The sequence below is a fragment of the Oncorhynchus tshawytscha genome, linkage group LG10 (genome assembly GCF_018296145.1).
Source record: "Oncorhynchus tshawytscha isolate Ot180627B linkage group LG10, Otsh_v2.0, whole genome shotgun sequence".
In the NCBI taxonomy this organism is placed as follows: Eukaryota; Metazoa; Chordata; class Actinopteri; order Salmoniformes; family Salmonidae; genus Oncorhynchus; species Oncorhynchus tshawytscha.
Genome location: NC_056438.1, coordinates 65,330,684 through 65,391,631, shown reverse-complemented (window position 1 = coordinate 65,391,631; position 60,948 = coordinate 65,330,684). Strand labels below are relative to the sequence as shown.

At 42.3% G+C, this 60,948-nt stretch overlaps 1 protein-coding gene and 1 long non-coding RNA gene across 2 annotated transcripts; one reads left to right on the top strand and one right to left on the bottom strand.

The window, feature by feature from the left end:
• Positions 1-6,054: 6,054 nt before the first annotated feature.
• Positions 6,055-36,690, bottom strand: LOC112260660 (CDK5 and ABL1 enzyme substrate 1). Its single transcript, XM_042328849.1, is given in 10 exon segments — positions 6,055-6,609; positions 7,182-7,387; positions 7,592-7,706; positions 18,273-18,379; positions 18,741-18,900; positions 19,048-19,153; positions 20,750-20,827; positions 22,231-22,323; positions 22,692-22,763; positions 35,941-36,690. Coding segments are annotated over 10 exon segments (1,647 nt in total). The 5' UTR covers positions 36,510-36,690; the 3' UTR covers positions 6,055-6,468.
• On the top strand, positions 10,583-18,792 carry LOC112260661. Its single transcript, XR_002955044.2, has 3 exons — positions 10,583-11,100; positions 18,280-18,414; positions 18,654-18,792. It is a non-coding gene; the product is annotated as an uncharacterized LOC112260661 (long non-coding RNA).
• Positions 36,691-60,948: the final 24,258 nt, after the last annotated feature.

The window sequence follows — 60,948 nt, the reverse complement described above, 5'->3', positions numbered from 1 at the left end:
CACTTTCCTTGGGGTTCAATTTCCGGCAATGTTTTCCACTTGACTGAATCACTTGGGCTGAATCACTTTAAAGGGTACATTAATAAGTAAGGTGAGAGAGACATTTCATACCCTGTTGTTTTGCGTCACTGGTTTTCTGTTACAGCCGGGGCTCAGTTGACGCCAAACTAGACTGCGTGGAACAGCGGGACTAGAGAGTCATCTCAAATCAAATGTTATTGGTCACATACGTGTTTAGCAGATGTATAGTGAAATGCCTGTGGAGATCAGATTCACACACAGGTCCACCTGCAGTGCTGTCTGGGGTCGGTAACGTTCACATTGATATGATTCCCTATATCTATTTCTATCTGTAACATTTCACATCGCTGAATACACACACACCACCACCCCCCCGCTGACCAGACCAGCAGCCAACTAGGGAGTCCCTCTCCCACTGACGGCCACAACACTCACTTCCTTGTTTACAAACGTCCAGGCCATAATGGTGGTGGGCCGAGCAGCGGCCAGGGTCTGACCTGGGGTGAAAAGCCCTGAGTCACTGCAACACTCACAGCATCAGAAGGGGGAGGAAAGGCCTGGGGGTATTCAGCCAAATGTTATTTTAATAGTGGGAAGGGCAATAGACTAGGCCAGGGGGCTTGCACCCCAAACGATGGAACACATATTTGGTACAATGGCGATGGCTGATGTGTGAGCCAACCCCAGGAAGGGCAGTCAATTGTCCTTTTATGAGGCTCTGAGAGGGGGATTAGGGGTATCAATGAAGAGGGCTAAGCCGTATAGGCCATGTGGCCGTGGCCAGGCCTGGAACTGTTTGTTTTGATGGTAGCACAAGACTGGGACTGGCGTGACTGCCCGCCCGCCTTGTTTACCTTGGATGTGTGTCAGACGGTACTGGGAGAGCCCATTTGTTCCCTCCCATTCGCTATATTTTCCTTCCTCCCTCTCCCTGAGAAACTGTCCTCTCAGATTGCATCAGAGCCATAGCCGGGCACAACATGTTCCCTGAGCTCTATATAGGAGAGCCACAACTCACTAGCACTGGCTGGCCTTCTCAACTTGCACTGACTTGGAGTTGTTTCTGATGCTCTAATGCAAAGGGATATGTGAGACATACTTTAATATTCATGGTAAATTACAACCGGATGGGTGACAGACTCAACATCACAGTGCTGATGTGTCACAGGCTATTTAACATTTGGGCTAAACCTCACGTTCAAGGGTTTAGGATTTGTATAATGAGAAACATGCACTGCTTCATGTATGGTTGAATTGTAAAAAATGCTATTGGTTTTCTGCAAACAAATATTAAGAGTGAAACCAGATATCTCATGCTATGGCAGTAAATCAATTCAGCAACACCAGGAGAGAGTAAAACAAAATTAAGCGAAGCCACTCACATTTCAGGAATCTTGTTTTTATTGAACAAGCAAAGCAGTATATTTACAAACATACGCACGTGTATTTGAATGTTGTTGACCAACAGCTTTCTGGAAAAGCCTAAAAGTGGGTATCCTATGGCAAAACCTCTTGGGCTTACAAATAGAATCAGAACTTCTCCCAAATGTATTTCACCCCAATTTCAGGACTATCCATCTTTTCTGATTACTCAATCACAGCAATCAGATTAAAGTAAAATAAAAGGTATTTTATCCAACCCTTCTGTGTTGAATACAATAGGCCTGATTCAAACACATGGCAATTCACACATTGTCTATTTTTACTTGAACAATGTATCCATGTTTCTCTGTGACATAGTTCAGTATCAACCTACGTTGTTGTATCAAAGTTTATATAGTCAATTTCAGATTGAGAGAATATATACCCAACATTACAGGTCAATATTACAACTACACACATTTGAAAAGGGCAATTTAATAAGCATTGCACTTAGGGCGTGGCTGAGGTGCATGACAAAAGGATTTTCACCATCCTAAACTTTCTGATCAGACATGGATATGTGCATAAAGCTCGTTTCTGTAAGGCCTGTTTGATTTGTCCATTCAAACCAAAGAAAAAGACGTGTTCAAAAGACTAAAGCTGGATCTAATAAAATAAGAGAAACTCTTGGTAACACTGCTATGATGTCACAACAATTCCATTAGCATACCATTCCAAAGGTGACTTTCGAGCTTGAACCACTCGTCATAAAAGATTGGTGGCACAACAATATTGCGATCATGACAGATACCATGCCATTTAAACACTTGGTCCGGTCATGACAGATACCATGCCATTTAAACACTTGGTCCGGTCATGACAGATACCATGCCATTTAAACACTTGGTCCGGTCATGACAGATACCATGCCATTTAAACACTTGGTCCGGTCATGACAGTTACCATGCCATTTAAACACTTGGTCCGGTCATGACAGTTACCATGCCATTTAAACACTTGGTCCGGTCATGACAGATACCATGCCATTTAAACACTTGGTCCGGTCATGACAGATACCATGCCATTTAAACACTTGGTCCGGTCATGACAGATACCATGCCATTTAAACACTTGGTCCGGTCATGACAGATGCCATGCCTTTAAACACTTGGTCCGGTCATGACAGTTACCATGCCATTTAAACACTTGGTCCGGTCATGACAGATACCATGCCATTTAAACACTTGGTCCGGTCATGACAGTTACCATGCCATTTAAACACTTGGTCCGGTCATGACAGTTACCATGCCATTTAAACACTTGGTCCGGTCATGACAGATACCATGCCATTTAAACACTTGGTCCGGTCATGACAGATACCATGCCATTTAAACACTTGGTCCGGTCATGACAGATACCATGCCATTTAAACACTTGGTCCGGTCATGACAGATACCATGCCATTTAAACACTTGGTCCGGTCATGACAGATGCCATGCCATTTAAACACTTGGTCCGGTCATGACAGATGCCATGCCTTTAAACACTTGGTCCGGTCATGACAGATACCATGCCATTTAAACACTTGGTCCGATCATGACAGATACCATGCCATTTAAACACTTGGTCCGGTCATGACAGTTACCATGCCATTTAAACACTTGGTCCGGTCATGACAGTTACCATGCCATTTAAACACTTGGTCCGGTCATGACAGATACCATGCCATTTAAACACTTGGTCCGGTCATGACAGATACCATGCCATTTAAACACTTGGTCCGGTCATGACAGATGCCATGCCATTTAAACACTTGGTCCGGTCATGACAGATGCCATGCCTTTAAACACTTGGTCCGGTCATGACAGATACCATGCCATTTAAACACTTGGTCCGATCATGACAGATACCATGCCATTTAAACACTTGGTCCGGTCATGACAGTTACCATGCCATTTAAACACTTGGTCCGGTCATGACAGATACCATGCCATTTAAACACTTGGTCCGGTCATGACAGATACCATGCCATTTAAACACTTGGTCCGGTCATGACAGATGCCATGCCATTTAAACACTTGGTCCGGTCATGACAGATGCCATGCCATTTAAACACTTGGTCCGGTCATGACAGATACCATGCCATTTAAACACTTGGTCCGATCATGACAGATACCATGCCATTTAAACACTTGGTCCGGTCATGACAGTTACCATGCCATTTAAACACTTGGTCCGGTCATGACAGTTACCATGCCATTTAAACACTTGGTCCGGTCATGACAGATACCATGCCATTTAAACACTTGGTCCGGTCATGACAGATACCATGCCATTTAAACACTTGGTCCGGTCATGACAGATATTGTGATTAAGAAGTTCAGCTTCAATACCAGATCTGTATCATTGGTCATTGGCATCATCATGACTTGCTTCCAATACCTTTCCACCCACTCCAGTATAGCACCAGAAACGCACTGATAACTCACTCTAACATAGAGCACAGGAGACTACCCACTGATAAGAGTAGGTCAGTCACCGAATGTCCAAAGCAAGCACTCCACAGGTAGAAAACAAGAAAAGTACTTAAATGTACTGAATACTATACCGTATAAAATCCCATTAAATCTGTGTATTTTACCAATTTTTTAAAAATAAATTGTCATGCTGATAGTGGGATTGGTGGCTAGAAAATAGAAAAGGGAAAATGGATGAGAAAATAAATGGAACCATTTACATCAACTTGCCCTTTTGTGGTTTGAGTCAACTGAACTTATCAGAATCTGTTTGTTTCATCACAAGTCATTCTCAAATCACATCCATCCATATCTGCATTATTCAAAAGTATACTTCTAGTGAGGAGACTGGAAAATGTCTTTCAAAAAGCACATTCACTTTGATAACAGTCCTGTCAAAAGCTGCAGTGCAATTCATTCTTATGATGATCATAAGGCAACCAAAACAAGCCAAAGTTCCACATAGGAACGAGGGACCAAAGAAATCAATCATCTCTCTCTCAAAAAATAAAGATGGGATCTAAAAATAAAAATGTGATTAGTGCAAATGTAACAATCACAAAGCAATAATTTGCTTTGACAAAAAAAATCATCTTGCAATGCTCTTTAACTAGAAAGATGACATGAAACCTCAAAGAAAAAAGCAGAGGTTGTAAAAAGTGTTGATTTTTTTGTTTTGTTTTTCAAAGTGGAGGAAGATAGGATTCTCCCTTTCATACGCTACCGTTAAAGTTTGGGGTCACTTAGAAATGTCCTTGTTTTCCATGAAAACATACATGAAATGAGTTGCAAAATGAATAGAAAATGTTGACAAGGTTAGAAATAATAATTCTGTCCTTCAAACTTTGCTTTCGTCAAAGAATCCTCCATTTGCAGCAATTACAGCCCTGCAGACCTTTGGCATTCTAGCTGTCAATTTGTTCAGGTAATCTGAAGAGATTTCATCCCATGCTTCCTGAAGCACCTCCCACAAGTTGGATTGGCTTGATGGGCACTTCTTACATATCATACAGTCAAGCTGCTCCCACAACTGCTCAATAGGGTTGCGATCCGGTGACTGTGTTGGCCACTCCATTATAGACAGAATACCAGCTGACTGCTTCTCCCCTAAATAGTTATTGCATAGTTTGGAGCTGTGCTTTGGGTCATTGTCCTGTTGTAGGAGGAAATTGGTTCCAATTAAGCGCCGTTCACAGGGTATGGCATGGCGTTGCAAAATGGAGTGATAGCCTTCCTTCTTCCAAGATCCCTTTTACCCTGTACAAATCTCCCACTTTACCACCACCAAAGCCCCCCCAGACCATCACATTGCCTCCCATGCTTGACAGATGGCGTCAAGCACTTCTCCAGCATCTTTTCATTTTGTCTGCGTCTCACGAATGTTCTTCTTTGTGATCCGAACACCTCAAACTTAGATTAGTCTGTCCATAACACTTTTTTACAATCTTCCTCTGTCCAGTGTCTGTGTTCTTTTTCCCATCTTAATCTATTATTTTTATTGGCCAGTATATGTTTTTTTCTTTGCAACTCTGCCTAGAAGGCCAGCATCCCGGAGTCACCTTTTCACTGTTGGCGTTGAGACTTGTGTTTTGCGGGTACTATTTAATGAAGCTGCCAGTTGAGGACTTGTGAGGCATCTGTTTATCAAAGTAGACACTAATGTACTTGTCCTCTTACTCAGTGGTGCACCGGGGCCTCCCATTCCTCTTTCTATTCTGGTTAGAGCCAGTTTGCACTGTTCTGTGAAGGGAGTAGTACACAGCGTTGTATAAGATCTTCAGTTTCTTGGCAATTTCTCACATGGAATAGCCTTCATTTCTCAGAATAAGAATAGACTGACGAGTTTCAGAAGAAAGTTATTTGTTTCTGGCCATTTTGAGCCTGTAATCAAACCCACAAATGCTGATACTCAACTAGTCTAAAGGAGGCCAGTTTTATTGCTTATTTAATCAGAACAACAGTTTTCAGCTGTGCTAACATAATTGCAAAAGGGTTTTCTAATGATCAATTAGCCTTTTAACACAATGTGCCATTGGAACACAGGAGTGATGGTTGCTGATAATGGGCCTTTTGTACACCTATGTAAATATTCCATTTAAAAAAATCTGTCATTTCCAGCTACAATAGTAATTTACAACATTAACAATGACTACACTGTATTTCTGATCAATTTGATGTTATTTTAATGGACCAAAAAATGTGCTTTTCTTTCAGAAACAGGGACATTTCTAAGTGACCCCAAACTTTTGAATGATAGTGTAAGTATTTTGAAGATGTAACTAGTCTCGAATGTAGGAGTAAAAGTCGAAGTTGAAGTAAGAATATGCGTATGGAAATACGTGTCACTTTGGCTGCTTTCAAGTCTTGATCTGAAAATGAACATATGAATGTGGACTGCAGTAGAGTGTAGTGGAGCTCCCACATCATGGTCCATAATGGATCCCCAGGCTGCAGAGACGAGACAAGGTCATGGCACCCAGTGGTGGGGTGGGGAGGAGGGTGTGGTGTAGATTCTGGTCCTGGATCAGAAGGGCATGTTCTAGGTGCTCCTCCTGACGGGTCACTAATGCTAGGAGGTCTGGACGAGGCGTCTGTAGTGGGGCATGACCTCGTGCTCAGGCAGGTACAGGTTGAACTCCAGGGCTACAAGCACAGGGAACTCAAAGGCTATCAGCTCTCTCCTGTTCACACGAAACCTCTCCTCCAGTTTCTACAAATTAGGAAAAAAAGGGAGAGGAGAGGTGATGTAGTAACTAAACCACTGTACTACTTAATATATTAGGTGAATAATATGTAGTGACAAATACTTTTGTCTACGATCCGTGAGCTAGCCATGTTGCTATCTGTCATGTGGTGCTTTCCTGTCACGCAGATATTTATAATGCTTGACAAATAACGACATCAATATTATATTACCATCCTATCATATTTTTATTACATTTTTACAAAAGTTTAACGTTAAAGCTGGGATCTGCAAAAGGTGAAACAGCCGCCACTGGTCGCCCCAGACGCATTTGTCATTGTTTTTGTGGATGGGGGGAAAAAAGTGTTCGTTGTTTGAAGTAATATCTTTGTTGTTGTAATATCGCAAACGGATATGGCAGTTTCACCACTAAGGATTCCAGCTTTACAGGAAACACTTGTAATGAATTCACATGACATAACAATCCTATAATCATTGCAGGATCGCGGTTTGTCTGCGTGACAGGAAAGCACTGATGGTTTCCACCAGGCTGCTCAGAGCCGAAGCCCAGTGCACGATGACAAAAGTACGACACTTACGTCTATGAGCTGCTTGACCTCGTGCTTCTTGAGGTCTCCGCCAATCTTGGCAGCGAGCAGGACGCAAGCACCGGCGCAGAGTTTGCGGTTCTGCTTGTTGAGTTTCCCCTGGAGGACCAGCTTCTCGAAGTAGACGAAGGCCATGGCTACGGTGGGTTCCTCATAGCCACACTCTTCCTGGGCCAATTTACGGATCTCTCTTCAGACTGGGGTTGGGGGGTGAAGGTGGTGAAGGCAGGGAGATAAGACAAACGCTAAAAGGTCAAAGCTAAAAAGAAGAACCCAGTAAGTATCATAGTGTGGCCATTGTCAGTAAACCAATTTTGATACGATTAACCACAAGGGATTAAATACTGCTGCACCAAACTGATCATTTCCACATCATACTCTAATATATGTTTGGACTAGACGTCCCCACCTCCTGATTTTGCTGAGGGTCAGCCGTATGTGGGGGAACTTCTCCTTGAACGTCTCATTCATGTCCTTCTTGAGGTCAGAAGGCTTGACGTACTCTATGACTGTAGTCTGAAAGGAAGAAGAATGTATTGGTGTCAGACAGACAGCACTGGTGTTAGGCTCTGTTATTGAATTTGTGCAAGTGTTATAGGTTTTTGTATACATATGTGGAAGAGGAAACAGCAGCATCAGTCTCACTATGGAAGGTGGCGGGATCTTTATATTCAGTGTTGGGTTCCATTTAGAGCTGGGCAGTATACAGTTTTTATGATATTGGTGCACAGATCGTTTTGGATTTTTACTTTAACTTTTATAACAGTATTTGAGTTTTTGGTTTGTTAAATGTGATACGCCGTGTGTAACGTCCATTTTTATAGTTTACTTCGCAACTTGAGTCATTTCTCTCCGCTCTCAATTTCCATTTAAGGGGCTTTATTGGCATGGGAATCATATGTCGACATTGCCAGGGTGCAATAAAAAATTATTACAGTAAACATTACACTTACAAATGTTCCAAAAGAATAAAGACATTTCAAATGTCTATAGTTAAAGTACAAAAGAGAAAATAAATAAACATATGGGTTGTATTTACAATGGTGGTTCTTCACTAGTTGCCCTTTTCTTGTGGCAACAGGTCACAAATCTTGTTGCTGTGATTGCAGTGGTATTTCATCAAAATTAGATTTGTTTTTGCATTCTTTGTGGGTTTGTGTAATCTGAGGGAAATATGTGTCTCTAATAGGGTTATACATTTGGCAGGAGGTTAGGAAGTGCTGCTCAGTTTCCACCTCATTCTGTGGGCAGTGTGCACATAGCCCCTCTTCTCTTGAGAGCCAGGTCTGCCTTCGGGGGCCAGGTATTCTGCCACTGTGTACTCTCTGTTTGGGACCAAATAGCTTTCTAGTTTGCTCTTTTTTTGTCAATTCTTTCCAATGTGTCAAATAATTATCTTTTTGATTTATCTCTCCATGCGGCTTTCCACACAGACCTAGCCCCGCCCCCTGTCACTTAAGGAACGCATTTGTTCCTCGACACACTTGCGTGTGCTGCCTTGACAATGCGGTCTGAATGCAACAATGTTGATGACAACTATGCTGTTTTCACTTTGCCTCTTAATAGAAATCCACTAGCGTTATGTAATTACATGATTCGTTTGTGTTTCTTACATCTGCAAACAGCTAGTTTGTATTTTCTTAGCAAGTTAGGACTACATCGTGTTAGCCGCTAATGTTAATTACTAGTTAGCTGATTATTAGCTAGCTAGCTAATACATGTACGGAGTCAGAGCAAACGTTATCAGCTATACAGCCTGATAATACCAGTGATGGTGTAGACCTAAAATCAGCATGTTTGTGCAACAGTATCTTCTCAAACAAAGGAATACTCAAAGCATGAATATGTTAAGAAAATAAAAAACATGTATAATATGTTAAGAAAATAAAAAACATGTATCTAAAGCTTGTAGGGTCCCCTAGGAAACACAACACTTGTTCCTACCCTGTCACATTAACTCCTCCCTGGCATTTTCATTTGTTGTCCTGTCAAACAAGACAATTTAAAAGTGCACACTATTATATTCTAACCATATAATTAGAATACTCATTATATTTCCATGATTCCAATAGTTCACCCAAGTGTTTGGCTAAAAAAATCACAACAATTACAAAAAAGACCTAGATTGTTTGCCCATATTGTACTGCCCTAAGTGGCAGTGTGGAAATGATCTCAAGTTAGCGATGAAAATGCTGAAAATTATTTCTGGTCAGTATAAAACAAATGAGAATGGAGAAAGACCCATTGAAATCACATATAATGTATGTGTTGCCACCCTAGGCTCACACACTACCTCATAGAAAATGTGAAACTTTTATTATTCCAAAAATAATAATACCACCATATCGCTCAGCCCTAGTTCCATTGGGTGGTTGAGTGTCGGAGCACGAGACATTGGAGTTGGGTGGCACACCATACACGGGCCACGGAAAGACAGAATATATTATAGAATGTTTGATGCTTTACATTTCCAAGCTCAGTATATTCTGTTGATGTAGGGGAGAGTGGGGTAAGTTGAATCACCCTTGTTTCTAGGAAACTATACACAAAATGTATAATTGTACCAAATATTTAGGAAGAGGTCATCATTTCATGGAGTCTAATGGAAGAAACCACATGGAAAAAGTGGTAAGCAAGTTAAGTCCAAAAAACAGATATTAACCAGTCAAATTAATTAGTGTGTAAAAGGTTTCATGATGCTTGTATCTAAACCAATGTATATTTTAAGATTTGTTCTATACATCAGTTGGGCTCTCTATAAGCTTCAATATGAGATACTAAACCTAGTATTAAAGTGCATCCTTGAAGCTGTGTGGGCTAATAGTCAAAATGTTTGCCTTGGGGTAAGTTGAGCCAACGGAAAGTTGAAGTGTTTTCTTCCCAGGTGTTTTGCAAGGCATTAGCTCTGGGATATGAGGTAACAACAGGACCTGTCCTATGTTAAAAATAAAAAACTTAAGTATAAAGTGTTAGGTGTTAAACCTGTTAAAATATGCTTAAAATAATTAAGAGACAAGTGACAAGCTGTACTGTTTACATGAATACTGGTTATTTCCAGGGATATACAACATCCTGAAATACATGTAGATATGTTTGTTAGAAAGAATACTATTTCCCTTGACGGAATGAAAAAAAAAAAATGGCTCAACTTACCCGACTCTCCCCTACTGTAATTTAGCCATTGAACTTTATTTCAGGTCAGAGGCTCAACTGTTATCTAGGAAGATAGGAGCCCTGCAGTTGACCCACACTCAATCTGGGTATGTGATAAGAGAGAGAGATAACAATTATGAATTTACAGCATATTGCCCAAGTTAGCTCATGCCAAGTAATTTGCTTTGCTCTAGCTTGCAGTAATACAACTTATCAAACTAGTATTTTTAACTTGATATTTTTGGTATTCATCCTTGCAGCTCCCCGTCAGAGTTCAAAATATACCATCAGCTATTTGTAACTATACTTCGACTACTGCAGCAAACTTGTGGCTACTTTTCTAACTAAAAGGAATGTAATTTATAGATATTTATCTGATCACAAAGGAAACTAAACATACCAAAATGATTTGTATATCATGACACAGTTAGTAGTAGAACCTGAAAAATCAGTTAAAGAAAATAGTAGGGCTGTCAAAGTTAACATGTTTCTCGGCAAAAAAAAAATGTATAACGTTAATCGAGTCTATTTCTTCACCGCACGGAACTTTTTAAGCGCACATGCTTCCGTACGGACTTTTTTTATGAGCAGAACACAACACGGAACACAGCTATAATCAATGCTTGCGCTTTTACAGCGCTGAAGACCGTGTGGCTAGCTAGCAGATTACTTGACCACTGACTAGGCTATGCACAAATGTGGATGGCACAGGTTAGAACTGAAAAGGAATAGGCTACTCAAATACATTTTTGAAAAGGTAGGCTGCATATGCAAGATTGGGGTGTGAAGCGGATGTGTGAGAGCGGGAGTAAGTGCATAAGAAACTCCCTGTGAGAGCGAGAGGATGTGGGAGGGTGGGAAAGTGTGAAGGCCTATGTGTGTAATGTTATCTGAACAGTACAGATGGTTAGTGTTTTCATAACATTGTTGGACAAGATCTTTGTATCCAGAGCCAGTTCTATTTTTCTTTTGTCACACTCATTTAGAATGCCTGAAGCTTTAACATAACTTAAAGCTGTGTGTGTGTGTGTGTGTGTGTGTGTGTGTGTGTGTGTGTGTGTTGTGCTTAAGTGTTCAATTTCAATAACATAGATAAGAGGGAGTAGGCCTACCTAAACATTGGGAGCATTAATAGCTGTAGTGAATTGTGTTGTTTAATGAATGCTGATTGGCTGACAGCTGTGGTATATCAAGGGTATGACAAAACATATATTTTTTGCTCTAATTTGTAACCTGTTTATAATAGCAATAAGACACAGGGGTTTGTGGTATATGGCCTCCGCGTTTTGTGCGTAAGAACAGCTCTTAGCCGTGGTATATTGGCTATATACCACACCCCCTCGTGCATTATTGATTAATTTAAACATTCGGATGTAGATTATTTGAGTTTCAAAGCAGTATAACTCAATGCACTGCTTTGGCCCAATTTGAGTAAATAAAGAAATTGTGATTAACTAATGCCATTAACTCATTTAAATATTTGGGCCCTGGTCAAAAGTTTTGCACTATAGAGGGAACGGGGTGCAATTTTGGAAGCAACCTAGCTGTTATGATGGCTGTTCAAAGATCTACAGGGTAGAGAGACGGGAGTGTATTCACACACCACAGACTCTAGTAGGAGTGGGAGCTGAGCCAGGGATTGAGCCAATGACCTTGCTGATTAGAATGGTCAGTCAAATAGACTCCTGTGGCTTACTGTGAGTTGATACAGTATATGATTTATACAGTGGGGCAAAAAAGTATTTAGTCAGCCACCAATTGTGCAATTTCTCCCACTTAAAAAGATGAGGCCTGTAATTTAACTATGACAGACAAAATGAGGGGGAAAAATCCAGAAAATCACATTGTAGGATTTTGAATGAATTTATTTGCAAATTATGGTGGAAAATAAGTATTTGGTCACCTACAAACACGAATTCTGGCTCTCACAGACCTGTAACTTCTTCTTTAAGAGGCTCCTCTGTCCTCCACTCGTTACCTGTATTAATGGCACCTGTTTGAACTTGTTATCAGTATAAAAGACACCTGTCCACAACCTCAGTCACATTCCAAACTCCACTATGGCCAAGACCAAAGAGCTGTCAAAGGACACCAGAAACAAAATTGTAGACCTGCACCAGGCTGGGAAGACTGAATCTGCAATAGGTAAGCAGCTTGGTTTGAAGAAATCAACTGTGGGAGCAATTATTAGGAAATGGAAGACATACAAGACCACTGATAATCTCCCTCGATCTGGGGCTCCACGCAAGATCTCACCCCGTGGGGTCAAAATGATCACAAGAACGGTGAGCAAAAATCCCAGAACCACACGGGGGGACCTAGTGAATGACCTGCAGAGAGCTGGGACCAAAGTAACAAAGCCTACCATCAGCAAGGGCATTGAAGATGAAACATGGCTGGGTCTTTCAGCATGACAATGATCCCAAACACACCGCCTGGGAAACGAAGGAGTGGCTTCGTAAGAAGCATTTCAAATCAAATCAAATTTTATTTGTCACATACACATGGTTAGCAGATGTTAATGTGAGTGTAGCGAAATGCTTGTGCTTCTAGTTCCGACAATGCAGTAATAACGAACAAGTAATCTAACTAACAATTCCAAAAAAACTACTGTCTTATACACAGTGTAAGGGGATAAAGAATATGTACATAAGGATATATGAATGAGTGATGGTACAGAGCAGCATAGGCAAGATACACTAGATGATATCGAGTACAGTATATACATATGAGATAAGTATGTAAACCAAGTGGCATAGTTAAAGTGGCTAGTGATACATGTATTACATAAGGATGCAGTCGATGATATAGAGTACAGTATCAACGTATGCATATGAGATGAACAATGTAGGGTAAGTAACATTATATAAGGTAGCATTGTTTAAAGTGGCTAGTGATATATTTACATCATTTCCCATCAATTCCCATGATTAAAGTGGCTGGAGTAGAGTCAGTGTCATTGACAGTGTGTTGGCAGTAGCCACTCAATGTTAGTGGTGGCTGTTTAACAGTCTGATGGCCTTGAGATAGACTCAAAAACAGCTTCTCTCGGGCCCAGCTTTGATGCACCTGTACTGACCTCGCCTTCTGGATGACAGCGGGGTGAACAGGCAGTGGCTCGGGTGGTTGATGTCCTTGATGATCTTTATGGCCTTCCTGTAGCATCGGATGGTGTAGGTGTCCTGGAGGGCAGGTAGTTTGCCCCCGGTGATGCGTTGTGCAGACCTCACTACCCTCTGGAGAGCCTTACGGTTGAGGGCGGTGCAGTTGCCATACCAGGCGGTGATACAGCCCGCCAGGATGCTCTCGATTGTGCATCTGTAGAAGTTTGTGAGTGCTTTTGGTGACAAGCCGAATTTCTTCAGCCTCCTGAGGTTGAAGAGGCGCTGCTGCGCCTTCCTCACGATGCTGTCTGTGTGAGTGGACCAATTCAGTTTGTCTGTGATGTGTATGCCGAGGAACTTAAAACTTGCTACCCTCTCCACTACTGTTCCATCGATGTGGATGGGGGGGTGTTCCCTCTGCTGTTTCCTGAAGTCCACAATCATCTCCTTAGTTTTGTTGACGTTGAGTGTGAGGTTATTTTCCTGACACCACACTCCGAGGGCCCTCACCTCCTCCCTGTAGGCAGTCTCGTCGTTGTTGGTAATCAAGCCTACCACTGTTGTGTCGTCCGCAAACTTGATGATTGAGTTGGAGGCGTGCATGGCCACGCAGTCGTGGCTGAACGGAGTACAGGAGAGGGCTCAGAACGCACCCTTGTGGGGCCCCAGTGTTGAGGATCAGCGGGGAGGAGATGTTGTTGCCTACCCTCACCACCTGGGGGCGGCCCGTCAGGAAGTCCAGTACCCAGTTGCACAGGGCGGGGTCGAGACCCAGGGTCTCGAGCTTGATGACGAGCTTGGAGGGTACTATGGTGTTGAATGCCGAGCTGTAGTCGATGAACAGCATTCTCACATAGGTATTCCTCTTGTCCAGATGGGTTAGGGCAGTGTGCAGTGTGGTTGAGATTGCATCGTCTGTGGACCTATTTGGGCGGTAAGCAAATTGGAGTGGGTCAAGGGTGTCAGGTAGGGTGGAGGTGATATGGTCCTTGACTAGTCTCTCAAAGCACTTCATGATGACGTATGTGAGTGCTACGGGGCGGTAGTCGTTTAGCTCAGTTACCTTAGCTTTCTTGGGAACAGGAACAATGCTGGCCCTCTTGAAGCATGTGGGAACAGCAGACTGGTATAGGGATTGATTGAATATGTCCGTAAACACACCGGCCAGCTGGTCTGCGCATGCTCTGAGGGCGCGGCTGGGGATGCCGTCTGGGCCTGCAGCCTTGCGAGGGTTAACACGTTTAAATGTCTTACTCACATCGGCTGCAGGTTTCTGTTGCAGGCCGTGTCAGTGGCACTGTATTGTCCTCAAAGCGGGCAAAAAAGTTATTTAGTCTGCCTGGGAGCAAGACATCCTGGTCCGTGACTGGGCTGGGTTTCTTCCTGTAGTCCGTGATTGACTGTAGACCCTGCCACATGCCTCTTGTGTCTGAGCCGTTGAATTGAGATTCTACTTTGTCTCTGTACTGGCGCTTAGCTTGTTTGATAGCCTTGCGGAGGGAATAGCTGCACTGTTTGTATTCAGTCATGTTACCAGACACCTTGCCCTGATTAAAAGCAGTGGTTCGTGCCTTCAGTTTCACACGAATGCTGCCATCAATCCACGGTTTCTGGTTAGGGAATGTTTTAATCGTTGCTATGGGAACGACATCTTCAACGCACGTTCTAATGAACTCGCACACCGTATCAGCGTATTCGTCAATGTTGTTGTCTGACGCAATACGAAACATCTCCCAGTCCACGTGATGGAAGCAGTCTTGGAGTGTGGAGTCAGCTTGGTCAGACCAGCGTTGGACAGACCTCAGCGTGGGAGCTTCTTGTTTTAGTTTCTGTCTGTAGGCAGGGATCAACAAAATGGAGTCGTGGTCAGCTTTTCCGAAAGGGGGGCGGGGCGGGGCCTTATATGCGTCGCGGAAGTTAGAGTAACAATGATCCAGGGTCTTTCCACCCCTGGTTGCGCAATCGATATGCTGATAAAATTTAGGGAGTCTTGTTTTCAGATTAGCCTTGTTAAAATCCCCAGCTACAATGAATGCAGCCTCCGGATAAATCGTTTCCAGTTTGCAGAGAGTTAAATAAAGTTCGTTCAGAGCCATCGATGTGTCTGCTTGGGGGATATATACGGCTGTGATTATAATCGAAGAGAATTCTCTTGGTAGATAATGCGGTCTACATTTGATTGTGAGGAATTCTAAATCAGGTGAACAGAAGGATTTGAGTTCCTGTATGTTTCTTTCATCACACCATGTCACGTTGGCCATAAGGCATACGCCCCCGCCCGTCTTCTTACCAGAAAGATGTTTGTTTCTGTCGGCGCGATGCGTGGAGAAACCCGCTGGCTGCACCGCTTCGGATTGCGTCTCTCCAGTGAGCCATGTTTCCGTGAAGCAGAGAACGTTACAGTCTCTGATGTCCCTCTGGAATGCTACCCTTGCTCGGATTTCATCAACCTTGTTGTCAAGAGACTGGACATTGGCAAGAAGAATGCTAGGGAGTGGTGCACGGTGTGCCCGTCTCCGGAGTCTGACCAGAAGACCGCTTCGTTTCCCTCTTTTTCTGAGTCGTTTTTTTTTTTTTGGTCGCTGCATGTGATCCACTCCGTTACACTGGTTGTAAGGCAGAACACAGGATCCGCATCGCGAAAAACATATTCTTGGTCGTACTGATGGTGAGTTGACGCTGATCTTATATTCAGTAGTTCTTCTCGGCTGTATGTAATGAAACCTAAGATGACCTGGGGTACTAGTGTAAGAAATAACACGTAAAAAAACAAAAAACTGCATAGTTTCCTAGGAACGCGAAGCGAAGCGGCCATCTCTGTCGGCGCCGGAAGTCTTTAGTGTGTCATTTAGTGAACAGCATTTCAAGGTCCTGGAGTGGCCTAGCCAGTCTACAGATCTCAACCCCAAAGAAAATCTTTGGAGGGAGTTGAAAGTCCTTGTTGCCCGGCAACAGCCCCAAAACATCACTGCTCTAGAGGAGATCTGCATGGAGGAATGGGACAAAATACCAGCAACAGTGTGTGAAAACCTTGTGAAGACTTACAGAAAACATTTGACCTCTCATTGCCAACAAAGGGTATTTAACCTCTTGAAACTCTAGGGGCAGTATTTCATTTTTGGATGAAAAACATTCCCGTTTTAAACAAGATATTTTGTCACGAAAAGATGCTTGACTATGCATATAATTGACAGCTTTGGAAAGAAAACACTCTGACGTTTCCAAAACTGCAAAGATATTATCTGTGAGTGCCACAGAACTGATGCTACAGGCGAAACCAAGATGAAACTTCAAACAGGAAGTGAGCAAAATTTGAGGCGCTGTTTTCCATTGTCTCCTTATATGGCTGTGAATGCGTAAGGAATGAGCCTACACTTTCTGTCATTTCCCCAAGGTGTTTGCAGCATTGTGACGTATTTGTAGGCATATCATTGGAAGATTGACCATAAGAGACTACATTTACCAGGTGTCCGCCTGGTGTCCTGCGTCAAAATTGGTGCGCAATCTCCAGCTGCAAGTATTCTTCCATGTGATTCAGAGGTGAAACCAGACTTCCACGAACGATATCATCGAAGAGATATGTGAAAAACACCTTGAGGATTGATTCTAAACAACGTTTGCCATGTTTCAGTCGATTTTATGGAGTTAATTTGGAAAAAAGTTTGGCGTTTTGATGACTGAATTTTCGTTTTTTTTTGGTAGCCAAAAGTGATGAACAAAACGGAGCGATTTCTCCTACACAAAGAATCTTTTTGGAAACTCAACATTTGCTATCTAACTGAGAGTCTCCTCATTGAAAACATCTGAAGTTCTTCAAAGGTAAATGATTTTATTTGAATGCTTTTCTTGTTTTTGTGAAAATGTTGCATGCTGAATGCTAGGTTTAATGGTATGCTAGCTATCAATACCCTTACACAAATGCTTGTTTAGCTATGGTTCAAAAGCATATTTTGAAAATCTGAGATGACAGTGTTGTTAACAAAAGGCTAAGCTTGAGAGCTAATATATTTATTTCATTTGCGATTTTCATGAATAGTTAACGTTACGTTATGCTAATGAGCTTGAGGCTATGAATAGGATCCCGGATCCGGGATTGCTCGTCGCAACAGGTTAACAAAGTATTGAGAAACTTTTGTTATTGACCAAATACTTATTTTTCCACCATCATTTGCAAATAAATTCATTAAAAATCCTACAATGTGATTTTCTGGATTTTTTTTCTCATTTTGTCTGTCATAGTTGAAGTGTACCTACGATGAAAATTACAGGCCTCTCATCTTTTTAAGTGGGAGAACTTGCACAATTGGTGGCTGACTAAATACTTTTTTGCCCCACTGTATATAGGAGTTGTTTTGTAGTTATTTTTCAGACAATATTTTTGGGGGAATACTTTTTTTTTTCTTCAGGAAAAACAAGGAAGATATCGCATGGCTTGATACAAATGAACATGAGAAATACCTGTGGATCCATTCAGCAATACAATGTCCTTGACCACAAATAGCCTAATTCCCATTGCTCTTACTTACATAAGGTGGACTCTTGACAGGCTGTAATAAATAAAAACATCCGTGGGTTGTGAAGAGCGCAACATGCAGGGCCATAGTAAACAGCAGACCTGTGTTCAAAAAGTATTTGAAATCGTTCAAATACTTTATCTGTGCTAGATTGAGTTGTCTGGCGCAATGGAACCAATGGACTTGGTTCCATTGTCTCAAGAACAAACCCTGTCCCTGTGGCATAAAGGCAGGCTCAATAAAGAATGAAGTACTTGAAAGGAAACAAATACTGTTTGAAACCATTTCTGGTAAACAGAGTAGTCTCTTACCATGTAGGAGGGGAAGATGAGGACTCTCTTGTGCTTCCCACACGGCCACTGGGGATCGTCCAACAGATTGGGGTCATACTCCCGGATCAAGTCCCCCAGATCATTCCCTGCAGAGGACAAAAGGACAGTCCCGGGACCACCTGTACGTAAAATCTATACACAAATTACTAAAAGCTTCTGCTAAATGGCATATTACTATATATTAGTCACACAATGAGCCAGGGATAAACAAACACTGGGGCCGAGAAATACATTGTTTTTCCACTTCTAATACAAAGTCAAGCCCTCAATGTTGAACAAGTAATTGATCAACTAAAACATCACACTGTGGATGGGGAAAAGTGATGTGTATCATCCTCACTCTGACATACACCTATTCAGGGGCTCTCTCCAGGACGGAGGATCCACACACTGGCCTGTATGAATGCCACAACTACTCCAGAGAATCCACTCACTCACATGACTGACCTGTGTCGATGCTGCTCTGATTGCTGTTGGCCCGGCCCAAGCTGAGGCTGCGGTGGCTGGCGTTACGAGACTGAGCGATGGATGAAGTGGAGTCGATGGTGTTCCTGCGTCCGCTGCCCAGGGCGTTGGTGGGGTACAGGAACTGAGTGTATGAAACAGTCTGTGGAGAGAGACACTCACATTTTAACAGCATGTTATTGGACCGCTGTTACATACTCCAAAAATCCTTCCCTATTCTCTTCCTTGAGGTGATAACTGATCTGTAACAAAGTAGGGAGGAAAGGATATGTCTCCCATCCTCTCTCACCTTTCCATAGGCCCCCAGCTCCACTCCCTCCAGCCCGATCACCATCTCCTTGGCACTGACCCCGCCCGAGGGGTGACGCTGCCGCCCGCTTTCCAGTTTCACATCCCTGCCGGGGCACAAAACCTTTAGACACCCCTTCCCCTAAAACCCACACCCCCTGCCAAACAGTCTTCTGTCTAGGGTCTAGACTCCACCTCAGCATCTCTCACCATCTATCACACAGAAAATAAATGGAAGCTCTAAAAAAGGAATGTGGAATTAAACCAGGTAGAGAAGCTATCATTCCATGTTCCCAGAATTCCACAGTGCCATAATGCCCCAGAGAGGACTGAGCTAATTAACAAAGCAATTGAATCACCCAGTTATTATAAACACTGGGGTAAATCAACAAAAACACTAATTGGGGCAAGAAAGGAAAACATTCCAGGAAAAAGTCCTAAAAGACAGAAGCTTGGGCTTGTGGACATCATTTAGATAATTATTATTTTAGGCCTATATGGTACTGAGTATAAGACAGGGCATGGGATTTTAGCTTGGTCAGTTCTCTACATAGTCAAAGTGCATTTTGCTGCAATGACACTCAGCCAAGCAATCTCAACCGCCAATTAGCAGCATTGGGCAGTCAGGAATGAGGTTATTGAATACATTAGGGGCTTCATTAGCTCTTTAACCCTTCGTTGTAGGGCTAGGCTTAGGAAGATTAGGCTGCATAAATTACCCTGTTCTGCTCCTCACTAAGCCCACTAAATGGTGCTTTCTTTCTCTCTGTCCATTGTATTCTCTGTGTTAATCAGTCATTTTTCTTTCTCACTTCCTCCAAAACAACCTATTTCATTGGGGGGCACCAGGACCCAGGTCAAACCAACACTGCCTCTTTCCCCAGGCAGGCAGGCCAGGTGGGAAGCTATATAACAGACTGGAAAGAGTTCAAGACTACCGTGGGTCCCCATAACACGAAGGAGTCTGAACCTCGTGTTGCAATAAGAAAAAACAACAGTCTGACTACTGGTAAGCCAGGCTCTCTTCCAAGGGCCAAGAAATATAATCTCTAACCGCACAGGGAGAACAATATGAACAACAACAAACTGAAATGTCATGTGTAAACTCCAAACAGAAACTACATAATGCTCTGTTATGGTTATGGAGGGATCATTTGGGACCACTCTGAAATGTAAGTGTGTGTTATGCAATCGCAGCAAAGCGCATGCAAAGTTAAGTTAAAGTGCTGAGATAAAAACATGCTACGGAATCTTTGAGGGCAGCAACGAATTGAGGAAAAGTGCAGCCTAAATGATAACAGCAAAGCCAGAGACGGTTGCAATGGGCAAAACGAAGTCGTATTAGAATGAATCTAAACAACCTCATGATGTCTTCCAAAGACAAATAGTCTAGATACAGCAAACTACAGGCCTACATGGAAACATAGTGACATGGATACAATCCTTAAATGGGTGTGATTCATTACTTTTAAGTTAATTAATTCAGTAGCTTACTTGTTCACTTCTCTTGCAAACATTTATTTTGTTGTAGTAAAAAAGCATCCACCAAAACCAACCCGTCTAGAACACTGTTCATTGTAATAATGTTATCCCCGTCCCAATGTAATAAAGTACTAGTTATATATCGGCAGAAACAAAAGGGATGTGAGAACGGGGGAAAGCAGGATGGAAAAATGGAGGTTGGCATGCTGTAGGATACATACCCTGCTTGGCTACAATCTCGATAGGGCAGGACAGAAAATACACTATACAAGGATCTTCTGCCACTGATTAGGACTATCCTATAAAAACAAAATGAACTAGGTGAAAAAGACACTCAGATTTACAGGTTAAGATGGAGGAAAAAGTGAGCAGTAAAACAATCAAGATTTAGAAAACTAAATGAAATACTGTTTTTTTATGTGTTCTGTGAGTGTATTGTGGAGTATGTAATATGTAGTCAGAGGTTTGGGAACAATATTATGCAGATCTTTTCAAATGATGTTACTAGCCATGTCTTGCTTTGGAGACTAAACAAGACCAAACTTGTTTATCATACAATATCAGAATAGCAGCTGCACGCGAGGTAAAAACCTATAGTACAGTAAAATTGAACCACTCCTCAAAGTGGTTTGCATAACTGCTGCTACAATTCATTGAGAAATTGCTTCATAAAACTTTGTCACTGATTTATACTTTTTGAGTTATGACATAAAATAACAGGCCTACTCACTGATCAATATCAACGTCACAGGCAGAATGGGACGTATGGCAATTCATTACTGCTGTATATGGCACACTGATTAGCTAGATAAGAGTAAATAAAAACAACCGCAACTGCATAGAGATTGAATGTAAAGCACAACAGTTGCTGTCCCAATTCAACCACCTAAAATCCAGAAATAAGCTTTATTAAAAGCTACTATTGAAGACAGAATGTATCAGCACACTCCTTTTTCTTCCTGGGCCAAAAGAAAGGCTTTGCACCCATTCAAATACCTGTCAAGACAGATATATAACAATTCATCAAAATAAATAGGTCCGGTACACACCCAAGTGTAAAAGAAGCTTGAAGCCTGTAAGTTCAAAACATCCAGAATTTTTTATAAAAAGATAGTTGAATAATCTGTGTAATACAAAATCAAGTGCTTTGGAAATAGTTTAACTGTCCAATTTATTTTACATTCCAGGAAATATCCATAAAAGCCTATAGTATTTATTACTGAGAGAAGCTGCTGTACACTAGCTACATACAGTATCACTGTGTTATATATCAAATAAGTCATTAACATTTGCGTGACCAAATTTCTTCAGTGCTCTGGAATATCTAAGTGAAAGTGCATGTATCATTGTTTATAAAAGTGAGATTGTGTGATAGTGTGATTTCATGATTCAAGGGTGTGGTCCTCAATGTATAGCTTTGACAATATGAAATATGAACTCAATTTGAGAGAATTTCTGTGAAGATTAATCTTTCAATGAACTGCTGATCAGTCTGATAAATTATGCTATGAATTATAAATGTATCAATCAATAGTAAATTGATTGATAGTACTAAGCAATAAGGAATAGCTTAGAATAAGTGACCTACATCTCTAGTAGATTTCATTAACCTGAGGGGTATTCAAACTACTGTGCGTTCATTGGGGGGATTTTCTATTGAAGGTTTGTATTGAATTAGGGATGGGGTTGTTTTCATTCATACCTTCCATTGCGCATATCATGTTGCCTCATGTTCTTGATGAAGTGGACCTTTTTGAAGCTCTTTGGTCGGGGTGAACCTGAGAGGGTTCTGCATCTAAAAACACATTTTATTCAAGACAGATCAAAACAAATGTGATTCATTGAGATCCATTTGGCACAGTAAAAGACCACAACATGTCTTTAACAACCGTAAACAGAGAGACTGAGCCAGACCAAGACATTAGTGTTGCCTGATGTTCCCACCACCACCCCAAAGGACATAAAATGTCTCCATATAGCAAACTGAAGTGAAACTACAGCTCCTCCAGTGTCATCATCTATCAAAATACTTCCCATGCCAAAGCTGTTATTGACTTCTCGAGTATCGCTCTAAAACGAGAGGAAAATATGAGCAAACCAAATGTATGTTTGTGGGTGGTGTGCCGAGTTGTGTGATCTGTGACAGTTGTTTCAATACAATACCTGCGTAGAGGGGCGTTCTCCTCAATGTCTTCCAGTGTCTCCAAGGAGGATCGCTGAGAGATGAGCCTCCGTCTGTGGAGAAAAGGGAAATAAGGAGCTGGTATTGAGTTTTACAAGCAACTTGTGTTGCTGCTAACCAGCTCTACCTGGCCCTGGAAGAGGAAAGACTGGACACTATGTATTAGGCCCATTTAGAATCACACTGAATTGCAAGATATTTGCTAAATGATGGTCATTTATTTGGTAATGATTATGCAGGTTAAAACCCTTGGCTTACCATAACAGAGAAAGAAATGTGTTGATGTAATAAAATGGTCGAATGACTTTTAATCATGGGCTTTCGCAAAGAGGCCTAAATGTCAATAGAGTGAGGTTCCTTGTTCATGATAAACCCTGAACACATTTCTTCAGAATTAATCACTCCTTATCTAACAGTAAGCAAGGTAGTTCTACCCAAATCCACTGGTTGACCTCCATCAAATCAAATTTTATTTGTCACATACACATGGTTAGCAGATGTTAATGCGAGTGTAGCGAAATGCTTGTGCTTCTAGTTCCAACAATGCAGTAATACGAGTAATCTAACCAACGAGTAATCTAACCTAACAATTCCACAACTACTACCTTATACACACAAATGTAAAGGGATAAAGAATATGTACATAAAGATGTATGAATGAGTGATGGTACAGAACGGCATAGGCAAGATGCAGTTGATGGTATAGAGTACCCTATATACATATGAGATAAGTAGTGTAGGGTATATAAACATAGTGGCATAGTTTAAAGTGGCTAGTGATACATGTATTACATAAAGATGGCAAGATGCAGTAGATGATATAGAGTACAGTATATACATAAACATATGAGATGAGTAATGTAGGGTATGTAAACATTATTAAGTAGCATTGTTTAAAGTGGCTAGTGATACATTTTTACATCAATTTCCATTATTAAAGTGGCTGGAGATGAGTCAGTATGTTGGCAGCAGCCACTCAATGTTAGTGGTGGCTGTTTAACAGTGATGGCCTTGAGATAGAAGCTGTTTTTCAGTCTCTTGGTCCCTGCTTTGATGGACCTGTACTGACCTCGCCTTCTGGATGATAGCGGTGTGAACAGGCAGTAGATAGGGTGGTTGTTGTCCTTGATGATCTTTATGGCCTTCGGGTGGTGTAGGTGTCCTGGAGGACGGGTAGTTTGCCCCCGGTGATGCGTTGTGCAGACCTCACTACCCTCTGGAGAGCCTTACGGTTGTGGGCGGAGCAGTTGCCGTACCAGGCGGTGATACAGCCCGACAAGATGCTCTCGATTGTGCATCTGTAGAAGTTTGTGAGTGCTTTTGGTGACAAGCCAAATTTCTTCAGCCTCCTGAGCCTCCTGAGGTCGAAGAGGCACTGTTGCGCCTTCTTCACAACGCTGTCTGTGTGGGTGGACCAATTCAGTTTGTCCGTGATGTGTACGCCGAGGAACTTAAAACTTACTACCCTCTCCACTACTGTCCCGTTATATCAGTATTGGGAAATCTTAGAAGAATTTTCAACATTGTACTGGTTTGAACTCAAATCTTAAATCATTGACGATCTAAAATCAACAAGTGATCATCCATAACAATAATTTTTATATTTCTTTAACGGTCTGGAGAATGAATGAGTAGCCTAAACTAACTGGACCTCTTAGTCTGGCCCATGTACATTACCTTCAAGTTTGATGTGAAGTATAGCTAAAGTTTCTATGACTTTGTACTGTGCCGTCTTGTCAGGCACAGTGGCTTATTTACAAAGCAAAGCTGTAATCATTGACACCAGCACTGTGTGACTGACTGGCTGGCTGCTGTGGTCAATGATCACTGTTGTGTTCTACATTCTGACCATTAGCCTCTGTGTGAGATCATGTAGAATGGTTAGAACATTCTAATCTAGAGTAAGGAACTGGTTTAGTTGGTAATTAATGCTGCTTTTCTACTAACATCAGTGTATACATACATGTTATACTAAGGAAATTGTTTCCATAGCTAGCAGAATCAACAACCTGTGCATAATCAAAACAGTTGCTTTGAGAGGTGTTAAAGTTCACAGTTCGCCATTGTTATGCAAATGCTGGCTGAAAAGTACCAGTGGCCCATTTAGACACGGATACCGGCCCACGTAGATGGAAACAGAAAAGTCTGAGCCTTTTGGGTAAAACACTGAGGTAAATCCTGTATGGAAATATGCCATAAGAGGATAAAGACAATGGCTGGTTCATTTTGTTGTAACACTGTTTCATCACACACAGGCCTTTCTTTCACACTTGGGTTGCATGACTTAGCCAGCGCAAAATCTATTAGCCCATTACTATAAAAAATAAAAAAACATATTGCACAACTCCTGCCAGCCTGCTTGTCAGTTGTCACCAAGCTTTCAGGCTCCACTAAACATGTGGTACTTATTTAAATATACTCAATGACACTCAACTTGACTTGTCACCTCTTCAATTACCAATTCAGCGAGAGAGAAAGAATGAGCTGATGATAAGAGTATGCTCTCCGGCTGGTTAATCAACTACAGAACAGCAGAACAAATTAACAAAAAATGACTGTCCTTGACAAACTCCCAGCAGTAAGCAAGCCTAAACAAACAGAGGATGATTCAACAGTCTTTATACCACATAGGTGAGACTACATCATGTTTACGGGGGAATGTGGTTAGAAACAGCAATTGGAAAGGAAACAAGTTCTAAAATGTCTAGCACTGAGATGTGCCAGAAATTGTAAACATGGTCAACTACATGGCATACATCCACTCTGCACTGAGATGGAGGAATTTATTCATTTACATCTTCATATTTTACAAGGATAATCTCTTGAAGTTGAGAACCTCTCTCTTGAGAGATACCTGGCAAGAAAGTAATGAAGGAAATCATGTAGCCTACATGTTATGAATTCTCATCACATCCCCTCTGTGAAGGTCAAAGAGATGGATCATTGACATTTACTCCAGAGGTGTTGAACTGCTGCACCCTCTAACCACTGTGGTTATTTATGTGACCCTGCTGTTCATCTTGATAAACGATCTGGCCTCAATGGCCATGTACTCTTATCTCCACAGCAAGAAGAGTATCTGTGTAGCACTTTGTGACAACTGCTGATGTAAAAAGGGCTTTATAAAATACATTGGATTGATTGATTGATTGATTATGGATCGTCAAGGTATTTGTGGCCGACAGGCCCGGCGACATCCTCCAGTGAGAATGCTGAGTGATGGATAGGGTGGCTACCATCATGTTAGCCTAAAGGCTTACATTCCTAGCCTGCTAGCCGCGCTAACATGCTAAGGTTTACATTCCTGAGGAGTTGACTCATTCATCGGTTGCACAGAGCAGAGCAACTGCAATGAAACCTATGTCTTAGCTACAGTGCATTCGGAGAATATTCAGAGCCCTTCCTTTTTTCCACATTTTGTTACGTTACAGCCATATTCTAAAATGTATTATAATTTCCCCCCCCTCAATCTACACACAATACCCCATAATGACAAAGCGAAGACAGGTTTTGAGAAATTAAGCTCAGGGTCATCCTGTTTCTATTGACCATCCTTGAGATGTTTCCGCAATTTGATTGGAGTCCACCTGTGTTAAATTCAATTGGACATGATTTGGAAAGGCACACACCTGTCTATATAAGGTCCCACAGTTGACAGTGCATGTCAGAGCAAAAACCAAGCCTTGAGGTCGAAGTAATTGTCCATAGAGCTCAAAGACAGGGTTGAGTCGAGGCACAGATCTGGGGAAGGGTACCAAAAAACTTCTGCAGCATTAAAGGCCCAAGAACATAGTGGCTTCCATAATTCTTAAATGGAGGAAGTTTGGAACCACCAAGACTCTTCCCAGAGCTGGCCCCCGGCCAAACCGAGCAATCGGGGCAGTCTAAAAATTGACACCCTTAATAAAAATAATTAAAATACCCAGCTATATTGTAAGTGAAGGAGGTGACCAAGAACCGGATGGTCACTCTAACAGAGCTCCAGAGGTCCTCGGTGGAGGTGAGAGAACCTTCCAGAAGGACAACCATCACTGTAGCACTCCACCAATCAGGCCTTTATGGTAGAGTGGCCAGACGGAAGCCACTCTTGAGTAAAAGGCACATGACAACTGGCTTGGAGTTTGCCAAAAGGCCCCTAAAGACTCTCAGACCATGAAGAACAAGATTCTCATTCTCAAAGTACAGAGATCCTTGATGAAAACCTGCTCCAGAGCACTCAGGACCTCAGACTGGGGTGAAGGTTGACCTTCCAACAAGACAACGACCCTAAGCACACAGCCAATACAACACAGGCGTGTTTTCGGGACGAGTCTCTGAATGTCCTTTGAGTGGCTCAACCAGACCCCGGACTTGAACCCGATCTAACCTCTCAGGAGAGACCTGAAAATATCTGTGCAGCAATGCTCCCCATCCAACTTGACAGGATCTGCAGTGAAGAATTGAAGAAACTCCCAAAACACAGGTGTGCCAGGCTTGTAGTGTCATACCCAAGAAGACATGAGGGCTGTAATCTCTGCCAAAGGTGCTTTAATAAAGTACTGAGAGAATGGTCTGAATACTTATGTAAATGTTACTTTTTTTTTATACAATTTTTATATAAATTAGCAAAAAATTCTGAACCTGTTTTTGCTTTGTCATGATGGGGTATTTTGTTTGTAGATTGAGGGGGGAAAACAATTTAATCCATTTTAGAATAAGGCTGTAACGTAACAATGTGGAAAAAGTCAAGGATTCTGAATACACTGTCTCTCCACCTTCACCCTGGAGAACATGTTAACCAGAATAGCTAGGCTGTAGCAGTCAGCAGAGCAAATACAGCCCTCACTGTCTGTTAGAAACATAAGTGACCATGACCTCATCCCAGGTACTCTAATCTATGCCATGCCATGATGTCATGACAAATTATTAGGTTCACTCGATTACAGATGGCTTACTGTGCCAGATGTCATTGTGTCAAAATCTTATCACTGCTGCAAATTTAATTTTTGGACAGAATATTTTATTTTTATTTGACTACTAGGTTTTTCTTTCACAGTTTGTACAGTACACATCTGATGAAGTGAACCCATAAACTAGTTTCCACTGTTCAGCGGGACGCTCAGACTGATCCAGCTACTGTAGATGAACAACAGCAGGCCAGCCAGGAGGTGGACGTGCAAATGATGTTTTCCACACCCGTGCAAACAATAACACACGGACCAGACTACTCATTCACTTCAACAAGACTGATACAGCCAGCTATTGATGTTTAACTGCAGGTCAAATCAAATGTTATTGTAGGTGCTGTCCCGTTCTGACCTTAGTTCTTTTGTTATGTCTTTGTTGTAGTACGGTCAGGGTGTGAGTTGGGTGGGTTGTCTATGTTAGTTTTTCTATGATTTGCTATTTCTGTGTTTGGCCTGGTATGGTTCTCAATCAGAGGCAGCTGTCTATCGTTGTCCCTGATTGAGAACCATATTTAGGTAGCCGGTTTTCTATTGTGTTTCGTGGGTGATTATTTTCCGTGTTATTGTTTGTACCACACGAGACTGTTTCGTTGGTTTCACTTTGTTATTTTGTATGTTGTAGTGTTCAGTTTGCCTTATTAAAATGGACAATTATCACGCTGCAAATTGGTCCGATCTCTCTTACTCCTCATCAGAGGAGGAGGACGAAAACCCTTACAGGTTCAGCTAAATGCTTTTCTGTTTCTAGCTCCTACAGTGCAGTAATAATACCAAGAAATAAATACATTTTTTGAAAATAGCAGAATGAGCAATGTAAGAGTGCGGAATATACGTGACCAAAAGTATGCTACTCAACAAACATCTGCTTCCAAAATCATGGGCATTTAATATGGAGTTGGTCCCCCCTTTGCTGCTATAACAGCCTCTAGTCTTCTGGGAAGGCTTTCCACTAGAAGTTGGAACATTTCTGCGGGAACCTGCTTCCATTCAGCCACAAGAGCATTAGTGAGGTCGGGCACGGATGTTGGGCGATTAGGCCTGGCTCACAGTCAGCGTTCCAAATCAATTCAAAGGTGTTCGATTGAGTTGAGGTCAGGGCTATGTGCAGGCCAGGCAAGTTCTTCCACACCGATCTTGATAAACCATTTCTGTGTGGACCTCACTTTGTGCAGTGGGGCAATGTCATGCTGAAACAGGAAAAGTCCTTCCCCAAACTGTTGCCACAAAGTTGGAAGCACAGAATCGTCTAGAATGTCATTGCATGTTGTATGTAGCGTTAAGAATTTCCTTCACTGGTATTAAGGGGCCTAGCCCGAACCATGAAAAACAGCCCCAGACCATTATTCCTCCACCACCAAATGTTACAGTTGGCACTATGCATTGGGGCAGCTAGGGTTCTCCTGGTATCCGCCAAACCCAGATTCGTCTGTCGGACTGCCAGATGGTGAAGCGTAATTCATCACTCCAGAGAACATTTTCCACTGCTCCAGAGTCCAATGGCAGTGACATTTACACCACTCCAGCCGATGCTTGGCATTGCACATGGTGATCTTAGGCTTGTGTACAGCTGCTCGGACATGGAAACCCATTTCATGAGGCTCCAGACGAACAGTTATTGTGCCGACGTTGCTTCCAGAGGCAGTTTGGAACTCGGTAGTGAGTGTTGCAACCGAGGACAAACGATTTTAACGTGATTCAGCACTCCCGGTCCCATTATGTGAGCTTGTGTGTCCTACCACTTTGTGGCTTAGCCATTGTTGCTCCTAGATGTTTCCACTTCAAAATAACAGCACTTACAGTTGCCCGGGGCAGCTGTAACAGGGCAGACATTTGACGAACTGACTGGTTGGAAAGGTGGCATCCTATGACAGTGCCACATTGAAAGTCACTGAGCTCTTCAGTAAGGCCATTCTACTGCCAATGTTTGTCTATGGATGTGCATGGCTGTGTGCTCAATGTTATACACCTGTCAGTGACGAGCAATAGCCGAATCAACTAATACTTATTTTCCACCATAATTTGCAAATAAATTCATTAAAAATCCTACAATGTGATTTTCTGGATTTTTTTTTCTCATTTTGTCTGTCATAGTTGAAGTGTACCTATGATGAAAATTACAGACCTCTCTCATCTTTTTAAGTGGGAGAACTTGCACAATTGGTGGCTGACTAAATATTTTTTTGCCCCACTGTATGTGTGTGTGTGTGTGTGTGTGTATGTGTGTGTGTGTATAGACAGTATATTAATAGCAAAGGTGTGTACAGCAGTGACCAGCTTTCAATGACTCTGTACATAGGGCAAAGCAGTCTCTAAGCTGCAGGGTAGAGTACCGGGTGGTAGCTATTAACAGTGACTAAGGTTCAGGAAAGGGCACTCGGCAGAGGCCAGCTAGTGGTGACTGTTTAACAGGCTGATGGCCTGGAGATAAACAGCTTCTATCGGTCTCTCGGTCCCAGCTTGATGCACCTGTACTGTCGCCTCCTTCTAGATGGTAACGGGGTGAACAGTCCGTAGTTCGTGTGGCTGAGGTCCTTGATAAATCAACTCCAATCCAACAGTAGCATTCTGACGTTAACAAGGACTGGTCAAACTCCGAAGCTTTAAGGCAGAGCCCAGGCTACTTTCAATTATCGCCTCCTTCAATATTGACAGAACAACAATGGGCATCCAAGTAGAGCTGCCCATGAAAGACACCATCTGTCGGTGTTTTTCTTTACTCAAATGGTTGTTTAATTTATGGAGTTATTTTTTTTCTTCTTAAAACTACATTGTTGTTTAAGAACTTTAAGTAAGCATGTCACTAAGGTCTACAGCTGTTGTATTCGGCGCATGTGACATAACAAGCACGGTTCACATTCAATGACTTTCAAGCATGGTCTATTTAATCAATCTTAACAATTCCTATAGACATCCTATGAGGACATTCAAAAACAATTGGTATGTAACCTGACAGCTATGCTTGTCGCTTTTTAGGATAAGGAGCTGTAGTGCTCAACATAAAAGATTCAATTGTTTCACACGCACACCCATTGGCAGCCTGCCATGGACATTGTCTTCCCGTTCCGCTGTCGGGTGACAGAGTGGAAGTCAATCTAATGTTCTAGCCTTTTTACAATTACAGGCCAAAGAAAATTTAATCATTTGGGGGGAAAATCCAATCAACAAAGGCTATTCTCAGCCCCTTCGGTCTTTCTTCTCCAACACATTTACAACAACGCTGCAACAACAGTCAATTCCTTCCTGCTACTGTAGCAGTGGGGGAGCTCTAAAAGCGCGTCTCGGCAGAAATATGTCCCAACGCTGCTAAATTCTTGCCACTGCTGTAAAAAACTATATATGAATATAGGGGAAACACTGCTGCAGACATGGATAAAGGACAAGAACACATACCTATATTGTTCAAAACACACAGCACCTTGTGGTTAGTTGCTCTGGTTGCTTGACATACAGTAAAACCACTGAATCCATCCTTCCCCCTTCCCTTTAAATAGCATGTGGTTTAGGGTGAACAACAGTGCTACTAGCATTGTGGAACTTGAACTAGTAAACTTGGTACTGCAAGTTCCATTTTGGAAATAGAGTAACCCATCATGTATATCTTTCTTATCTCAAGACTCATTACCAGTAATGCTTTAATTATGGTGGCCGTTTTAACTATAAAGGCCTATCCTGCAGCTGCTTTGGAGATTTCGCTTACAGTTCAAGCCACAAGTGTTTCAGAGGCAAACTAGCCTAAGATTGCTGCTTACATAATCACGTAATTATGCCAACCATTCCTTCACCAAACAACAACCTCAACCTCTTAACCAAAAGGATATGACTCAATTGCACAAAACTGCAAAGGACCATTGTAATGGTTTATACTGCATGTGGTTTCTCTGCTATGGTTTCCCTTGGCTTCATAGTCTCCCTGTAGTAAGCTTTCGATCACAATGAGGACTTGTGAAAAATGGTTTAAAACATGGGGACATTGGAGTGCAGAATCAAATTTACTGCATTAACTGTCAATCCATACAATTTTATGGGAATTTGATTTTGTGGCAACATTCACTAAGCTAAATGTGTTTTTTCATTTTAAAGTGGTTTAAACAGATCCACACCTCGGGCTGACACCTTTACAGTAGCAGCAAGACAGAGTGGGCGCCTTAAATTATGCTAGAATGTAAAAGGCCATTGTCTATGAGTCTAGCTTGAGCAGTAGAATACTGCAGCCTATGTAAACTCAACCATAATTTGCATGCATTAGAATCAATGCACACCGAATAAGATGGTTTTAAGCAGCTCTGAGCGCTGATCTCAGAGTATCTTTTGGCAGCTGATCTGAGGGTTGGGGATTCCTGGCTGGGAGCAGGACTGGAGGCCATGAGAGAGGGAAGGGAGGAAGATGGAAAGAGAGAAATAAAGAGTATCTGGTATGGTGCCCTTGGGAGAGGAAGACGAGTGAAGGACAGGAGATGGAGATAAACAGATAAAGGAGAGTCTGGCCGGGCAGCGTCTCTGAAAGCCTGGGCGTCCTGCCTTTCCCTTCCCAGCCAAGGTTCTCTCTCTGGATCTGGCCACTTTTCCACCAAGCTGCTGCCCTGGGAAAACAGACCAGGCACTGTGTGAGAGATGCCCATCTATGATGTGTCTGTGGAATATGGCCGGGGTCCCTCAACAGGTCGCCTTAGTTATTACTCAACAGCTTATAATTCAGTTTACAGTGGCAGCCTCCTTTGACCGACCGCATTCCATAACCTGGGGGGGTTTAACTACTGAATCATTGTAATGTACAGTGCCTTCAGACAGTGTTCAAATCAAAGTTTATTTGTCATGTGTGCTGAATACAGTGAAATGCTTACTTACAGGCTCTAACCAATAGTGCAAAAAAGGTATTAGGGGAACAATAGGTAAGTAAAGAAATAAAAACAACAGTAAAAAGACAGGCTATATACAATAGCGAGGCTACATACAGTCACCGGTTAGTCAGGCTGATTGAGGTAGTATGTACATGTACAATGGTTAAATGATTGGTTAAAGTGACTATGCATATATGATGAACAGAGTAGCAGTAGCGTAAAAGAGGGGTTGACGGTGGTGGGACACAATGCAGATAGCCCGGTTAGCCAATGTGCGGGAGCACTGGTTGGTTGGCCCAATTGAGGTAGTATGTACATGAATGTATAGTTAATGTATAGTTCACACCCCTTCACTTTTGTTACAATGTGGGATTCAAATGGATTTAATTGTATTTTTTTGTCAACAATCTACACAAAATACTATGTTAAAAATACTGTAATGTTAGTGGATTAAAAAAAAAAAATATATATATATATATATATATATATATATATATATATATATATACAGTATATATATATATATACAGTATATCACAAAAGTGAGTACACCCCTCACATTTTTGTAAATATTTGAGTATAGCTTTTCATGTGGCAACACTGAAGAAATGACACTTTGCTACAATGTAAAGTAGTGAGTGTACATCTTGTATAACAGTGTAAATTTGCTGCCCCCTCAAAATAACTCAACACACAGCCATTAATGTCTAAACCGCTGGCAACAAGTGAGTACACCCCTAAGTGAAAATGTCCAAATTGGGCCCAATTAGCCATTTTTTTCTCCCCGGTGTCATGTGACTCGTTAGTGTTACAAGGTCTCAGGTGTGAATGGGGAGCAGGTGTGTTAAATTTGGTGTCATCGCTCTCACACTCCCTCATACTGACTGGTCACTGGAAGTTCAACATGGCACCTCATGGCAAAGAACTCTCTGAGGATCTGAAAAAAAGAATTGTTGCTCTACATAAAGATGGCCTGGGCTATAAGAAGATTGCCAAGACCCTGAAACTGAGCTGCAGCACGGTGGCCAAGACCATACAGTGGTTTAACTGGACAGGTTCCACTCAGAACAGGCCTCGCCATGGTTGACCAAAGAAGTTGAGTGCATGTGCTCAGCATCATATCCAGAGGTTGTCTTTGGGAAATAGACGTATGAGTGCTGCCAGCATTGCTGCAGAGGTTGAAGGGGTGGGGGGTCAGCCTGTCAGTGCTCAGACCATATGCCGTACACTGCATCAAATTGGTCTGCATGGCTGTCGTCCCAGAAGGAAGCCTCTTCTATAGATGATGCACAAGAAAGCCCGCAAACAGTTTGCTGAAGACAAGCAGACTAAGGACATGGATTACTGGAACCATGTCCTGTGGTCTGATGAGCAAGAAACTTATTTGGTTCAGATGGTGTCAAGCGTGTGTGGCGGCAACCAGGTGAGGAGTACAAAGACAAGTGTGTCTTGCCTACAGTCAAGCATGGTGGTGGGAGTGTCATGGTCTGGGGCTGCATGAGTGCTGCCGGCACTGGGGAGCTACAGTTCATTGAGGGAACCATGAATGCCAACATGTACTGTGACATACTGAAGCAGAGCATGATCCCCTCCATTCGGAGACTGGGCCTCAGGGCAGTATTCCAACATGATAACGACCCCAAACACACCTCCAAGACGACCACTGCCTTGCTAAAGAAGCTGAGGGTAAAGATGATGGACTGGCCAAGCATGTCTCCAGACCTAAACCCTATTGAGCATCTGTGGGGCATCCTCAAACGGAAGGTGGAGGAGTGCAAGGTCTCTAACATCCTTCAGCTCCGTGATGTCGTCATGGAGGGGTGATTATCCGGCAGGCTTCTAATCTCCAGTGGCAACCTGTGAAGCTCTGGTGAACTCCATGCCCAAGAGGGTTAAGGCAGTGCTGGAAAATGATGGTGGCCACACAAAATATTGACACTTTGGGCCCAATTTGGACATTTTCACTTAGGGGTGTACTCACTTTTGTTGCCAGCAGTTTACACATTAATGGCTGTATTGAGTTATTTTGAGGGGACAGCAAATTTACACTGTTATACAAGCTGTACACTCACTACTTTACATTGTAGCAAAGTGTCATTTCTTCAGTGTTGTCACATGAGAAGATATACTCAAATATTTACAAAAATGTGAGGGGTGTACTCACTTTTGTGATATACTGTATATAGATTAGATAGGTATTCGACCCCCTGAGTTGCTTACATGTTAGAATCACCTTTGGCAGCAATTACAGCTGTGAGGCTTTTTGGGTAAGTCTCTAGGAGCTTTCCACACCTGGATTGTGCAACATTTGCCCATCATTATTTTAAAAAATGCTTCAAGCTCTGTCAAATTGGTTGTTGATCATTGCTAGGTCTTGCCATATATTTAGATGCCCTTCTTTGCAAGGCATTGGAAAACTTCCCTGGTCTTTGTGGTTGAATCTGTGTTTGAATCATTGCTCGACTGAGGGACCTTACAGATAATTGTGTGTGTTTGTGGGGTATAGGCAGGGACAGAGTGTCAGGCAGCCTCAGATTTTCCCTGTGCTCTGGTCCACTCTACAGAGTAAACAAAGGTATTAAAGGTGTCCATGGTCCGATGTGTTGAGGAGTACTGGGTTACAGGTTGTTTATATTGCATAGGAGAGGGCAAGGCAGCAGGTGCAGGACAGCTTTGTAAAGTCCTCCCAACAGGTTATGGGGGAAAATCTGCACGGGTGACCGTATCTGCACAGGGGAAAACAAGTCCACTTCCTGCTGGACATCCCTTTCAGTGCTACCATGAATATAACATGTTTTACAAATTCTGTTATTTGAGAGCACATGCATCATACTGGTTAATAGGCAGGCTAATCAAAATGATTCCACAATGGTTGACCTTTTCAATCTAATCCTGCTGATTCCACCTAAATCAATGAGCCACTGCATGTGCACAGTTGTTAGCAGCATACTAAGTTTCACATATAGAGAAAGCCAAGGCTCTTGCTCTTTGCTGTAATCTGTCTCTTTGTATAAACTTGTCTTTAGCAGTACACTAACTGACTAAAACTGATGATGCCGTTTGAGCAGCCCTAGTACAAAATGTGACCGGAGAAACCTGTGCTATTGTTGAGATGATAACTGATGATACACATTAGTCTAGCCCAGGTCTGTGTGGATCCTGTTTGGTGGCTTCACTCAACAAAGACCTTCCTGAAAACTCTTACCTTACTTTCAGTGACTATTGCAATATGAGTGTTGCAATACTGTAGCCAAACTGTATTGTTGACACTATTGGGTTGCAATACTGTAGCCTATGACATGCATAATTTGTGAGAGTGCAGTGTAAACATTGACTGTAGGCTTCTGTGTCACTATTCCCATTCCCAATATGGGCAACCAGTAATCTCCTTCACACATGTCATGAATGTAAACACTACATGATGGCGATATCTACAAATGCCCTACCTTGATCTCTGCAGCTCCAGGACAGAGTTGGCTATCTGTCCTCCCTCCAAACAGAAGCCTTGGGAAGCCTGCCTGGAGTAGGCAGCAGGCACAACTCCCTGAGTGTAGGTCTGAAGCCTGCCTCTAATCGCGGCTGGTACTGCAGAGAAAGGCGAACTGAAAATCGAAGGGCCGAAAGCATCCCCTTCCGGATCTGTACACGCTTGAGTTGCAGCGGCGGGACCAATCCCAAAACTATCTCGTGCGTTAGCAATCAGAGCCTGGTTTGCAATAGCGAGCGCCTGGGTGGCCGTGGGGGTCGCTACCCCTGTGCCACTGCCAGCCGCGTACAGAGGACGCTCTGCTGCAGAAACCAGGCTCTGTCTAGTCCTCGACTCAATTGAATTATCCTCTTCGATCTGATTGTCGGCATCATCTTGCACCGGTCGACCATCCAAAGAAATGTTACTGAGAAAAGAGAGTGCGGCTTGTCTCCTCCGAGGGTCTATGCGTTTCCGCGTATGCTCGATACTGGAATGCTTTATCTGAAGCGTGGTTGTGGATGTATTGCTGCTCGTGGCAGCCGCCATGGTCCACTTCCAGCGATTCGAATCGGCGAGCAAAGGTTTTGTCAATATGACATTAAAAGTGTGCTTATGTAGATAGCAAATGTTAAAGCCTTGTATTGTAAGTGCAAGCTTAAACTGACTAAAACAGGATGGTTACGTGTCTGCAGTATTGTGGCAGCAGGGAAAGAATTGGACCAATAGGCTTTCAGGGACACACGAAAGGGTTATTTTTTTTTTCATTTTCCTCCGGTGCCCTCCCTCTTCAGACTTCTGGACTGATTATCCAAAATTACATTAAAATGTCATCAGGTATAGCAGATTTTGGCCACATTCAGAAATAACTAATGGATTACCATGTGTTATATTTGCATGTCAAGGCAGTTAAATTGATTGGAAATATGCATTTTTGGAAATTGTGCTTTGGGGTTCATGTTACGGAAATAATGGGTAACCCCAATAGCCCTAGGCTATTTACCAAGGACTCAAAGCATAAACTCTTTCATCTTCACTGTATGTCTCTAAAATAAATAGGGAATCTTTAGCAGAACATCCCATGATATTGAAAACAAAAGTGGGCTGTGTAGCTTTTGAGGAATGGAACATGCTGTATTTCCAAAAGTGGGCTGTGTAGCTTTTGAGGAATGGAACATGCTGTATTTCCAAAATATGTCATTCTGCAGTTCTGCAACATTTGCGCCATCTGTCTGTTTTACATGGTTTAGTCTGGTTTAGTTGTCAGGTTTGGACATGTTTTGACTAAATATGCCATCTAGTGGTGTTAGATAAATATCACAACACTGCAGATATACACCAATGCAAAATAGTACTATTTGGTGGTGAGCGCCTGTAGTAATCCACCTGGGTGGCATTAGCTGTTTATGTGAATACTTTTTCACTAGTTTTCGCTTTAATTTATATAGTCCACTTCTAAGAAAAAAGAGGACATCTAGGAAGCTATGTTAATCATACCATTTAGGATGGCAACAAGACATCTGTCTGCTCACCACTGGATGTCCCTGTGTTTCTTCAAAATCCTTCCAGGCTTCCATGGTGGATTCTATCAGAAAGCATCCTACAACGCCTGCAGTTTAGGAGTAAGTGAGGAGGGTTGTTCTTTAGGTCAAGTTGAATATTCTTTAGAGAAGACAAGCTGCAAAAAGCATTGGGGTGAATGACTACTCAGATCTCTGGCGAATCAACCACACTGTCCTACAAATACATATTCCAATGGAGTTTTAGACAGACTATTGAATAATAGATTCAGAGGGAAATTAGGGTATGCTTTAGATCCCTCCAACTCAACTCTGGACCTCCAAGCCAGTTCCACTGCATTTTTCATTGTTCCCCTCTATTCAGGGACTGATTTAGACCTGCGACATCAGGTGGGTGAAATGTATTATCAGGTAGAACAGAAAACCAGCAGGCTCCGGACCTCGTAGGGTCAGAGTTGAATACCATTGCTTTCGATTAATCCCTATAATTGGAGCCAGGAGTTTTTCCAATCCTGGTCAGGTCATATGCTAATGTATAACTCTGGCCTTAGCTATAGTAACTTCTCAGTTGTGTTGGTTTTGAGTAACTCTTGACACAGATCCAGCGCCATGCCCATTTGTTTTTATTACTTCCTATTAAAAAAAGTTTACCTTAATTTCACCCCAGTAGCAGATCACTACTGTGCAGTGCCATGCATTACAATGAAACCAGTGTGCACTGCAGACCTTGGACTCCGGTTAGGTTGTTTCTGGACTGCAACAATGAGGTGTATGAGCTGCAGGTTTACCACCCACCGTTAATCTGAACTTCCCATCAGAGGAGAAAGAGAGAGACGCAGGCCATGGCTCTGACTCCTACTCCCCTCGCCGTTGCCTTGAAACACTGGACTTCCTGTGTTTGTGTAAAGCTTCCCAGACATAAAGGGATTTGGCACCTCATTGTGAGCCACAATGCACATCACTCTGCTATTACTTTAGAGTTGATTAAGGAAAAACATGCCAAGTGTTAGAGCACCATAAACGATTACCAGCAGGATAATGATGTGTAGACAATGGTTTCCAGCAACAAGATGGAGTGGAGGTAGTGTATATTGTTGTACGATGGTAATAATAAGGGTCATTAAGAAGAGGAGGCTGGGAAGAAGGAAAGAGGAGACTGAAAAGGGTGACCATGAGGGTGAGATAGTCTTGCTATCTTCAGTGGCAAGTATCTTTTATTCTTTGTTGTGACTTGTGATCTTTTTTATCCATTACCTTAACTTGGTGTTTTAGCTTGCCTTAGTTGGGCTTGCTGGGAGAGGGACACACTTTGCATGCCTAGAACACACACACCTCCAGAACACTGCTCCTAGGTCAGCAGCCACAGGGAAACACCCCTACAAGACCTTCATCTTTAAGTCTTCCCCATGAGCATTGGAAAACAACCTATCGAGACTTCAGAAAAAATTGTAAATCCTAACAGTAAATCCCTAACAGCCATAGCAATTATTCCATTAAGTTTATATTTACTATTCTTATTATGTCACATTGTCGAAAGTGAACCTGCACGTAAGCATTTCATTGTACTATGCATATGACAAATAAACTTGACTGGACTAAACACATTTGTAACATGAGAAATATGATAAGTCGTTTTTGTCTTTGATGTGTTATTCCTTATTATGCCCAGAGGAGACTAAAACAATCTATCAAAATTAGCCTCTATGTTCAGATTAGAGTCTGTGTTGATGAAGGATAAGAGTGTGAGGAGGGAGAGCAGCACTTCCACTGTGTGAGCTCCTGCAGTAATGTAATGGGGTGAAGAAGGGCTCTTATCAGCAGCTAACATCTAAAGAGCTCCCAGGGGTTTACATCAGTTCACATACACTTCTGGATGACACATATATACACATAGACTCTCGTGATGTACTCATTAGAATGGATAGCTCTCTCATGGTAATCTCAGGAAAATCCATCTGAACTGCATTGGATGGCACTTCTAGGTTGCCTTTTACCCCTGTAGAAGCTCTGAAAAAAACAACAATGTAACATTTTACCCACTTTTAGTAAAGATGAGAAAATAGAGAGAGAGAAACACAGAGAGAGAGAGAGAAATAGAGAGAGATTACCATCCTGGCCCTGTATGGTGTTTGTGCTCTGTGGTCAAGAAGACAGCAGGAATGGTGTTGTTGTGGTGTGTGTGTGTGTGGGTGGGTGGTTTGAGGAGGAGGGGGAGGTGGGGTCTGTGGTCATGGCCCAGGATTGATTACTCTGTTCTGGATCGTGAGGAAGCCCCCCTACCCTACCCCACCCCATCTCGTCTTCCCTCTCCAGGCCCACACGCGCCATGCACCACAGCCCACCAGCCCAACTTCAAACATGCTGTGTTATGGTGATCTATGGAGATAGTCAGACAGCACTTTCAACTGAATCAGGCTAGGTCCATCAATGGATTTATCTCCTCACAAGATTAAAGGGGGCCAAGGCGTCTGCCAAACAAAGGCTAAGGCTGAGGGTCAACCCAGGCCTCTGAGTGAGAGATTTATACAAAGACAGCTATCACATAGTAGACATTGTAGCCTACTCATCCCCTTGTGACGTCCCCTCACTTAAACCTGTATACTAACCAGACCGGCTCCAATATGTTGAGAATTCACATCGGTATGTCTGCAAATTGTTACCCAAACAATTTACCCAAGTTAGAGCCGATCAGCTATAATTGTTTCATTGAGAGACTTGAGAAGGATTTGGCCAAATGTAGATGTAGTATACACTACCGTTAAAAAGTTTGGGGTCACTTAGAAATGTCCTTGTTTTTGAAAGAAAAGCACATTTTTTTGTCCATTAAAATAACATCAAATATGTCTGAAATACAGAGTAGACATTGTAAATGACTATTGTAGCTGGACACAGATGATTTTTTATGGAATATCTACATAGGGGTACAGAGACCCACTATCAGCAACCATCACTCCTGTGATCCAATGGCATGTTGTGTTAGCTAATCTAAATTCATTAGAAAACCCTTTTGCAATTATGTTAGCACAGCTGAAAACTGTTGTGCTAATTAAAGAAGCAATAAAACTGTCCTTCTTTAGACTAGTTTAGTATCTGGAGCATCAGCATTTGTGGGTTTGATTACAGGCTCAAAATGGCCAGAAACAAATAACTTTCTTCTGAAACTTGTCAGTCTATTCTTGTTCTGAGAAATGAAGGCTATTCCATGCGAGAAATTTCCAAGAAACTGAAGATCTCATACAACGCTGTGTACTACTCCCTTCACAGAACAGCGCAAACTGTCTCTAACCAGAATAGAAAGAGGAGTGAGAGGCCCCGGTGCACAACTAAGCAAGAGGACAAGTACATTAGTGTCTAGTTTGATAAACAAATGCCTCACAAGTCCTCAAATGGCAGCTTCATTAAATATTACCCGCAAAACACCAGTCTCAACATCAACAGTGAAGAGGTGACTCCGGGATGCTGGCCTTCTAGGCAGAGTTCCTCTGTCCAGTGTCTGTGTTCTTTTGCCCATCTTATCTTAATATTTTATTTTCATTGACCAGTCTGAGATATGGCTTTTTCTTTGCAACACTGCCTAGAAGGCCAGCATCCCAGAGTCGCCTCTTCACTGTTGACGTTGAGACTGGTGTTTTTGAAATTTGATTTTCTTTCAAAAACAAGGACATTTCCAAGTGACCCCAAACTTTTGAACGGTAGTGTATATTGTCCTTTGCGTACATAGATACATATACTAAGTTGTGAGGTTAAAGCACATTTTCAGCAACGTTGACTATAAACACATTAGCAAATACTTGGAGTCAGACTCAGAGGCATGGTGTAAGTTATTCAGCCTCCTCTGTATTTCTGACATGTTCCTGGCATCTCTCAGAATTCCACAGTCGTGAGGAAATTGCTTTTTGGAAGTATTAATACTGGTTGGGGGGGGACACATTCACCCCTTAAACAGTATATTAATAGCTATGCTGTCTATCTATAGTCCTTTTGGCTGATGGAGTAGCTCACCTGATCCAATCTTAAATACGTAGCACTCCCCTATAACCTACGAGATTATCAAAATACAATGCATTTTCTGTTCTTCAGTTTTGTTGTAGACCATGCCCTCTCATTGACTCCTGACTGAAACACTTCACAAATCTATCAAATCTACTGGCTCACTGAATCAATCATGTTCTCCCTGTCAGTCCTCAGCTCCAGTCATTAAGGGACATTAGAAGCAATTTGATCACAATACGATTATATCTTCAAGAGTTCCACCACATCATGTTTATTTTTCTTGGGGATGAGATTGGTTAATTTTAAGAGTAGGAGCTCAGGCTTGTGATAACATACTTTGCTGTCTAGCTCAGAATGAAAACACTCATTTGTATTAATTTGCAGGCGGCTGGGTGTGAGTAAGACAGAGAGGGAGAGAGTTGGTGGCTAGATAGGACCAGGCACCACTTTGACTGGAGGGGGACAACATGGGTTCACTCAGACCATCTGCAACACCAGTGGACTTCTCATTAAGAGGGAGCAGAGACCGTTTAACCAGAATACATTTTCCATAATGAATTGTTATCTTTCAGAGCCGGCCTTATTGATGAAACATACCAGTGAATTCCGTAGTAAAGAACATTGGAACATGTAGAGGAAGGAAGTGAGGGAGGGAAGTAGCGCATTTCCCCCAGAATTCCAATAATATGGTTAGTGAATGGACAATCTTCAACTGTCTCAAAGTCAGAGGTTTGACCTGAGATGACCTTGACCACCTCCTCCTTTACCTCATGTGGATCATGACACTCTAGTCTAGTTCTGCTGTGATGATGAACTACGAGGCAATACGTTTGTCTTCCTTCTACTCCAGCTTCTCCATAACCTTGGTGCGTGTGAGTATCAGTGTGACTGTGCATTCATTTGTGTGCTTTTTAGAGTGCTTGCCTTTGTGTGTGTATGTGTGTGTGTACGTGCAGCCTCGCCCAGAGTAGTAGGAGGAGTATTCATCACCAGGCACTCAGACTGTACAGGGTCAACACTGGGCTGGAGGAGACGCTCACTGTGCCTGGCACCAGCAGGCACCACACACACACACACACACACACACACACACACACCCTAGTCAAGCAGCCTTGAGAAATGCAGCCAAGACAGAATGTACATTACATAAAACAGGAGGGAGGCCCTTCTGTCTCTCCTCCCCTCTCGTTCTCACTTTCTCTCTCTACGTCTCCTCTCTTTCTTCTCACAGTTTCATCGCAATCGTAGTGTGAAGTAGAGTTCTTCAGTCCCTCACTCCCCTCCTCCACACACACAACGACATAGCCTTTGTGCTGAGTTGGAGACAAATCACGGTCTCCCTCATAATCCTCTCCCCTCTTGTTATATTTACAGTGGTGACAATGGGAGCAGAGTGGATAATGTGACCCTTGGGAATGGGATAATGTAGTACAGCACTCGGCTCCGAGTATGACAAAAACCTCTCTACTCTAGCCCTGCCAGTGGACCTGCTATAGTCCCATTAATGTTTCTTACTGAGTAGAGAGAGCAAGTCCATCTTTTTCCGTGACTTACCATTTAAATAAGACACTGCTTAAATGAAACTATAATTCATGACATAACTATAACATTGCTGTCTTTTCTCTCCAGGACAGCCATATCACACAACAGAGTGCTTTAACGCTCTCGCTCTCGCTCTCGCGCCGTTTCTCTCTCTCTCTTTTATTATTTTATTTTAGTGTTAGAGGTCATGAGATGTAAACACTCAGAGCTAGGGTTTACCTCCGTAGCTGCATTGCTGAAGGTCTGACTGGAACAGGGCTCCCAACAAGGAGCAGATGAGGAAATCTGTGCTCTAGAGGTTTATGGCTGTCAGTGTCAGCTAGACTGTCAGAGAGGGTTTAGGAGAATCTACAGCAGGTTCTAAAGACTGCTGTATTACTGTAGGATATACCAGTATTATCAACCCCCTGTTTTTCAGCCCCTAAAATGTGAAACTGAGACATACCTTTGCCTGACAGACTAAAATACAGTCTAAAGAACCTCTACTGAAGGAGAAATAAAATAATTTTAGGAATCATATTTACTGCAGAGGTAATGGACTGTTGAAAAGTCAGTTGTACAGTACCAGTCAAAAGTTTAGACACACCTACTCATTCGAGGGTTGTTATTTATTTAGACTATTTCTATATTGTAGAATAATAGTGAAGACATCAACACTATGAAATAACACATATGGAATCATGTAGTAACCAAAAAAGTGTTAAACAAATCAAAATATATTTTATACTTGAGATTCTTCAAAGTAGCCACCCTTTGCCTTGATGACAGCTTTGCACACTCTTGACATTCTCTCAATCAGCTTCATGAGGAATGATTTTCCAAAAGTCTTGAAGGAGTTCCCACATATGCTGAGCACTTGTTGGCTGCTTTTCCTTCACTCTGCGGTCCAACTCATCCCAACCCATCTCAATTGGGTTGAGATTGGGTGATTGTGGATGCAGGTCATCTGATGCAGCACTTCATTGCTCTCCTTCTTGGTCAAATAACCATTACCCAGCCTGGAGGTGTGTTGGGTCATTGTCCTGTTGAAAAACAAATGATAGTCACACTATGTGCAAACCAGATGGGATGGCGTATAGCTGCAGAATGCTGTTGTAGAAAGGCTGGTTAAGTATGCCTTTTTTTCTAAGTAAATCACTGACAGTGTCACCAGCAAAGCACCCCCACACCATCACACATCCCCCTCCATGCTTCACATTGGGAACCACATTGCATCTCACGAAGACACGGCGGTTGGAACCAAAAATCTCAAATTTGGACTCATCAGACCAAAGGACAGATTTCCAACTGTCTAATTTCCATTGCTTGTGTTTCTTGGCCCAAGCAAGTCTCTTCTTCTTATTGGTGGCCTTTAGTATTGGTTTCTTTGCAGCAATTCGACCATGAAGGCCTGTCTCCTCTGAACAGTTGACATTGAGATGTGTCTGTTACTGAAACTCTGTGAAACATTTATTTTGGCTGCAATCTGAGGTGCAGTTAACTCTAATGAACTTATCCTCTGCAGCAGAGGTAACTCTGGGTCTTCCTTTCCTGTGGCGGTCCTCATGAAAGCCAGTTTCATCATAGCGCTTGATGGTTTTTGCGACTGCACTTTAAGAAACGTTCAAAGTTCTTGACATTTTCCGGATTGACTGACCTTCATGTCTTAAAGTAATGATGGGCTGTTGTTTCTCTTTGCTTATTTGAGCTTTTACCAAATAGGGCTATCTTCTGTATACCAGCCCTACCTTGTAACTTTTAACAAGGCACACCTGTTAATTGAAATGCATTCCAGGTGACTACCTCATGAAGCTGGTTGAGAGAATGCCAAGAGTGTGCAGCGCTGTCATCAAGGCAAAGGGTGGCTACTTTGAAGATTCTCAAATATAAAATATATTTATATTTGTTTAACACTTTTTTGGTTACAACATTATTCGATATGTGTTATTTCATAGTTCTGATTTCTTCACTATTGTTATTCACTGTGGAAAATAGTAAAAATAAAGAAAAACCCTTGAGTGAGTAGGTGTGTCTAAACTTTTGACTAGTACTGTAAGTATATGATGTCCTTGGGACATACAGTATAACATGCCTCTAATAGTAATTTTCATGATGATGCCCCTATTTCTAATTAATCACTTCTCAATGATCTGAGGTACTTGACCTTGGCAGTTCTTACCAGCAGACAGACAAACACTGCTCTCCATCATAATATTCCCCATTATTTATCTCCATTTCATCACGCTGTCAGAACCATTCAAATATAACTGCCATTTTTCAGTCAGAAGAATGATTCAAATATAACTGCCATTTTTCCCCATGCAGTAGAACCTGTCATGGCTCTCTAGTTCTGTTGACGATGTAGTGGAGGGGAGAACAGAGAAAGCAAAATGAGCAGCTTTCAGGCATTCTGCAATGCATTAGGTCATGAGAATTGGAGCGCATGCTGTTTGAATGATGAAATGACTGGCCAATGGGACCTGAATCGAGCGCCACAGATTGGTCACCGCAAGGTCATCTCAATCCACAGAGAGAAGGAATGATAAATACACGGGGCTCTGCTATAATTATTACATTTGGTCCTCTTTTTTTCCTCTCCCTCCTTTTCTTAACTCTAGAAGAAATGAGCTGTTCTCGCAGAAGGCTCGGGTCCGAACATGAGCTTGTTACACGTGTGGGAATTTCAAGTGAGAGACAGAAAGACTGAGGAGGGCTAGCGGGGCAGAGAGGGTCCGTAGCCAGCCAGTCATCAGAGTTATTTTTGTTTGTCTGAAATTCAGAAGTGCATACTCCTGTTAACCGGGAGGGGGATAGTGTTTTCCATGAAGCTTAGCTCAGTGACTTGGCAGGGCCCTGCAAACTCAGTTTCCCATTGAGCCCCCTCTCCTCCTTCCCACTCTCTCTCTTTCCTCCCCTCTCCCTCCTCTCCCCTCCCCAGAGCAGGAAAAGGCTCGCAGGCCGCCATGGAGACAGGCTGACTGCACAGGCGGCCCGGCAGATGCACTGCAGATAAGTTTGTGTGTGTGTCTGTGTGTAGGCTTTGGCCTGCGACCCTCGGCGGCAGGACATTGACCAGATCCTGTCAGAGAGAGGGCAAGAGTCGGCCCAGCCCCTCCTCTCTTTCCCTCCTTCTCTCTCTTTCTGTCCCTCGCACCCTCCATTTATCTCCAGCCTCATCCTCGTCCTGCCTGCCTGTCTCACCACCAGCCCAGAGGGGAGCCATGGGGTTGGACAGGACAGGTCCCCTGGAGCCGGGGCTTTCCTCTGGAGCCTCCCTCTCTCTCTCTCTCTCTCTCTCTCTCTCTCTCTCTCTCTCTCTCTCACACCCACAATTTTTTTTATAAAAAAAAAATGTAAACATAGTCCCTGGATCACTCCCTCTACCCAACAGAAGCTAATGTATAGCTGAGGCAGGGTGACAGGACAGCCTTTGTGACAAGCGACACCGGATCACTTATGAAAACAGCCTCCATCAAGCATAATCAGCACTTTTTCCCTTTCTTTTGTCTGTAGTTGCGGGGTGAAGGAAATGCATGGGGTGGAAATATGCATAGTTGTCATGTGAAAGGATGGCAGATGGCTCTAGCAGTTTCAGTTTGTGTTGTGGTGAGAATACTACACAGCTGGCTTCATGCATTCCTTTATGAATCAACTCAAGGCCTCATTTAACCTGTGAGGTAACCTTGCTCACAGAGGTTTAATGACCTCTTCAGCATTCTCTTTCAGAGGATGAAGCACTGGAAAAAAAACATTTCTATGTGTAGAAGACTATTCCAAGCCAAAAAATATATGGTGTTGTGATTAACATCTAGGCTAGCCAATAGAACCGTCTCTCTCCTTGTTCCTAGTATCCCAGCATGCCAAGCAATACCACCCACTGGGCAAAAAGTGGTTAAATCAATGTTGTTTTCATGTCATTTCAACAAAATAATTAAATGTGATAATGTTGAATCAATGCGGAAAACTTTTAACCTAAATCCAGTGTCATAGTAAATTTTGGGGGGATTTTCACATTTAGTTCACGTTTGTTGACAACTGAATCAAATGTAAATCAAAACAAGACATTTAAATGACGTCTCTGCCCAGAGGGCAATGTGGCAGACCCTGGAGGGCAGAGATGAATTAACTGACACAAGTTGAAATGCCAGCAGGGAAGTATTGAAAACGCTGCTGCAGCTTTGAAGTCCAGCTAAATGAGCTTTCAGCTTTCACTGGTTTTATCTCTTCTAGAGAGAGGAGAGTATATTTAGAGCATAATCTATAGAAGACTGAATGGCTATGGAGAGATATTGAACTGGTGTGACTGACTGGGTTTGAACTCGGGTCTCCTTCACGCCACAAAACTGTGTTGACCTGCTGAGCTAAAGCCTATAGGCATTAGTTCGGGGAGCCGATGAAAGTCTTCAGGTTTCAAGTAAGATTAGTCATCTTGTGAGCAGGGTTCCTTACAATAGGCATATTTTGTTAAGAATTCTTTTGCATTAGAATTGAATTCCCACCTCACTGTTTCTGAACCCTTTGTCATCCAAGTAAGTAGTGAGAGGCATTATACACCGCACCTCTCCTCACATGATGTAAGGTGTTCACATGAGTCATCATCTCACAGTCCTGGACTTTCATACCTCCTTTTCCCTGCTATGTGGTGGAGCAGCACATCCAGCTCCTCACTGCTGGGAGGTTAAACCTACAGGTTACTTCCAAAATAAGGGAAGCACCAAAGTGTCTTAATAGGGCATTTAATAGGGCATTTGATAGGGCATTTGATAGGGCATTTAATAGGGCATTTGATAGGGCCTTTGATAGGGCATTTGATAGGGCATTTGATAGGGCATTTAATAGGGCATTTGATAGGGCATTTAATAGGGCATTTGATAGGGCATTTAATAGGGCATTTAATAGGGCATTTGATACGGCATTTAATAGGGCATTTGATAGGGCATTTGATATGGCATTTGATAGGGCATTTGATAAGGCATTTAATAGGGCATTTAATAGGGCATTTAATATGGCATTTAATAGGGCATTTAATAGGGCATTTAATAGGGCATTTGATAGGGCATTTGATAGGGCATTTGATAGGGCATTTGATAGGGCATTTGATCACTGTCAGCCAGAACAGTTTGGCATAGATTCTACAAGTGTCTGGAACTCTATTGGAGGGACACCATAGAGTACCACAGTATGAGTCATAATACCCATAAAACTTAGCGGTTTTTCCACCATTCATTTTTTCCATGGGGGATTTTAGAAACATTTAAAATAAGGGCCGTGTTTCCTGACATTTTGATAACCGTGTACATCTCTCTAGGACAAGGTGACTTTTATCAATAGATTTCCCTATATTTACCCCCCAAAAATGAAACACTAATTAGCTGCTAATGTGGCTATCATAAAGAACTACAAATGCATGCAATGATGATCTGGACAAGACTGCCGAATCAAGGCAAAGGTAAGAATGTATGGATTGACAACCTAATGTTAGCTAAATGTAGTAATGAATAAATGGGCAAAATGTCTTTAAATGGACAATTCTGTGAACTGTCTTATGCAAGTTTTAAATTGACACCTGTTAATAAAGGTGTCAACTAAAGCTGACGTGTTGGAGCTTGCAGGGAATTGTAGTCTTGCATGATGTCTGCTTTGATGCTAATTATAATTTTAGAATCTGAGAGTAAATAGAGCTGAGTATATTGATAAAAGACACTTGCCAGAGAGAGATTTACATGGTTACTAAAACATCACAGCCAGGGTAAGCCTACACTAAACACAGCCCTTATTTTTAAGCGTTTCTAAAATCCCCTATGGGAAAAATAAATGATGGAAAAATGATTGGAAACATTTTGTTGTTTGACTTGTTTTATGGGTATTATGATATCTCCACTGTGGGGCTCTATTCTTTCACGCGAAATTCCATACTTTGGTGTTTTGTTGATGGTGGTGGAAAACGCCGTCTCAAGCACCACTCCAGAATCACCCAATTGGGTTGAGATCTGGTGATGGTTGGCATATGGTTTACAGTACATAGTTTTTATGCTCATCAAACCATTCAGTGACCACTCGTGCACGGTGGATAGGGTCATTGTCATCCCATGCTAGCCAAAATAATGTCCTGTCCAGCATTTTTATACATGACCCGAAAAATTATGGGATGTTCATTGCTTAATTAACTCAGGTAACACACCTGTGTGGAAGCACTTGCTTTCAATATACTTTGTATTCCTCAGTTATTTTGGTAGTTACCTTTAGTTTGTCATCAGATTTCAGTGGGAGTGAGGAATGAAAAGGTTGTGCAAAGAGCAAGCAGTCTTGGTCAAAAGCAGTGGATGACGCCTGACTCCTCCACATCTACTGTTTCAAGGGTTTCTCATTGCTACTCTTTCAAACTGGAATCTTGTCTATCAGTGCTCAGTTGCAGTGTTTGGGGCGGTTGGCATTCTGTTATTGAAACAACCCATGGAAAACCATCTTTATTCACCTTTCATTGTCAGAGGTATTCCTCTTCTTCAATTTGTTCACATTTGGCCAAATTCCTCAATGTCTGCTGCCACTTTGATGTCAAGCTAATTGAGTATATTTAGAGCATAGTCTAGACTGACTGGGTTCAAACTCAGTTCTCCTTCACACCAAAAAACTGTGTCAGGTTAGCTTGGGGATCCGATTAAAGTCTTCAGGTCTCAAACAGGATGTTGAATACCTGAGTCAAAAAGGTGAAAAATCTGTCGATGTGACCGTGAGAAAGGCATTTAACCCACATTTTGTCCAGGGGCGCCGTACTACTATGGCTGACCCTGTAAAACAACACATTTCACTGCACCTATCTGGCGTACATGACCATAAAACCTATTTCATCTTGTGAGCAGGTTTCCTTACAATAGACATATTTTGTTAAGAATTCTTTTGCATTATAATTGAATTCCCACCTCACTGTTTCTGAACCCTTTGTCATCCAAGTAAGTAGTGAGAGGCATTATACACCGCACCTCTCCTCACATGATGTAAGGTGTTCACATGAGTTCACATGAGTCATCATCTCACAGTCCTGGACTTTCATACCTCCTTTTCCCCATTTGCCCTGAATCATAACCTAGAGTCTACTAAAGAATAGTACAGTACCAATCATTCTCTCAGTGAAGAATACAACTCCCACACCCAGGAGTGTTATGAAGTGGTGGAGATGCACATCTCCAAACTGTTGTGAGGTTAAACCTAGTTTGTCATCAGATTCCAGTGGGAGTGAGGAGGTTGTGCAAAGAGCAACCAGTCATGATCACAAGCAGGGGATGACTCCTCACTCCTCCACATCTACTATTTCCACAGTTTCTCAGGGCTCCTCTTTGAAACTGGAATCTTGTCTTTCTGTGTTTTTGGAGATGTTGGGATTCTGTTATTTTAGCCACCGATGCAAAACCATATTTCTTCACCTTTCATTTGGCCCAATTCCTCAGTGTTCTTGTAGAATTATTAAGGTACAGTACTTATCAGTCGCGGTCAGTGCCGTTCAAGATGAGGGAGGGCGATTTGTATTTTTTCACGAGCAATGCCGTATTTCTATTACAGCATATTGGTTGACTGTCAATGTAACATCGATAGGTTTAGGCTAATATATGATACTAGAATTTTCCCTATACCCATCATGAGGTTGCTACAACCTAGCCTATAAATGAAAGTTCACAACATAGGCTGAGAGAAATTAGAGTAATCAAGGTGACTGACAGTGACACATTCAATACACAATCTTGCTGATCTAGCTGATCTAGGCTGTAATCATTAGTCCAACAGTTGCAAATGAGAGTTTCTATTGGACAAATTTAGGTATGTTTTTTATTTTTGTATAGATTTCTTTTTTACCCTGTTTTCTCCCCAATTTTGTGGTATCTGATTAGTAGTTAGTCTTGTCTCAACGCTGCAACTCCCCTACGGATTCGAGAGAGGTGAAGGTCGAGAACCGTGCGTCCTCCGAAACACAACCCAACTAAGCCGCACTGCTTCTTGACACAATGCCCACTTAAGCCAGAAGCCAAACACACCAATGTGTCGGAGGAAACACTGTGCACCTGGTGACCGTGTCAGTGTGCACTGCGCCCGGCCAGCCACAGTCGCTAGTGCACGATGAGATGAGGACATCTCTGCCGGCCAAACCCTCCCTAACCCGGATGACGCTGGGCCAATTGTGCACCGCCCCATGGGTCTTACGGTTGCAGGCGGCTGCAGCAGAGCCTGGACTCGAACCCAGAATCTCTAGTGGCACATCCAACACTGCGATGCAGTGCCTTAGACACTACTGTCACGCCCTGGTCGAAGTATTTTGTGTTTATCTTCATGTATTGGGTCAGGCCAGGGTGTGGCATGGGTTTTTGTATGTGGTGTGTATATATTGGGATTGTAGCTAGTGGGGTGATCTAGCAAAGTCTATGGCTGTCTGGAGTGGTTCTCAATCAGAGGCAGGTGTTTATCGTTGTCTCTGATTGGGAACCATATTTAGGCAGCCATATTCTTTGAGTTTGTCGTGGGTGATTGTCCTTAGTATCCTTGTTCCTGTCTCTGTGTTAGTTTACACTAGTATAGGCTGTTTCGGTTTTCGTTACGTTTCCACGTTTGTTGTTTTTTTGTAGTGTTTAATATTGATTCGTGTTTTACGTTTGTTCATTAAACATGGATCGCAATCTACACGCTGCATTTTGGTCCGACTCTCCTTCACACCTAGAAAACCGTTACAACAACGCCACTCGGGAGGCCCTAAATTCAGGTATGTTTATCCCCCTTTTGTTATATTTGCTTCTGTTTCAGAATTAATACACCCCTGATCACATGCCAACAGAGCTGCATATAAACCGCATGATCACTTTGCTCGTTGTTTATATAATTCCTTCTCGCATCTTTTCTCTCTTCCTCTCACCTTTCCCCATCGATTGTGGACTTCAGTGCACAATACAACATCGTTGTCACAATATTAAGTCATAGTCAACATAGCTACTAGAATTAACTCATTAGTAAACCCGCTACAATCATGCAGTACAGTGTACAGTTAGCAAGCAGTTACACTGGAGGGCCCCGGTGGCTATGAATTAATATAACCAAAAGCTTACCTTGACTTGGAAGAATTCCACTGTTGGATTACCAAAGCCAGCTAGATAACATAGCATCCCTCTCTGTTTGAACCGGGTGTTTGAGTAAGCTAAACTAGCTATATATATACACTACAAAATATAGCTAGCTCTTTCTCTCTTGCTTCTCCTTAATTTTGAAATAAAGTAATTCATTTATTTTCTCTCTCTTTGTTTCAACTACTCACCACATTTTATGCACATCAGCGCTAGCTAGTTGTAGCTTATGCTTTCAGTACTAGATTAATTCTCTGATCCTTTGATTGGGTGGACAACATGTCAGTTCATGCTACAAAAGGTATGATAGGTTGGAAGACGTCCTCCGGAAGTTGACATAATTACTGTGTAAGTCTATGGAAGGGGGTGAGAACCATGAGTCTCCAAGGTTTGTATTGAAGTCAATGTACCCAGAGGAGGACAGAAGCTAGCTGTCCTTCGGCTACACCATGGTGTTATCCTACAGAGTACTCTGCTGAGGCTACGGTAGACCTTCATTACAAAACAGTGTGTTTTGGCCAATTATTTGGTGACATTTGAATATATGTAGTATATTTTTATCTAGAAAGGATAACTTTTTTAATGTTTCACTATTTTTATTTTTATGACATTCACTGAGGAGGAAGGTCCTTCCTCTTCTGAGTTACTGGAACTTTATAACCCTAGCCACTATCCAGTGCTAAATCCAGTATGTCTGACCTGGCATGACCCAACATGGGTGTCTGGACGGGAGTAATCCTAAACATCCCCACCTAATGTCTCTGTGAACCAGAGATGCCTTGGCAACTTTCCACCAACCTCTGATAAATGAGATACAGTGGAGAAGTGTTTAACAAGTCATAAACTACCCTTGTTGAACATAATAAACACATCCATTTATCCTTGCTTACCATATGAAAATAAAGGGTGGAAATGTAGCCACCATTTCAGGCCAGTGATATATTGGTCTTGTATTTTGTAGACAGTGAAGAGACTTAGTAGAGACGGTAATGTAAAGTAAAACAGCCCTCTCAAGATCTTTCACAACTCTGTCCTACAAATTATGTTATACACCAATAGCTCATGTTGCATATTCCCTTATGTGATGTTAAAGCTGTGTCATTTTGCTTTGACTAGAAACTATTTGAATTATAACTTGATACAGTGTATGGCACTATCATTTTTATTTCCTCACATTCTCCTGCTGCCCTTTGCAAAAGCTTTGGGACTCAATATATGACTATTATTATAAATGTATCATAACGATTTTGCCACACTTTAGAGGCTATAGCATTACACCTTGCTTATAAATGGTATATGTAGGCATTATAAAGGGTTTATAATGCTTTCATAAACCCTCATTAACCCAAGGCTTAATCCTTTAAAGCACATGTGTCAAACTCATTCCACGGGGGGCCGAGTGTCTGCAGGTTTTTGCTCTTCCCTTGTACTCTATTGATGAATTAAGGTCACTAATTTGTAAATAACTCCCCTTGTCTGGTTGCCTATGTTTTAATTGAAAGGAAAAAACAAAAAGCCGCAGACACCAGGCCCTCCATGGAATGAGTTTGACACCTCTGCTTTAAAGTTATATTTTGTTTCAAGTTATGTTCCGTTTAAAGTTAGTTCAGAAGTCTGGAGGCCTCCTTACTGGACTGTGATATGGAGACACAGAGAGTTCAAAGTTCACAGGTCAGACTCCTAGTAGTCCTAAATGGTCTGGATGGAAGATGAAGTGAAGCCTCTGGAATCATCTCTTCTGGGGATGTTCATTGTTGTCATTATTTATGTTTTCCTGCAGGGAAATATCTACTGTTATGTTTTATTTTAGATTTGCATACCCTGTCATTATAATTAATGGGAGCTTTTTAAGGAAAATATGTGTATTTCTTTAAAAAAGCTATTATATATCAGATTCAATAAGCAAATATGAAGGACTCTGTTCTTGAGGGAGTGTCTTGTTTCAATTTAGACTCAAACGATAGCATGCCCTGAACTTGAAACCTCACAATTTGTCTTGTATTTTTGAACATGTCTTTCAATATGAGTACCGTTTTGTAACAAAGAAATTCACGTTAGAATAAATATTAAGGCAAACCCTTGGGATGTTTCCCAGATGAAATGATAAATGATTAAAATGTTAATTTTTCCCTTTGTCCTTTGAGACTGAGAGTGCTCCATTATGACAGGGAGGGAGAATTTGCTGTTGGACTTTTCACATTCCTTTGGTGGGAAAACCACCAAGCAGTCGATGGGAAAATACCTTTAAGTTTAACAATACTCATATTAAATGTCTCAGTCAAATGTTCTTCTAAAATACAATATTGTGTCTTATTCAAGTTCCCACTCAAGCAGGTAGGTATCAAAGAGCCAATGCAGTTCGTTCACAACACATTTCTGTGACTGATTCAAAGCAGCCAGACAACAACCTGTGTTCTGGAGTGTTCTGTCTAGCCACCAACCTGTGTTCTGTCTAGCCACCAACCTGTGTTCTGGAGTGTTCTGTCTAGCCACCAACCTGTGTTCTGGACTGTTCTGTCTAGCCACCAACCTGCGTTCTGGACTGTTCTGTCTAGCCACCAACCTGTGTTCTGGAGTGTTCTGTCTAGCCACCAACCTGTGTTCTGGACTGTTCTGTCTAGCCACCAACCTGCGTTCTGGACTGTTCTGTCTAGCCACCAACCTGCGTTCTGGACTGTTCTGTCTAGCTACCAACCTGCGTTCTGGACTGTTCTGTCTAGCCACCAACCTGCGTTCTGGACTGTTCTGTCTAGCCACCAACCTGCGTTCTGGACTGTTCTGTCTAGCCACCAACCTGCGTTCTGGACTGTTCTGTCTAGCCACCAACCTGCGTTCTGGACTGTTCTGTCTAGCCACCAACCTTTCTGGACTGTTCTGTCTAGCCACCCCCTGTTCCAATACCTCAGGTGGAAATGTCAACATCGAATGACAAGCTCAAAGTAGGCCGTTTGACACCAACATCCACTGTACTTGGACAGCAGGTAAAATATAGTTCTGTTGTATTTATCTCTCATGTTTACCTCACACTAGACTAGCTGTTCTCTAATCTCTAATCCAAGGCTCAGGCTTCAGACAACACAAGGCTAACGGACCCATTGTATGGATCTCCACGTCACACGGCGAGGCCTGCAGCAAAGGTGTGTGTGTGTGTGAGTGAGTAAGTCTACATGTAAACGCCTGCAGGTGAGAGGTCAAAGGGAGGTGAAAGGTCAGATACAGGCTGGCTAAAGAAAGGAGGGAAAGTAGAGAGGGATGGAGGGAAGGAGGGAGAGAACAGGGGATGAAGGTGGAGGGAGGGAGAGAACAGGGGATGAAGGTGGAGGGAGGGAGGGAGGGAAGGAGGCAGGGAGGGAGAGAACAGGGGATGAAGGTGGAGGGAGAGAGAAGGAGCAGGGAGGGAGAGAACAGAGGATGAATGTGAAGGGAGGGAGAGAGAAGGAGCAGGGAGAGGCAGGCGAATGGTGTGGGTGGATGGGAGGAGGGCCTCAGACTGGTCCAGGTTTTAGTGCCCTACCTCCACATAGGTTCAACTGGTGTCATGAAACTGCATGGAGGTACTGTTTCTGAAGCATGGCAGATGCTTAGAAATGGGATTTAGAAGCGTTTATGGCCACTTAACACATGGATAATTTCCCTGAAATGGCTGTGGATGGAGGAATCCACTGGGCTTTAGACCACTAGGTGTTCCCATGGATGATTGCACACTTTATAAACAGTAATGAGTACAGGGTGCGCTAAAATACAAGCACCCACAAACACACACACACACACACACACACACACTCCTGCACACACACCCTGCCCCACCAAAGGAGCCATCCCACCAACAGAGTCAACTAGAGGACCACACAGTGTGTATTTACCTAACACTTCTCTGCATAAACACCTCTGTTTATGAATCCCGAAAATGGTGCCGGCGGGGATGGCTGCCGTTTCACAAGCTCCTTACCAACTGTGCTATTTTGTTATTTTTTTTTCTCATTTTTTGTAACTAACTTTGTACATAATGTTGCTGCTATCATCTCTTAAGACCGAAAAGAGCTTCTGGACATCAGAACAGTTATACTCAACTCAAACTGGACGAAGAATTTTTCTTTAATGAGTCCGACGCGAAGGATATACTGCTTCCTGGAGACCAGGCCCCAATCCCTGTCATTCGCGTGAAGAAAATATGGAAATACAGTGGGTGGAGTTCACCACTACCCTCAATCATTGGAAAACAAGCTGGACAATCTACAATTAAGACTATCCTACCAACGGGACGTTTCACAGAGACTTGGCTGAACGAATACACGGATAATATAGCTGGCTTGCTTCTCCGTGTTTCAGCAGGACTGAGCAACTACTTCATCAACACCATCATGCCAGAAAATCTAGACCCACTCCAGTTCGCCCTAACAGGTCCATAGATGACGCAATCTCAATCGCACTCCATAATGCCCTTTCCCACCTGGACAAAAGGAACACCTATGTAAGAATGTTGTTCATTGACTACAGCTCAGCGTTCAACACCATAGTGCCAAAGCTCATCACTAAGCTAAGGACCCTGGGACTAAACACCTCCCTCTGCAACTGGATACTGGACTTCCTGACAGCCGCCCCCAGGTGGTAAGTGTAGGCAACAACACATCTGGGGCCCCTCAGGGGTGCATGCTTAGTCCCCTCCTGTACTCCCTGTTCACCCATGACTGCATGGCCAAGCACGACTCCAACATCATCATTAAGTTTGCTGACGAAACAACTGTGGTAGGCCTGATCACCAACAATGATGAGACGACAGCCTATAGGAGGAGGTCAGAGACCTGGTAGTGTGGTGCCAGGACAACCCCCCTTGTTTTTACACTGCTGCACTCGCTGTTTATTATCTATGCATAGTCACTTCACAACTTATCTTGACTAACCTGTACCCTGCACATTAACTCTGTAACAGTACCCTGTACATAGCCTCGCTATTGTTATGTAAATTAATTGTCTTCCTTTTTAATTACTTTGATTATTATTTTAATTTTTTTATTTTACTTTAGCTTATTTAGTATATATTTTATTAACTCTATTTCTTGAACTGCATTGTTGGTTAAGTCGACCCCCTACTTTTTCGAACATTCTGTTAAAAATCGCGCAACATTTCGGCGTCCTGCTACTCATGCCAGGAATATAGTATATGCATATGATTAGTATGTGTGGATAGAAAACACTCTCACGTTTCTAAAACTGGTTAAATCACCGCTGTGACTATAACAGAGTGTCTGTTTCATCGAAAATCGCAAGAAAAACTGATCACTGAAAACTGAAAAAAATATCCATGCGCCACTTGCATGTATTGTTTAAGGGGCACGAAATTAAATGGGGCCGAGATTGCAAGTCCTACAGCTTCCACACGATGTCACCAGTCTTGTCAATTGCCTTCTCGTTGTTTCTTGGTCAAACGAGGAAGAGAGACCACTTTCCATCCAGTCTCCGACAGGAAGTTTTGGAAGAGAGATTTTGGAAGATGATTTGAAATCGTGGAGCTATTGAATACATATCGCCTCGTGATCAATTTGATAGATTATTAACGTTTACTAATACCTAAAGTTGTATTACAAAAGTATTTCGAAGTGTTTTGTGAAAGTTTATCGTCGACTTTTTTAATTTTAAAAAATGACGTAGCGTTTTGAAACGGTGTTTTTTTCTGAATCACACAGTTTCCATAGATGGATATTTTGGGTATATATGGACCGATTTAATCGAAAAAAATACCCAATAGTGATGTTTATGGGACATATAGGAGTGCCAACAAAGAAGCTCGTCCAAGGTAATGAAAGTTTTTTTTATATTTTATTTCTGCTATTTGTGTAGCGCCGGCTACGCTAATTCTTTTGTTTACGTCGCCTTCAGGTATTTCGGGGTGTTGCATGCTATCAGATAATAGCTTCTCATGCTTTCGCCGAAAAGCATTTTAATAATCTGACTTGTTGGCTAGATTCACAACGAGTGTAGCTTTAATTCAGTACCCTGCATGTGTGTTTTGATGAACGTTTGAGTTTTAACGAGTGCTATTAGCATTTGGCGTAGCGCATTTGCAATTGCTGATGGCTAGATGAGACGTCTGCGTCTCGGGTCGACGCAAGAGGTTTTATGGACTTGTAAGTAAGCACTGTTGTATTCGGTGCATGTGATTTTTTTTTTTTTTATTGGTCCTGGGCAGGTTACCAACTCTCCTGTTATCAGGGTGGGTTAAATTAAGTGAACAGAAGGGATTCAAGAGTAAGGCTTCTCTCCCCCTTTCCCCCCTTATAACCTCTCCTCTCTTTCCTCCTTCTCATCTCTCCACCCCTCTTTATCCCTTCTCATCTCTCCTCCCCTTTCCTCCCCTCTTTCCTCCTTCTCACCTCTCCTTCCCTCTTTCCCCTTTCCCCTTTCTCCCCTGGTTCACTATTTGAGTGGTTATATACAGGGTTTAGGCACACTGCCCTCTGAGTCAGTCTCTGCTAGACTATTATCTGCCTGGACTGTCAGATACCAAGAGCAGCTTGTATGGAATGCGGCCCGCCACCATAGGCCAGTAACAGGCCCCATGCTTTGCTGTGTGTTTGTGTGCGTGTGTGTTTGTGCATACGAGTGTGTGTGTATCTGTTTGTGTGTATGCACATGTGTGTCTGCGCATGTGTGTCTACGATGTTCTCCCAGCCAGCCAGCCACGTAGGGCCAATTAGTCAACAGTTCCCCTGGGGCCATTTTGAAAAACAATCACTCTCTAAGTCGTCAAGAGATGCCACGGCTAATTATAAACAAACTATTGATGTTCCAGAGGCCCAGTAAATGTTTGGGAGTGTGTGTGTATGTGTCTGTGTGTGTGTGCATGCGTGTGTATGTGTATTAGGGTCACAGGAGGGTTCTGCTTGACAGAAAGTTCAATTGGCCATTTAGAAGACCTCACCCGAAGTGGAGCGGCATCAAGATAGCGTCAGACTAAGTAATTAGTACCTAAAGCAGGGGTAGGCGACTACAGTCGAAGTCGGAAGTTTACATACACCTTAGCCAAATACATTTAAACTCAGTTTTTCACAATAAAAATTCCCTGTCTTAGGTCAGTTAGAATCACCACTTTATTTTAAGAATATGAAATGTCAGAATAATAGTAGAGAGAATTATTTATTTCAGCTTTTATTTCTTTCATCACATTTCCAGTGGGTCAGAAGTTTACGTACACTCAATTAGTATTTGGTAGCATTGCCTTTAAATGGTTGAACTTGGGTCAAATGTTTCGGGTAGCCTTCCACAAGCTTCCCACAATAAGTTGGGTGAATTTTGGCCCATTCCTCCTGACAGAGCTGGTGTAACTGAGTCAGGTTTGTAGGCCTCCTTGCTCGCACACTCTTTTTCAGTTCTGGCCACAAATATTCTATAGGATTGAGGTCAGGGCTTTGTGATGGCCACTCCAATACCTTGACTTTGTTGTCCTTAAGCCATTTTGTCACAACTTTGGAAGTGCTTGGGGTCAATGTCCATTTGGAAGACTCATTTGCAACCAAGCTTTAACTTCCTGACTGATGTCTTGAAATGTTGCTTCAATATATCCACATAATTTTCCTGCCTCATGATACCATCTATTTTGTGAAGTGCACCAGTCTCTCCTGCAACAAAGCACCCCCACAACATGATGCTGCCACCCCCGTTTTTCACAGTTGGGATGGTGTTCTTCGGTTTGCAAGCCTCCCCTTTTCCCTCCAAACATAACGATGGTCATTATGGCCAAACAGCTCTATTTTTGTTTCATCAGACCAGAGGGAATTTCTCCAAAAAGTACGATATTTGTCCCCATCTGCAGTTGCAAACCGAAATCTGGCTTTTTTATGGCAGTTTTGGAGCAGTGTCTTCTTCCTTACTGAGTGACCTTTCAGGTTATGTCGATATAGGACTTGTTTTACTGTGGATATAGATACTTTTGTACCTGTTTCCTCCAGCATCTTCACAAGGTCCTTTGCTGTTGTTCTAGCATTGATTTGCACTTTTCCCACCAAAGTACGTTAATCTCTAGGAGACAGAACGTATCTCCTTCCTGAGAGGTATGACAGCTGCGTGGTCCCATGGGGTTTATGTGCGTCGTCATTCTTTTTTAGTTCCAACGCGTGCCAACGGGTTTAAGCAAGCCTGCCAGTAATTTGGACATGGGTTGTGAAAAAAATCATTGGGGTTCATTATTTTATATTTCTTTTGATGTGGTCCATTGAAAATGTGATAGTATACATGTTAAAGCTTATGTCTGTTGCAGTGATGGAGTCATTTACTGTTTCACTTTCATTTAAATGCATGGGAAAGCATATACTTAAATAATAACACTAATCTCTAATCATTCTATCTGAAGTTAATACCCTAGTTGTCATCACCTAGATAGTTTACAATAGGATTCTTATTTGAGATGTCATTCTCACCTAATACCCCATGCTGTTCAGATATTATAAGTAAGGTAATATCGTGAGAGTCAAATTCGAGCCTGGTGAGAGGGTTACATACACTACAAATTGACCACAACTAAGGCCAAAAAGAGGTTGTATTTGAAAATAACAATAATTTCATACCTTGATTACATTGAGACACGATCACGTATGTCTATTTTTTTATTTGTGGGATTACTCGGGAACAGATTTCCTAAATTAAACTCATTTTAGCAGAACTCCTGGTGATATTACAATCTTTTTGACCCAATACAACTTTTTTTTAAACTAAAAACCTTGTTGCCAAACCCCTGGCCTTTGGGCTCCCCATTGTAAGTTCAGGGAGATGTCCCTAACCTTATTTTACCAGGAGGAGATGAACCACTGCTTCTTTAGGGACAGTGTTATACATCTCTCTGACGGCTTTTGTGGCAAA